Source organism: Sus scrofa, chromosome 13 (genome assembly GCF_000003025.6).
Source record: "Sus scrofa isolate TJ Tabasco breed Duroc chromosome 13, Sscrofa11.1, whole genome shotgun sequence".
NCBI classification, from domain to species: Eukaryota; Metazoa; Chordata; class Mammalia; order Artiodactyla; family Suidae; genus Sus; species Sus scrofa.
The window spans coordinates 26,564,866-26,636,954 of NC_010455.5; the positions used below are offsets into that span (position 1 = coordinate 26,564,866).

At 46.2% G+C, this 72,089-nt stretch overlaps 1 long non-coding RNA gene across 5 annotated transcripts; it reads left to right on the forward strand.

Moving 5' to 3' along the window:
- On the forward strand, positions 942-42,621 carry LOC110256581. 5 transcript variants are annotated; one of them, XR_002338250.1, is made up of 7 exons: positions 10,567-11,656; positions 19,314-19,530; positions 25,830-26,914; positions 27,603-27,766; positions 28,253-28,345; positions 39,150-39,195; positions 39,367-42,621. It is a non-coding gene; the product is annotated as an uncharacterized LOC110256581 (long non-coding RNA). The 5 variants fall into 5 exon arrangements; XR_002338248.1 differs by having other exon boundaries at positions 25,830-26,016; positions 26,419-26,914; positions 39,150-42,621; XR_002338247.1 differs by lacking the exon at positions 10,567-11,656 and adding an exon at positions 942-1,456 and having other exon boundaries at positions 39,150-42,621.

Genomic DNA, 72,089 nt, shown 5'->3' on the forward strand with positions numbered 1-72,089 from the left:
AGAAGCCAGGGCAGTGAAACAGGGGTTGTTACATTAATGTGAACTCATGGAACTCACTAAGTGGTGGAGTCTGGTTTTATTTTTTAAAAGGTGGTTGCAGGTCTTTCTAGGGCTCTTCTGCCCAGCACGGTCACCACTAGCCGCATATGGTACTGAGCACATGAAAAGTGGTTTGTCTGAATTGATATGTGCTGTCAGTGCCAAAGACGTATTTAAAATATCTCGTTATTTGCCAGAATTAAAACATCTCATTAATAATTTTATATCGAGTCATGTTGAACTGATCATATTTTGGATGTATGGGGTGAAATGGAGCATCCTAAAATTAATGTCACTTGTTTCTTTTAATTTTCCTTAAATGTAGCTACTGGGAAATTTAACGTTTTATGTAGGGTGCATTTTCTATTTGTATTGGATACACTGATCCAGTGGGAATCAGCTGGAGAGAAAACAGCCCTTGGGTTTGAGAGAACAAGTAATTGGACTCAGGCTTGGGGGAGACGTGGAGGCAAATGGAGCCCAGCTGCTCCATGTGAGAAAGGAGAAGGGAAAATGACAGACTAGGATGTGAACAGGCAAGGGCGGCCTGGGGCTTGTCTCAGGGGAGAGAGGAAATGAAGAGGGGTGGGAGGCAGGCTCAGGAACTCGGCAGTAGCAGGAGGCCAGGGAGACAGATGGCCAAGGAAAGACTCCCTGAGCCCCTGGGGCAGGGCCGGCAGTGAGTTCTGCCAGCACTGAGGTCTGGTGATACATTTTATTTTATTTTAATTTTTGTCTTTTGTCCTTGTAGGGCCGCACCCGCGGCATATGGAGGTTCCCAGGCTAGGGTTGAATGGGAGCTCTAGCCGCCAGCCTAACCACAGCCACAGCAATGCCAGATCCAAGCTGTGTCTGCGACCTATACCACAGGTCATGGCAACGCCGCATCCTTAACCCACTGATCAAGGCCAGGGATCGAACTGGCAACCTCATGGTTCCTAGTTGAATTAGTTTCTGCTGTGCCACAATGGGAACTCCTGGTGATACATTTTAAATGGGTTCCTGATCTGTGCCCTTATACCCCTCTGCTGTCCCCATGCCCCAAGGACAGACTGTGTGGGGCCAGGGAAGCTGTGTCCCTGCTTGGACAGCAGGGCTGGATGGGGACAGTCAGGGGCCAACAATGGCCTGGGGAGCCAGAGGCGAGGAAGGAAGGTGAGGAGCCAGGGGGGCAGGGTGAGGGGTCAGGCACCCAGACCTCCTTGGCAGGGTCCCCAAGAGCACTGGGCTGCTGGTGGGGAGGTGTATGCTGGTTGAAGATTTTTGTTTGGTTTTGAAGGGAAGCATCACTGCAGCAGGCTGGCTGGTGCCTGGACCCTAGGCTGCATTACATGGTGTTACACTGGGTGTCGTGATTCCTTCTGGACAGCGGAGCAGCAGGCGGCTAAGAAGTTTGGTGGCAGTGCTGGCAGGGAAGGTGAGGAAGTGCATCCAAGCAATGCTAGAAGCCACATCAGCGAATAAAACGGAACCAGTGCCAGGATTGGCTGTCAGGTGATGTAGGGAGCAAGGTCCTGGGCAGGTGACCTGCGTGCTCTCCAGGTGTGCACGTGCCACCCCTCCCACCCCAGACACTCACACCCTTCTCAGCCTGATCTTTGTCTTCGGAGGCTGGCTTCTAGAGTCTACACCCACAGACCTTCTAGTCCCAGACTTCTGGCCGGGATGGGCCAGTGGGGGCCCCACAAAAGATCCAGAGAGCAGGGGGCAGTGAGGGCGGTTTTTGAGTCTCTGGCTTCTTCCCTGCACTGCAGTGCCTTGTCCCTCTTCCTTGAGGCCTCTCTGTAAAGTGTCCTCTCTCTCCCTCTCTCCCTCCCCCTCCCCATCTCTGGCTCCTAGCATCTCCTGTCCCTGATCTCTGCAGGCTTGGGGCTCCCCATGGTCCTCAGCCCTGGCGAAGTGCACATTCCCATTGCTTTCCCTGCAGCCGGACCACACCTCTGTCCACAGTCTTTCATGAACCCTTCCTCAGTTATCCAGCTGCCAATTACTTCCCACGGAGACCCTGACCAATGCCAGGACACAACCATGCGCTAACTTTTGTGTACTTGAGGGAGAAGGCAGAGTGAAAACACACATTTGAATTTACAGAAAGAAATACTAGAAGGATATATAAGAAACCAGTAAGAGTAGCAGGCATCATGGGCAGAATCAGTAAACCAGGGCAGAGGTGGAGCTCCATTTCCCATTGTATCTAATTTATATTGATTTTGAACCATGTGAATTATTATCTATCAGACCAAAGTTAAACTGGGAAGAATCTTCTCTCTCCCAAGATGGATTCTTTGGAGGATTGTTGACTGAAGTAAAAGCACAGGTGGAGTTCCCTGGTGGCCTAGCAGTTAAGGACTCAGTGTTGTCACTGCTTTGGCTCAGGTTTGATCCCTGGCCCGGGAACTTCCACGTGCCATAGGCACGGCCAAAAAAGAAAAGAAGACACTTGTGAGTGTCGTGAGTTTCAGTTTTATTTGGGGACTTAGCGAGGAATGTAGCACAGAAGACAGTCTCTCACAGGCTCTGAGAAACTGTCCCAAAGGGGGAAAGGGGGAAGGTCAGCATATCTATGAATTTAGAAAAGGGTACATGCAACCAAGCACACATCTCGGTAGAAGGTTACTACTTGTCATGAGGAACAGTCATCTTGGTTAATGATTTCAGTGCTTTTCCAAGTGTAGGAAGATGTGAGAACTTGGATTCATAAAATTTTCTCCCGCAAATGTCTAATGAAAGGCCTGTTCTGCTAGTTTTCCCAGAGCCTGGAGTGCTGTGCCGTGTTCCTGATCTCTGCCCTGAACTCTTTCAGTGTGTGTTAAAGGTCAGTGATAGCAAAGGCAAATGACTCAATCCTTGTAGAGCTGGATGGCAAGCCGCATTCCTTAGTTGGCAGAGTTGGTTTAGTCCCGTCTTGACCTTTCCCCGAGAAAGCTCCAAATCTTGCGCGGAAAGAGCCACAGCCCTGTGGGAAGTGGCCTCTCCTAGCTGTCTCCATCAAGCAGGGCCACAGCCAGGCATCCCATCGGCCTCTCTCCCTCCCCCTGACCTTCTAGGCCTCTGACCTCAGCCACCAGTGTCTTAGAGGTTGTCCACCAGGAAAGATCACAGAATCAAATTATATAGGTAGAGAGCAAGGGGACCAGCCCTGAAAGCCAGCATCCTGGAGAGGCAGCTTCCATCCTGCTCACTCCAGCCTTGACAGGTGCTGTCCCGTCTGTGGGTTTTGCCACTGGAAGTTTCCAAAAGGCCCAGTAAGATCCATTCCTTTGGCTGACTTGCCATATGAAATGCCCCAGGCTTGTGGCCAGAGCTTGGAGGATATTCCCCCTCCCATCCCACCCCTTTCTAAGTCTGACCCCAGGGCCTCACCCAGGTGAGGGTGACACAGACGCAGAGCTCAGAACCACACTGGGAGAGGACCTCAACCTCATCTAAAGCGAACTTTGACCTTTGCTATTTCCCATCAGCTTTGTGGGGTAATCAGAGGGACCAGTGGGGGAATAAAGCTGCATTTACCAAGCTTAGCACTCATTCCCTCATTAATCCTCCGAGTCACCGATATGAAGCAGGGAGAGGCCAAGTGCTATTATAGCCTTTTAGCCACAACAGTGGGTAATGACCTGCCTGTGTTGTGCATGAGTCATGAGCAGAGTGATGTCCAAGCCCTGATCTCTGGACCCTGGCGCAGCGTCTCTCCTCGCCTGGCAGTGAGGGAGTGGGGGGAGGGCATGTGGGCATCCTTCTTTCACTTTCCATGGCCCTCTGCTTGCTGTGGAAAGGCAGGCATCATGGACAGAGATTGGCCTAGCAGCTGCCTAAGCAGTGTGATCTCAAGTTCAAAGACGGACATCTTCCTTCTGCCATAGGTCTGCAACCTGCCCAAATGGTTACCATTCATAGTTCTTAGTGGCATTGGCAAGAGTGAGCTCCTGGCCCAGATATTTGGGAAATATGGGTGACTGGCAGCCTCTGCTTCCCTGATGCCTTGTCTCTGGGTCTTGGTCAAACATCGCCTCTCTCCGTTGAAGTGTCAGCCAAGGTTGGTTCATCAGCCCAGCTGAACGCTGGGCAGAGAGTGGCACAGATCCATTTTGCTTGGGATGGAGGGAGTCACAGAAGCAGCCATGGACATGTGGAGCAGGTCATCTCAGAGGCAGACTTGAAGGCAGGAGGCATCTGCGGTTGAGGCCAAGGCTATGGAGAGAGACAAAGGGGAAGCAGGTCCTTCGAAAGTGCTAAGGACACATGTGCCCCAGACTCACACTTGGCTTTGGTTGAAAGGGTTTTTTTGGTTTTTTTTTTTAGGGCCCCACCCACAGCTTATGGAGGTTCCCAGGCTAGGGGTCAAATCAGAGCTACAGCTATTGGCCTACACCACAGCTCACAGCAATGCCAGATCCTTAACCCACTGGGCAAGGCCAGGGATCAAACCTGCCTCTTCATGGATTCTAGTCGGGTTCATTACCACCAAGCCACTATGGGAACTCCTGGTCAAAAGGCATATTGCCTGATTCCATTTATTACCCCTTTACCTTGTGCCAGGCTCCGGGCAAATCCACCTTCATGTGATCTCAGTTTCCAGGTGAACATCTGACACTCAGAGAGGTGAACTGGCCGTGTGTGTGCATAGCCCAGAAATGGTTGAGCTGGACTTTGAACCCCTGCCTGTCTGGAGCCTAAATGATCCCACTTTCCAGAACATTCCTGAACATTTACTCACAGATCTGAGTAAGTTGTGGGGAGGGAGGGAGAGAGGAAAGGAGGAGAGCAGCTCAGACGCAGAGAGGAAATGGCAGGGTGGAGGCACGGGAAATCCTGGCTGTGTCCACATACGCTGTCAGCACAGAAACGGAACTGTTTTAATGTCAAGGCTGGATGCAGCCCCAACAGAACGGCAAAGGCAAAGTGTGTTTGCCTCTGCAGCTGGCCTTTAAAATACACTTTCCTCAGCAGTTGGAGCCTTGATGAACATCTAGATCTTCCTAAATTAAAGCCTTTGAAACAAAAATAATAATTTCAGGTTACAAAGCAAATATGCTCGGGCTTTGTGGCTAGATGTCTGTTGATCTCTGACATCCAGGCTATTCCTGCTCACCTGGTCCCTGCTTTTATTGGATTTGCTGGAAGGCGTTCTGGAGAAAAGGGGACATCCTGGATAAAAGATGGCCCAGGAAATGGAGGAGGAAGGCAGGCCCAGCAGGGGCTGATGACCACAAATCCGGCAGCACCTGCCAAGTCCCTGAATTGTTGGCCTCATTTGACCCCTGCGTTCCTTGCGGGTTCGTTTTGCAAGAGAGCCACGGAAGGTTCTGGAGCCCTGTCTACTTTGGGGTGTAGGACTCCCACCCCCCTCAAAGTTCCCTGGGAAAACTTCCCATGCAAATAAAGCTGCAAAGGCCCTCCCACCGCAGTGACAGTCACTCCCTGCTGGGTCACTGTGAGCAGGTGACTTTACTTCTCTTTTCTTATCTGGAAGAGGAGAAAGGCTGTAACACTTCAAAAGTGCAACCTCTTAGGGTCATGATGGGAACACAAAGTGAGAAGGGATGCCAGGCACTAGGAAGACCCTGGGGCACAGAGCACAGGGAGCTGTGCTATGAAGGGTGCTGGTGAGGCTGTGGAGATCACATGGGCCGAGGGAAGCCTTATTGCACACGTGCTATAGGTCAGAAGAGGTGACCTCCTTCAGGACTTTCAACAATCCCTTAAGGAAGAGGTTATCACCAGCAATTATAGATAAGGACTGCAGGAGATAAAGAACTGCCTACGGTCATGGAGTTTAGGGGCCACACGTCAGCCTGGCTCCAGGCACTATTGTCTGATTCAGCGCCCCCTCTGCCCAGAAGCCCCACGACCGGGCCTGAATTTATATTCCCGATACCTGCTTAGGTTGTCGGGGAATGAAACCACTGCCCTCAAGGTAAGAGCTGGAACAGGGGCACAGGTACTCCCCATTCTCCGACCCCCTGTGGGTGGCCTTGTCTGTCATTTACAGACAGTTAGTGGGGCCAGAGGGGAAGACACACCAAGGAAACTGAAAAGCGAGAACAAAACTAGAAGAGGAGTTGGCAATGACGTCCTGCCGCACAGCACATGGAACCATATCCACTCTCTTGGGAGAGACCTTGATGGAAGATAATAGAAGAAAAAGAGAATATGTATATTACATAATACATATGACTGGGTTACTGCTATACAGCAGAAATTGGCACAACACTGTAAACCAACTATACTTTAATTCAAAAATAAAAAATAACATAAAAGAGGAGTTTGGGATCCTCAGGGGTGGGGGTGGGGGGGCAGCAGGAAGGGCTGCCTTCCAGCAGAAACACTTTTCTATTTTCTGCCTGGCCTTTGAATGGCCTCCTGGAAGAACAGACTCCAGGCACAGGGACAGGAGAGGCAGGCACTCGGGGACAGCATGTGGATGACTGAGCACCTACCCCGGCTGGCCCTTGGGCTAGGATCTCCTTTAATTTCCACAGCAACCCCAGGAGACGATGATTAGCATGCACTTTACAGACCAGGCAACTGGAGCCCATTAAAAGAAAACAAGGAGCTCAAAGTCGAACAGCTGAGAAAGTTTAACCCGGGTCTGCCTGGCCCAGGGTCTCTGGGTTCCCTGTGACAGCCGCCCTCAGGCTCACCCTTGTGACAGGTAACCTGCCAAGGCTGGGCTCCTCCCCTCGGGGAGAGTCTACTAACACTTTGCCCCACAGGCATAAGGAAACTGAGGCAGGACTGGGATTCCAGGAGGAAAGTGATTAGAGAGGAAGGGAAGAGGGAGACAGAAAAGTTAAGGAAGAGGAGAAAGAGCTGAAAGAAATGGTGAAAACAGGGAATTCAAAGCCCTCTTTCTGGAGCCAACTGTGGCAGTGAGTGAGAAGCAGCTTGAAGTTACAGCAAATTAGGTCTCAAGTCTCTGGCTGCCTGCAAATCACAACAGATCTATTTACCAGTTGCAGGAACGGCTTGCTTTATCCTTCCGCCAGGGGCTCAGAGACGGGAAAGCTCAGGAGAAAAACCCAAGCTGTGGAAAAGTGTCCTGGATGATGAGGAGACTTGGGCCGGAGGAGACAGCCCGGTACAGTGGGCGATCAGATTTGGTCAGACCCAGGCGGAACCTATGAATATTGATTGGCTGATTGATGGGGTCAGGACAGGGATTGGGGGTCATCCTCCCCGAGGGCTCTACCCAGGCCCTTCTCTCTGTGACCCAAAGCTGGGCCCCATCACACCCCTGCCCCCTTCAGGGCACCTGTACGTCCCTCTGGCTCATGTTCTAGCTTTGACCTTGATTAGAACAATGAAAGGCTCTGGGATTGGCTTGTCCAGCTCCTGCATTGCTTTCAGAGAAAGAGGGTAGGTAGGATCCTTTTCTTGGTGCTTAGCAAGTTTACTTTTGCTTCTATGTGACCTTTTCTCCCTAAGGGGCTTAAAAGCCTGGCGGGAGGATGGGCCAGGCCCTGGCGGGACCTCACTGCCACCTCTTTGTCCCAGATGGAGACCAGGAAGGGTTCCTACAGTGGCCCAGCCTGAAAACAAGGAGGGGGGGAGGGGGCAGCGTGTGGGTGGTGGGGTTGCTGGTCCGACCACAGGCTGAACTTTGGGCTGATCTGCCTTTTGCTGGGTCTGAGTCAGGCCTTCTCAAGATGTTCTGTGGCTGGGAGCACTTAGGTCAGATCCAGGGGGAGCCTCTGCGTAGGGTGGGCCAGAGTCAGGCCAAGGCCGAAGGGCAAAAACAAGCCCCATATCCAAGGAATTTCTCCTGACTCTGCCCAGAGCAGAAGGAGAAACAACCCCAGCAATCAGCAGAGTAAAGGAAGGCAAGAGTGAACAGTACAAAGGCAGGGGAAGGAAGTTCTGATTCTGTTGTCCCGGGGGAAACCAGGAGGGGGATGGTTTAAGGAAGCTGCTAATAAGTCCCTCTCTCCTACTGCCCCTTCATCTGGGCCAGTAGCTGCACATCAGAATCGGGTGGTAGAGCTTTTTAAAAATACAGATTCCCAGGCGCCACCCTCCACCACCTGAGACTGGCAGCGGTATGCTATGACAGCTCCCTGGGTGATCCTAACAGGCAGGTGTAGGCCAAGGCTTCTGAAACTTTCCACTGCATGCTGACCAACCAAGATCCTATTAAAGGGCAGATTCTGACCTAGCAGATCTGGGACAAGACCTGGGAATCTGCATTTCCTACAAGCTCCAAGGTGCTGGTTTTGGAGACAAAACCAGAGCCCCAACCCCAGAGCTGAGCACTGAGGCTGGGAGAGGCCATGGCACTCGGGCAAGGGCTGGCCACCGCTCTGTAACCATCCCCATGGGCTTATTGGCAGGTCAAGGGCAGCACAGGCAAACCTTGTACGCATTAGTTTATCTTTCGCTGCTGAAAGACTCTAGGTGCTCCAGGTTTCTGAGTAGACTCTTGAAGGAAGAACTGTTTTCTGAATGATGAGCCACAAGTGGTCCCTTTATGGCCCAGAAAGTTTCTTTGGACACTGACGCAGAGCACACTGCCCACTTGTGGACCCCTCCCACCTGCTCCAGAGGGGACCAGGGATGGAACAGGGGAGGGAAGGAAGTGGGGTATTCAGCCCAGATGTTCTGGGAAGTGACACTGAGGGGCCTGAGTGTGGCACGTCCTCGCTGTGAACTAGGGAAGCTTGAAGACTCAGATGCAAGGTTGATCACTGTCAAAGGCCATGATTCCAGAATAGGCCCATTCTCTAGGGAGCCTCAACCCCTGGCAGCTTTGGGGCCCTGCAGGTCCTGCTGCTCCCAGTGGGCCAGTCTCTCTCTTCTGAATCACATCCTAGGTGGGGGGGTCCATGTGATTGGCTCAGCTCTAGTGACCTCCCCAGTTCATGGGTCAGCCACCCATGATGGGCGAGGCTCCCTTGGGTTGCTCTTCACCCGGCCTTCCCTCAGGATGGTTGGGACACACTAGCTGACATCCTGGCTGACAAGTCTGGCTGCAGCCTAGGAGCTGGCCAAGGCTTGGCTGGGCCCTCACAGCCGTAGTCCAAGCAAATTATGGAGCAAATGGCTTTCCTCCCTCAAAATGGGGCCCATTGATCCTACCAGGCCCCCTTGATGGTTCCCCATTAAGCACCTTTGGCTGTGTTGGGAGGATTTGTTGGTCCTGATGTTTTTCCTGTTTGTCCTCAAGTAGAGGTGATAGAAACGCCCCTAAGAAACTTCACATGAACAAAGTTGTACTCTAAGGCTTTGGGGAGAAAGACAAGTGTAAAGAGGAAAGAAAAAAAGGTACAGGAAAAAGAAAAAGGGCTGGAGATTGTAATAGTCGTGCCATTTGTCTGCAATAGGAACATCAGTAGAGGAGTTCAAGCTGCATGTTGTTAATTTGAGCTCAAACGGATCACCTGGATGACAAAGATCACGCAAACCGACTGCAGTTCTGCTGAGCAAACCTGAGCGCAGTCCATCTGGCGGGGCGGATCGAGAGAGTTAATATGTATGAAGACCTGAGAACAGGCCCAGGGCGCCCCGAGCAAAGGTGTCCTCCTATCTTACAGCTCAGAGATGAAACAGCTTCCTCCCATTTTTGTTTTTTCTCTATTCTGCCACTGTCTCTATGGTCACAGTCCATTCTGCCCTTCCTGGGTGGGCAGGTGCCATCACTCTGAACCGTGGTCCTCCTTGCCTTCCACGTGAGCTGAGTTCACTCTCCTTGCCCAGCCTGGAGGGTCCCCAGCCCGAAGGGTCCCCAGCCCCAGGATCTAGACGTGGATGCTGCTCCACCCTCTTTAACTGCCCAACATGAGACAAGTTATGTGGCTTCTGGGACTCAGTTTCCTCTCCTGGAAATGGAGGTGAAGCACCACCTCAGAAGGGTGATGTGAGATTTAGAGTCAGGCATCTAAGTGTTGTATAATCACCTGCTACTTTTATGAAGAGTATTCTTGTCTCCTTAACTTCTTCAGGGACCAGTTCCTCACTGCTGTTGCTACCTCCATGGGTGGCGTGGCCTAGCACATATTCATTCATCGAGTTCATCAAATATTTACTGAGTGCTCACTAGGTGCCCTGCCCTGGGGCCATAATGATGTGAGAGATGTCCAATGGCCTTTTTTTTTCAACTAAGGTATAGTTGATTTACAGTATGGGTTTCAGATTACAGCAGAGTGACTCAGTATTTTTACAGATTATACACTGTTAAAAGTCATTACAAGATAATGGTTATAATTCCCTCTGCTTTGCAATATATCCTTGATGCTTATCTGTTTTATACACAGGAGCGTGGATCTCTTAATCCCATATTTGAACTTTCCTCTGCCCCTCTTCTCTTCCTTGTCCAGTGATCTTTTATCCATTTTTTGGGGATTCTAGTCTGGCTGCTGCTGCTGCGTTTTTTCTTTTTAGGGTGGTACACACAGCATATGGGGTTCCCAGGCTAGGGGTCGAATTGGAGCTATAGCTGCCGGCCTACGCCAGAGCAACAGCAATGCCACATCTGAGCCGCGTCTGCAACCTACACCACAGCTCACGGCAACACCAGAGCCTTAACCCACTGAGCGAGTCCAGGGATCGAACCTGCAACCTCATGGTTCCTAGTTGGATTTGTTTCTGCCGCGGCGACACAACGGGAACTCCTAGTCTGGCTTCTTTTCTGTATGCACTTGGTGGTATTGATGCTAGAGTAACATCTACCACTTTGGGGGCACTTACCATGTAATTTATATGCACGTTGTTACACAGTTAGATCCTCACACAACCCTGGGTGCAAAGTTTTGCTCCTGTTATTTCCAGCTAAGGAAACTGAGGCCCAGGGAGGGCAGGTCACTTGCCCATATTCCTATTCTGAGGGTGTGCAGCACTGGGCTTTGAACAGAGACCTGTTCGACTCCTAAGCCCTCCACTATGCTTTGGGAGGTCTGGGAAAGGTCAAAGCTCCTTCCTTCATGGAGCCCACCTCCCTGCTCCAGGTGGCCACCTTCCTGGGCACAGAGAGACCCTCCCTCAGTTCTGTCTCCAGAAAACTGAAACTCTTTCAGCAGCTTCTAGTCTCAGCCACCAGCACAGCTTTCCTGCACCCAGGAGCACCAGCAATCAGCTCTTTTTGTGCAACTGTGTGTGTTCAAGTTTTCTTTGGAGGCGCTTCACGGAAAATATTAGCCCATGAATGAAACAACTGTTCAGAGATGCCATCCAAAGAGGCCCAAGCATCTCAGGAATCGTCGAGGGTGAAAACGGCACATGAGGGTCAAGGTTCCAGGCATAGACCTGGGACAAAGCAAACACCATGTCCGTCCTTGAGCCCACAAGTAGCTGTTTGGGGACCAGGTCATCTGGGAGAATCTCATGACAAATGAAGCCAGAGGACATTGCTTTTCTGATTTGAGGTCAGCTCGGGCACAGAGGAAGAGTATGGGCGGCTGGCCTGGGAACCATCATGTCACCTTTAGCAACCAGGAGTGCCCTTGCTCACCCTTGAAAATGCACTTGCCTTTGCTGTGGACGGAAGGCCCAGACCTACCACCTCCTCCATGGGTTCTCTTCAGCCTGTGGGCCTGCGCACAATGAGCTGAAGTTCTGGGGTACCCACCATGGGGCAGGGGCCCGTGGGGGACCCAGGAAGTCCAGTGTGGGAGCCGAAGCTTGCAAGGTAAAAGGACTCTTCTGCCTTTTTTTTTTTTTCCTTTGCATATTAATGTCAGTGGCATGTAGCACAGAATTTTGCAAAATGTAACCACAGTGTTAAAAACATGCCTGCCCTTTAACCCAGCAAGTTCAATTTCAAGAATTTAGCTTTAGGAAATAATCAAGCATGTGAAGCAATTTAGCTACAAGATGGTTCAGATGATTTAAAAAAATTTTTTTAATTTATTTTCCATAGCAGCAAAGGATTGGAAACAAGCGAGATGACCAACAATAGGGGCCTAGTTTTCAAAAGATGGGTATGCCACACGATAGAGTAATATTTGGCCATTAAAATGATTTTATAAGAGTTACCAGGTGGCCTAGTGGGTTAAGGACCTGGCATTGTCACTGCTGTGGCTCACGTGGCTGCTGTGGCACGGGTTTGATCCGTGGCCTGGAAACTTCTACATGCTGGAGGTATGGCCAAAAAATTTTTTGGTAAATGTGTATTTACTGAAAGTGGAGCCCTGGGATATTATTATTATTTATGAAAAGAGAATTTTATTTGCTTTGAATTATAATATCCAAAAATAATGAGTTCCCCAAAAGGCAGTGAAATGTAAAATGTAAAAATTTTCCAAAACTGGCTAAGATTTTATGGGTTTATTCATAAGATTTTTTTATTATTATTTTTTAATAGTTATTTCCCCAATATAATTTTTTCCTACTGTACAGCATGGTGACCCAGTTAAGCATACATGTACACATTCTATTTTCTCACATTATCAGGCTCCATCATAAGTGACTAGACATAGTTCCCAGCAGGATCTCATTGCTAATCCATTCCAAAGACAATAGTTTGTACCTGTCAACCCCAAGCTCCCCAACCACCCCACTCCCTCCCCCTCCCCTTGGCAACCGCAAGTCTATTCTGCAAGTCCATGATTTTTTTTTTTCCCCCGCTGTACAGCATGGGGACCAAGTTACACTTCCATGTACACACTTTTTTTCCACGCTTCGTTCTGTTGAAAGTATCTAGATGTAGTTCTCAATGCTACTCAGCAGGATCTCATTGTAAATCCATTCCAAGTTGCATCGGATAGCCCCAAGCTCCCGATCCCTCCCACTCCCTCCCTCTCCCCCTGGGAGGACAAGTCTCTTCTCCAAGTCCATGATTTTCTTTGTGCTGTATATTAGATTCCAGTTATAAGTAACATCATATGGTATTTGTCTTTCTGACTTATTTCACTCAGCATAGAGTCTCTAGTTCCATCCATGTTCTTGCAAATGGTATTATTTTGTTCTTTTTTATGGCCGAGCAGTATTCCATTGTGTATATAGACCACATCTTCCTAATCCAATCATCTGTCGATGGACATTTGGGTTGTTTCCATGTCTCGGCTATTGTGAATAGAGCTGCAATGAACATGCGGGTGCATGTGTCTTTTTCAAGGAAACTTTTGTCCAGATATATGCCCAAGAGCAGGATAGCTGGGTCATATGGTATTTCTATGTATAATTTTCTAAGGTACCTACATACTGATCTCCACAGTGGTTGTACCAGCTTACATTCCCACCAACAGTGCAGGAGGGTTCCATTTTCTCCACACCCCCTCCAGCATTTTTTTTTTTTTTTTTTTTTTTTGTCTTTTTGCTATTTCTTGGGCCGCTCCCGAGGCATATGGAGGTTCCCAGGCTAGGGGTCCAATCGGAGCTGTAGCCACCGGCCTACGCCAGAGCCACAGCAACGCGGGATCCGAGCCGCGTCTGCAACCTACACCACAGCTCACGGCAACGCCGGATCGTTAACCCACTGAGCAAAGGCAGGGACCGAACCCGCAACCTCATGGTTCCTAGTCGGATTCGTTAACCACTGCGCCACGACGGGAACTCCCCCTCTAGATTTTATTTGTAAGCCCTGGGATATTATTAAGTGAAAGGAGCAGTTGTAAAATAAGCTATGATCATATGGTATGATCCTGTGTGTGTGCACACAGGCACACACCTCTCTCTGCATAGCAGTGTCTACACGTGACGTGGGGTTTGGTGTCAAGAACTGTGCAGAGCCCCTTGTTCACCATTGGAGGAGTGAATCACCTCCTCCAAGGGCTCTACAGGGGCCTTTTGTCTGTCAAAAGGTGTGTGTGTTGATGGGACTGGGGGTGGGGATAGCTTATTTCCCCAAAATGCTTCCAGCTAAGTGGAGGCAGTGCCCCTGGTGCGACACCCCTGAACTTTCCTCATCCCTCCAGCCCCCCATCCTTGTCACCCTCCCTGAGTGGAGGGTTCGACTTAATCTGATGGTGAGTTTGGAAGGGGAAGCCGGGCAGTAATAGCCCAAATCCTCTCGGGTCTATTCTCCCATGTTGTATCTCGAAGGCCAGGCCTCTTGGTCCAGCTCTGCCATAATGGGGTGAGTGAGATGGTTTATTTCTGGGATTCAGTGTTTGATCCAAACCTCTGTCTCCAGTATGAGCTTTCTCTGTGTAAGTGACCTTCTGGTCTCCATCTGATTTACTCTTCCTGTTTGTTTCTCAGTTCAGCACTCAAGTGAGCAGGTGACAAAGCGAGTGCTACTCGCCAGCCCTCCTCAAACACCTCAACATTCTGGGCCCTCTTTTTGTTTTGTTTGTTTATTTAATTTTTTAATTTATAGTTGATTTACACTGTTCTGTCAATTTCTGCTATACAGCAAAGTGACCCAGTCATACATCTATACACATTTTCTTTTTTGTGTTATCTTTTACCATGTTCCATCACAAGTGATAGGATATAGTTCCCTGTGCTATACAGCAGGCCTCATTGCTTATCCATTCCAAATGCAATAGTTTGCATCTATTAAGCCCGACCTCCCAGTCCATCCCACTCCCTCCCCCTCCACATTGGCAACCACAAGTCTGCTGTCCATGTCTGTGAATCATGGCTCTCATTATGGGTCATGGCTTTCCCTGCTTTAGACTGGAAATGGGACCATTTTGGTATAAACTCAGAGTCTATTCTTGGACTATCCAGGGATCTGGGGGAGCCCCAGGAGGGAGATGAGGTTCTTGCTAATCTAAGGCCTCTTCCTGGATACTTTCTGTTGTCTACAGATACTTCCTTCCATACTACCTTATGGCTTTAAGCAGTAACATTTTGCTTTTGGAACTCAAATTTATACCTCTAGTTCCAGGTTCTCCCCAAACTGCAGACCATCCTTCTGGATATCCCATTTGGCGTTTATCATCTCAAAGTTAACACGTTAAAAACCAACGTCTGAGCCACCTTCCACCCGGTATTCCCACAGTCTCCCCCCCATCCCCCTGCTCTCCATTCTTGAGATGCCTCAGGGCAAATCTTGGCGTTATCTTTGACCTTTCTCCCCCGTCTTACATTTCAGTTCCGTCTTCAAATACATCAAGACACCATCTCACCTCACTACCTCTGATGACCCTCCTGCTCCAGATAACCATCGTCTCTTTCTTGGATTATTGCAGTAGCCTCTTAACAGGTTCCCTGTGCCTAGCTTGACCCCTGAGTAGCTCATTCGTAATGTTAAATCAGACTGTGGAGCTACGATCCTGGAAACACCAGCAGTGTCCCATCACTAAACAGGGAATGGCCTGATCCTTTCACTGGCCCTCAAGGCCCTACAGTAAGGCTTTGTGCCTCCCTGTCTCATCTCCTATACCCTGTCTACATGACCCACTCTTCCAACCACGCTGACCCCCCTGCTGTTCCCATGACATGCCAAGCACACTTCTACCCCAGGGCTTTTGCACATGCAGTTCCCTCTGCCGGAATGCGTTCCCTTTGGTCTCCAGATGGCTCAGTTCTTTGCCTTCTTCAGGTTGTTTCTTTCAGTATTTCCCTGATCACTCCATTTAAAACTTCAGCCTGCCTAATCCTCCAAAAGCCCTTACCCTGTTGTGATATTTTCATGGCGTTTATGCCCAGCTGTTGTACTATTTTTCTTTGTTTATTGTCTCTCTCCCTCAATTAGAATGTCACTTGGACAATGACAGAGATTTTTGTTCTCACTGCTATTTCCCCCGCACCTGGAAGTGTGCCTGGTGCATGATAAGCATTCAGTAAATACCTGTTGAAAGAGTGAATGGATCTAAAAGCTGGGCAACTGAGATAGTTTTAATTTATTGTAAAAATAAGGCATATGACCTACCATGTGCCCAAATATCATGGAGAAGTTCACACCGAGTACATGCAGGCTGCAAAAACATGAAAATGTTGTAGTGGTTTTCTCTAGGCAGGAGGCCACAGATGAATTAATCTCCATCTTTTTCTCTCTTCAACCATTGTTTCTAATAATCTACAATAAATATATTGTTTGTGGAATGAAGTGAAAGAGGAATAGATTTTTTAAGTGATGTTTGCTCTAAATTATAAGGTGCTCAGGGGCAAGGATTGTGTGTAGGCATGCAGGCATTTCTTTGTCCCTCAAATAGAGACTTTCTGTATCCTAAGATGCTCCACCTCTGGTAGGACAGATTGTTCTATACTCATTAGTGCTCTTTATACACATCAAGTAAATGGCCTCTTATTGTACATGAGAAAATAGCCCCAGGGTGTTTGGACTAGTGCATCAGTCAAGCTGCTGTCACTGAGAAAGAAAGATACACAGAGACTCAGACAACCAGTGACTGCCTTGCTTGGTATCCTGGCTAGCATGGTCCCATATGTAAACAGTCATAAGTCTTACTGGGTTCCGTGGCTGACAAAGCATTTTCACATGCATCCCTTGATCTTTTCAATAGCTTTGTATGTTACCTGTCATTTCCTTCCCCAAGGAGGCTTATTAGAGGGTTTATTTACTTTGTCCAAGATCCCATAGCCAGCTTCTCTCACAAACAGCTAGGAAGTAACAAACAGGAGTTTGGTCTGCAGACTTTCCTAAAAGGAAATGGGATGAGCTGATCATAGCTAAACCCTTGGAGTGCTTAAAGGAAACTGAGATGGAGAAGTTAAGTAGGATTTGTCTAGGAAAGGAGATGCGATGCTGTTAGTTTAATGGTATGGGAGTGCCTCTTAGGCACTTTGTTTGGAAAAAAGACCTTAATAAATGCTTAAAGTAGAATGTGAGGTCTTGAAGTTGAAGCCACTCTGCCATATATAAAACAGGAGGAATTTTTTAGCCACTAGGAGAGTTGGGGAGAGAATGAAAGAAAAAAAGAAGAAGGAGCAAGGGAAAGGACAAGATGAAGAGAGGCAGGAGAGAGTGGGAGAATGTCAGTGTGGGGTGGCCAGAGGCTGCCTGAGCATCAGAGGTGCTCTTCTATTGGATTTTGTAGTTGTGTCCTTATGATAGAAATTTGCCCTTGTTTTTTCTTCTAGCCCTTTCACTCCTGAAATAGTTGGAGGATTCTGCTCAGCTCATAGATGCCTGGTGTGAGAGGGAATCTTGATACACTTGACAAGCATTGTGGCTTGTAGCAGTATAGAAAAAGGACCACATACAGGCAAGCAGAAGTCAGGGCAGGGCATGGAAAGACAGAGGGAGCCATGAGCACACAGGCCCCCAAGGATGTGCAGAAATCTTGGGGAAATCTCTAGGTTTCTAAAGGTCACAGATCTGATGGCTCAAGCCAACCTTACTTGGATCTCTACCAGGTTGGGGAGGTAGCTAATATCTGGGTTACATTCAAAAGAAAAGTGTTAGGGTTGACATTTAGTGGAAATTTATCTTTCCCTCTAATGCAGTTCCTTTGCTTGAGTCCAAAAAGAAAGATTAATAAATGCAAAGAGCAACAAACTTGTTCCTTGCCCCATTTCCTGCCTTTCTTGGGAATAAGACTTAATGGACCCTTCTTCTTTTCTTTTATAGACAATGTCAGGTGCTTAGTCACACAGAAGCTTTAAAAAAAAAAACAGGGCAGATTTTCAGATATCAAAGAACTTGAAGAATGCCTCACAAATAAGTAGCATTTGGGTTTATGCATCAGTCCCCTGTGAGTTTGGTCAGTATGTGTCAGCCTCCCTGTTTGCCCTGCTTTTTCCCATAGTTTGGAAACTGCTATCAGTAGACATAAGCTGGGGTTTTCCACTATAAACCTTTCTCTCTTCCTAGATCTGGTCTTGGGCATGAGGCCACACATAGTTCTGACCATATTAGAAAGGTCCAGCCTTTTGTATGGAGCATCCCCAAGAGGCAAACGCAGAGGCACCTTCCTCTCTCCTTTCTCATTGTATCAGCACTCCCCTCCAAGTATCCCGCAAGAAGGGCCTGTGCCCACAACAGTCAGGATCTTACTCCAAAAGGTGCCCTGGGACCATAATGGGGACAAGGCTTTATACCCTTCCAAACATGGTCACAGCCATTATCTGATGCCACCCTACAATAACTGTGATAAGAAGCCACGTTCTCCAAGTCTCTCTCCCCGTCCTGAGGGCAGGGGCCTGAAGCATCTCAGGGTGGGGGTGCTTGGAGCTGAAGACATCAGCCAATGACACCTGCTTTTCTTCTGCCACAAACAGTGATTCAAAATAGCCCCAGGCAGGTGCTCAGAATAGGGGGAATTTTCCTCAGAGAAAAGTGCCCTCTTTCTAGCCAATATAATATCTATCGCCAGTCTTCTTTGAAGCTGCATTTCTCAGAATAAACCCACAAACTGGCAGGTGAGTTTGACCATCTGTCTCTAAGGATTTTGATTCCCATCCTTCAGTCCGCTTTCAAAGCCTTATTCAGTGTTTTCCATCTGAAAAAGCATTAGAATGTCCATCCATGAATTTATTCATTTGGCATTGAATTGCCTGATATTTTGAGGCACACGGTGGGGGCTGTGGGGTGGGGGCTGCGGAGAAAGTTGTGCTGCCTCCCAGAGGCTTGCGGGCTGGTAACAGGCAGAGGACACTGAACAAGCCCAGGCAGGCAGACAGGAGGGGAGCTGACAGTGGTCACAGATCTGCATGTCTGCAAGGGACTTCTGAGGGCAGAGTGTCCTCCCCTGCACGGGTCCCTCTTCCTTTGTCCCCCTCTGCTTCTGTGACCGAGTAACCCATAGTGAGTGACCTTTAGTGGTCCTGCTCAGCCATGGGTCGGCATTGCAGTGGGCCCTCCCCCGCTGCTAGCAACCGTGAGTGAGTGACCATTGGCTCCTCCCCCTCCCTTTCCTCTGTATAAAAGGATCCTGAATTTGGACTGAGGGAAGATGGATTTTTTGAGACACCATTCTGCCATCTTCTCGGTTGGCTAGCTTTCTGATCAAAGTTGTTATTCCTTTTGTCCCAACAACTTGTCTCCTGATTTGTTGGCCTGTGGTGCAGCAAGCAGAGTGAACTTGGGTTCGGCATCACTTCTCTCCCCGTGTCCCTTCTTGTTCCCATCTCCCTCCCTCTTCTGTTGCCCAGTGACAACCTGTCCCCTTGCTCTGGTCTCCCCCTATTCATACACATAATTTTGCCCCTCCGATTCCCTCTCTCACCCCGCCCCCATCTTTCCTACACATCAGCCTGTCCCTCCAAACCAACAGAAATTCTCCCCAATCTGAGATGAGAAAGAATCTGTCCCCAAAAGACAAGGAACAGAACCAGCATGGAGAACCAGAATCATGTCAAACATTTCCCAGGAGAGGGGAAAAGGCCACAGATGATAATGAAAATGTTACTTGCTGCCATGACAACCACAGCCACTCAACCACAATACCAGGGGTTTGGAGACAACAAAATCAATTGTGTGTTTATTTCCCCAGCATGACCAGTATCCCTAAGGAGGAGGAAGCCAAGAAGGAGATGCCTTCAGTCCTCTGCTTGTCACCTGCTAGAGAACTAGAATGCTTGGTGGGGGTTGGCCTTCCTGTCTCCAAACTGCCATCCATTTTGACATCACTGTCACCTGCACTCAGTGTCTGACTCTTCATCTCTATCGACCAGCTTGCCATGGCCATTGGGAGTCCGCTGCGTGGCCAGGTAAGGAGGCTCAGCCCTGGTCTGGCATGACTGGTCTCTGTCTCTAGGCATAGGCAGGGCCACGGCCAGCATTGGTTGGGTGGTGCAGGGTCCGGAAGGCTCAGGGCAAACAAGTTACCGAGATGATGTTTGTGGACAGGAAGGTGGAGGTGGGTCCCCACATAACAACGCAGGAAGCAGCATCTTTTTTTTTTTTTTTTTGTCTTTTGTCTTTTTTGTTGTTGTTGTTGTTGTTGTTGCTATTTCTTGGGCCGCTCCCGCGGCATATGGAGGTTCCCAGGCTAGGGGTCGAATCGCAGCTGTAGCCACCGGCCTACGCCAGAGCCACAGCAACGCGGGATCCGAGCCGCATCTGCAACCTACACCACAGCTCACGGCAACGCCGGATCGTTAACCCACTGAGCAAGTGCAGGGACCGAACCGCAACCTCATGGTTCCTAGTCGGATTCGTTAACCACTGCGCCACGACGGGAACTCCAGGAAGCAGCATCTTTATTAAGCATAAAGCCTAAAACCAACAATGGGAAACAGAATAATCAGTAGGGTCCCTGTTCTTGGCTAAAGCCCAAATCACACAGCTAAAGATTTACCAGAGCCGGTTAAGAAAAGGCCAGAAGGGGAACATTTAGCATTTCTGTCCTACGTTTCGGAATATGGACATGAATGTTCTATAACAGATTTCCTCAAGCTGCACGGTGAGCCGAGCTGGCTGCAGAGTCAGAGGAAGTCACCTGCTGCCACCTGCTTTGAGGTCCTTGGCAGCACACGAGGACTCTTGATCTGCAGTTGATTCTGCATTGTTAGGATGGCCGAGGAGGCTGGACACCCAATCCACACTGAGTTCCTTCCCCACCCCTGGGGAACTATGAAATTCCCAGGGTCTCTGCACTGAAATAGTGTTGCCAGATGTCTTACATGGCATGGGCTACTAATGGAAGTAGAACAGCATTGCCCGCCACCAGGAAACTCCTTTAAGAGGATCCATCTGTGCTGGGCATTTGGGAAAGAGGGAGGGAGCAGAGATAGACAGTGCTGCCGCTGCCCCTTCTATTAAACATGGTGTGTGGTTCAGAGCCAGACAGGCGTTTGTGAATCCCATTCGTCTGCTGGCTAAATGGAGTTCCATTTGTGTATGGATCAAAGAAAGGTGACTTATCCCTACTGGATGTCTCCTAACTCAGTGGCATTGTGCAGCAGGGGAAGGAGAAACAAAGGCTGAATTTATTCACAGACAGGAGCTTCAAAGTCCAAACATCAAGGAAAGAGCCCCAAACTTCAAAAAACAGCTCTGACCTCAGTTCTCCAACATTTTATATTTTCAAAATTCACAAGAAAAGGATGAATTGTCCAAAAAGAGCAAATTCACTTCAATTTCCATTGAGATACCTCAAAGCAAAAAAAAAAAAAAAAAATCCAGGAGTTCTATTTCTTTTCCCACTGCTGTCAGCTAGGCTGGGAGCCCCTCATATTCTCTCCTCTTATTTTTCCATCTTGTGGTGAAAGTCTGCTTTCCAAACTGTTGGTGCTGAGACTAATCAATATGACAGTTGCTCATTGCTTCAGCATAAGAGAAGTCAAACATTTATAACCAAACATCTCAGATTTACCATACCACCACATGGATCCCTAACCAAACCAAACAAAAACTGGCTTTAAAACAAATGCCATTAGAAAACAATTTCTTTAAAAGTTACACATGCACCCACCATATGTGCAATTCCTTAGGTATTTATCCAAGAAAAAAAGAAAGCACATGTCCATACAAAGACTTTTACATAAATGTTCATAACAGCTTTATATGTACTAGCTAAAATTGAAGCAATCCAAATGTCCATCAATAATGAATAAATATGGCACAAACAAAATAACCACACAGATTGTGGTATATCCACTCAATGGAATACTACTCAGCCACGAAAAAGGAGAAACTAGTGAAACAAAATAATTATGCTGAGTGAAAGAAGCCAGACAAAAAGGAATATATAAAAAACTTGAGAACATGCAAACTAATCCGTTGTGATTAAAAGCACATCTGTGGTTGGAGTTCCTGTTGTGGCTCAGCAGTAATGAACCAACTAGTGTCCATGAGGATGTGGGTTCAATACCTGGCCTCGCTCGGTGGGTGAGCTGTGGTGTAAGTTGCAGATGTGGCTTGGATCCTGTATTGCTGTGATGGTGGTGGTGTAGGCTGGCAGCTGCATCTCCAATTTGACCCCTCACATGAGGCCCTAAAAAAAGGAATAAAAAGCAGGTCAGTGGTTGCTTTGGAGGAAGGGTCCAGGGAGCCAAAAGGATGGATTGCAGAAGTACCATGAAGAAAGTTTGGGGCTGTTGGATATGTTTGTTGTCTTGATGGTGGTGATAGTTTCATACATCAAGACGTTTATTTTATACTTTGAATGTATGCAGTTTATTATATCAGTTATGCTTCATTAAAGCTTTTTGAAAAGTTAAAGAAAACATATGCCATGATGCAGCAACAGGGACTAGATATATATCCCTGCCTTAAACAACTATAAAATCAGAAGAAAAAAAAATGAAACAGCAACTTTCAACATTGTTCAACAACTTTCAACATTCGTAAGGCAGGATTGTGAAGGAAACAAGCAAAGTGGGTCTTGCCTTGGCACCAGCTCACCATTGAGAGAGAACCCAGATGAACCTGGTAGTCTTGTGGACTTGAGACAAAGTTCAGAGTTGTGGGAGACCAAGGAAGTTCCCACTTTCAGGGAAGAGTACCAGAGAGAAGGGAGTTCTACACATGGAGAAAAACGCCAGAGATTTTCAGGATAGAAACCTTGTCTTTGATCTCTGACCATCACCTGGGATTGAAAAGATTCCTCGAGTCAGGAAAAAGAACCACCTACAAGGAGCAGATGGAACAATTCCTGGAGTTCTTACAGGGCTGGAAATCGCTGGCATTCTCGCCAGTTGAAGTGCAGACCTGGTAAGACATGGGTAGGGGTCCTCAGAAGGGTATTGCCTAAATCACAGAGCTAAATTGATCCTAGACTAAAGGCTATTCTGGATGCAGCATAACAAAGTTGAAATGCAACAGCCCTGAAAAGATGAAACTGTTTCCAAGGAACTTTGTGTGCCTGAGCAAAGTCTAACACTCTTTCAAGGAGTCAAACAAAATCTGAGACCTAATACTGTAAAGTGCTCCTTACCTAGCATTCAACAGAAAATTACGAGACGTGCAAAACAGCAGGAAATATGACTTGCAACTGGGAGAAAAAAAATGTAGCTATGCCCAGAAATGGCAGAGACGATGGAACTAGCAGGCAAGGCTATTAAGATCATTATTATAAATCTTATATATTCAAGGATGTTAAAGGAAAACATGAACTCAATTGCGAGAGAAATCAAAAATATAAACAAAACCCCAAATGGAACATCTGGAGGTGGAAAATACAATAGGTGGAGAAAAAAAAAACAACAAATACATTGTGAACCAAAATCATCATCTCATTGATGGTGAAACTCAGTTTTCAGGCTGTCAAATGATAATTGAATCATCACTTCTTTGGAGATGCCTCCCTGGCTGGAACAAACTCAGTGTTCTGTGTTTGCACAGTGCTTCAGCCTCCTCTTCAAAGCACTTGCCATGGTTGTCATATTTCCATTATCTCTGGGGCTACACAATGCTTGTCTGTCTTCCCTACACTCTAAGGTCCGTAAGAGCAGGAACATGTTTTTGCTTACCTTGCTGATGTCCGGAACAGTGCCAGGCATCAAAAAGGCACTCAATAAATATTTTTTTGAATGAATGAACTGCTGTAATCAGCTTTGCACTGGATTCATTCAGCAGCTCTCCCTTAAAGTACCACCTCTGACTGCCTTCATTCTCATAGTGACCCTGGTTGACCACGGGCTGCGGTTTTTTGTGTTTTTTTTTTTTTTTTTTTTTTTTTTTGTCTTTTTAGGGCCACACCTGTGGCATATGGAGGTTCCCAGGCTAGGGATCGAATAGGAGCTAAAGCTGCCAGCCTAGGCCACAGCCACAGGAATGCAGGATCTGAGCTGCATCTGCAACCTACACCACAGCTCATGGCAATGCCAGATCATTAAGCCACTGAGCAAGGCCAGGGATCGAACCCACAACCTCATGGTTCCTAGTCAGATTCATTTTTGATGCACCACAGTGGGAACTCCTGGGCTGTGATTCTTACATGGCCTTGCAGTGTGTGCTGCCTGCAGGCACTATTTAGTGTGAACAGGTAATGCTCTATGTGACCCGGAGTGCATCGCTCCACGTCCCTGACCTTTGCCTTCCTCGGCTGTTGAACGTTGTTGAAACAGAAGATCTCTAAGAACTCTCCCAGCTTTGAGGTTGCAGCCTTCTGTGATGGTCTGGCCTCCAAAATGCTCCTCTTCCCCACAGAGTCTTCGCCTCCTAGGATCTATGCCCTTGAACATGCTCTGCCTGCTTGCAATCCGGCTTTCTGTGTGACCAGTAGAGCAGGAGGCAGGGAACAGTGTATGACTTCTGAAGCTAAGTCATGAAGGGCAGTGTGGCTTCTGCTTTGGTCTCTCAGATTGCTAGCCACCATGTCATAAGAAGCTCAAGTGGCCCTGGGGAGAGGTGCTCATGGAGAGGAGCTAAGGCCTCCTGCCAACAGCCATGTGAGTAACCACCTTGGAACCAGATCCTCCAGCTTGAGTCAGACCTTCACTTGACTGCAGCCCAGCCACAATCTGACTTAACTTCGCAACAGATTTTTTTTTTTTTTTTTTTAGGGCCACACCCACGGCATATGGAGGTTCCCAGGCTAGGGTTCTGATTGGAGCTACAGCTGCGGGCCTACACCACAGCCACAGCAACACCAGAACCTTAGCCCACCAGGGATGAACCTGCAACCTCATGGTTCCTCGTCAGATTCATTTCCGCTGCGCCCCACGATGGGAACTCCCTTTTTTTGTGTGTTTTTTGTTTGTTTTTAGAACTTCACAACAGATTGTAGCCTGATCCATCCAGCCAGGCTGCTCCTGAATTCCTGACCCACAGAAATTATGAGAGATAATAATTTTATACTGTTGGGTTTTTTTTTTTTTTTTGAGGGCGTACATATTTGCCATTGATTTATCTGACAAAAGACTCTTGTCTAGGATGTGTAACTTATGGCCGTACATTGATAAAAAATATAATCCACCAGGAAAAAATGGACAAAAGATTTGACCAGGCACTTCACAAAAAGGATAAACAAATGGGCATATGTATATGAAAAGGTGCTGCATATCAGCACCCATGAGGAAAAGGCAAGGCCAAGAAGCACAGTGAGTTTCCACCACACATCCATCACAGTGGCTACCATCAAACCCCTGACAATGTGTACTGTCATTTTAAATCACTAGGTTTTGCAGTGATGTGTTACACAGAGATGGAAAACTAGTGTGATGGTACTGAAAGCTGTCCCTCTTCCACTCTTTTAATTACTTCTGCTGTGAAGAAAGCCCTAATGTACTGCCTAAGCTACATCTTCTACAGACATTTGGGGACCAAGTTGGGGGCCTGGAATTTTGATCAGAAATCTCCAGGAATACAGAAGCCCCTCTGTTCTTCATTTGGCCTCAGCAGATCGGATGTCACCTCATCCCGCTAAGCTCCCCAACTCTTTTCCTTGTTTTCCTCATCAGCTATTTTTTACTCACTTCCAACAATTTCACTCACAATCTGCTTCTGATTTTCTAGGTGACCTTGGGATATATGTCCTCCTCTCTGAATGAATTTTCCAAGTTCCATAATCATTTGTTTGTGTTTTCTTTTTTGGCCACCCCGCAGCATACGAAGTTCCCAGGCCAGCAATCAGATCCAAACCTCTGTTGTGACCCATGCCGGATCCTTGAACCCACTGTGCTGGGCCAGGATCGAGCTTCTGCCCTGGAGCTCCAGAGATGCTGCTGATCCTGTTGTGCCACAGCAGGAACTCCCATAATCGGTTTTGAATGTATTCAAGGCACCTGTGGGCACACAGCGGGTGTTGAACACATATTATGTATTGCCTTAGTCCAGGTCCTCCAGAGAGCTGGCCTTAAGCAAGGGTAAGGTTCTGATGATTTGGTTAGAAGGTTCAGGTCCAGGGCCAGGGAGGTAAGGGAAACAAGTCACGGGATACCATGTCATATGGTACCTTGTTTTGCTGTGGTGAGCTCCCCCTCAGCAGTGAAGGGGCACCAGATTCACTTAGCACAGAGCTTCTCTAGAAAGGCTGCAAGAAGGAATCAGCCATCCAGTGTCACTCATGGGAGAATGGATGGTGGAGGAATTTATCAGCTGCCCTCCACTTTCTTCCTCCCAGGTTAACATTCACCTCCCGGGGAGTTAGATCCCTTGCATTATCCAGCCGTGACGACCTGTCCAGGAAGCCAGATTCCATGCCCCCCATGAGGAATTTCATCCACATTCAAAAGTGGATGCCATCCAGGGACAGGTGGGACACTAGCTGAGAGAGAACAGCCACCGAGGAGCCTAAGAAGGTATACTAGGTGTGTGTCTCACATGGCTACCTTCTTGGCCCCTTTCGAATTCCTTAGATACAAGCCTGCCAGCACTGCTGTAGGAAGGCTTGGCTTCTTGTTTTGGCTGCATCGCTTCCTCAAATGTGTGATGTGGGCAGAGATACAGTGAGGCTGCATGTTAATAGGAAATGACCCTTTCAGGCTTCAAGACAGATGGACACATTTGAATTCTGGCACTTGAAAATGTGAGGCTTCTTCCTTCAGCCGGCTGGAAGGGAGAGCTCATCTATCAGCCGAGGAGGTCTCTGAAACAGCGACACTCATCCACTAGCTTGGAAAATGCTATTTAATTGAGTAGAATGGGAGTTTTGAGCTGGGCTGTTCCAGCTTAAAAGGCCCTAAATTCACCCCTCCTCTTTTTTTTTCTAGGAAGGGGGGTGTTTCCTCCCAAGATCTCTCCAAAATTCTTCTTATAAACAACCCCAGGAAACTGGCTGCAAGCAGTCGATGGAGTCCCACTAGTCCTTCATAATCCCAGTGTGCCAAGAGCCCCGTCCAGCTGTTATTAATGGAGGAGATGGATGGATGGATTGGTGGGTGAATGTATGGGTGAGAGAGCTGTTCAGTTTTGTAAATACCTGAGAGACATTGTCCAGTCATCTAACATCCTTAAATACCCCCTTTCCAACAGGTAATCAAGGAAATCATTGCTGTGGGGTTTTACTGTCTTGAATAAGTTTCTCCAACATGCATTTTTCCTGTCCCTGACAGAGCCACCCTCTCCGATTCCCCCACCCTTCTGGCTTATTATCAGCTCCAGGCTGTCTCTTTGCGTTAAAGCGACAAGAAGCAGCACAAAGCTGACGACAGGAGTCTGGAGCTGTAATTTGCACTGACATTCATCGGCGTTACCCACTTATTGCTGGTAAGCCACAGAGGAGATTTGTCTGATTCTGATCCCAGGAAGAGAAATGACAGCCCTGCTCTGCTCCTGCCATTCAAAACCAAGAACCAGGCTGGCCCTCAGGCCTGAGGCCTGGCTGGCAGCACCCCCGTTCATGGTGTGGAATATCCTTCCCTTTCCTCTGGCTGAAGGTGCCTTTAGACCTGACATCTGGCAAACACAGAAGTGGGGGGGGGGGAGGCTGTGGTTGGGGAGTGGGAGGTGCCATGCCATCCTCTCAATTGCTGACAGCTCTGACCGCAGGTTGCCAAGGGACCTCAAAGGACCCTCTGGGGGCATTAGGTGCCTCTGGGAAGTCAGGCCCCAGCAGTGTGCCACCCCCACCCTCCATCTCCCTTCAGCTCTCCCAGCTGTAAGAGAAACCAGGCTGGGGAGGGGCTTATCAGAAGCAGCACATAGGAGTTGGCCTGTGGGCACAGCCCATCCCATAATTTACAGGGCCCCGTACAAAACGAAAATGTGGGGCCCCTTGTTCAAAAGAGCAGGAAAAGCATCATCAAAGGTACCAAAATATAAGTAAGGACTTTTACCTTTTTTGGTTTCTCTCTAACTTGCCATGGTGTTTTTTATTTGCTATGTAATGCTGTTGCAAGTATAAATGAAGGAATGAAAATTCTTTATTAGCAAGATTTTTAACCTTTGTCTTTAGATTATACAAGGACAGTTTTACATGCACACAGAACAGCTTTTAACTCCGATGTGGAATCCCCAAAGTGACACAATTCTTATTTCCCAACTTATCCATGGATTTCTAGTTCATCGCTACCAGAACAATGGGGATATGGCATCAGACTGTTCTTATTTCACTTCTTGGTAAGCATACATTTTACCAGTACTCTCTGCCCTCATCTTACTGATGAGTAGGGGAGGACTGAAAAGAAAAGAAACTATGGTTGCTCTTTCTTGCTCTTTCTTTCTATTCAGGTTAAAGGGTCAATACAGGGAGGTAGGAGTTCCCGTCATGGCTCAGTGGTTAACGAATCTGACTAGGACCCATGAGGTTGAGGGTTCGATCCCTGCCCTTGCTCAGTAGGTTGAGGATCCGGCATTGCGGTGAGCTGTGGTGTAGGTTGCAGATGTGGCTTGGATCCTGCATTGCTGTGGCTCTGGTGTAGGCCGGTGGCTACAGCTCCGATTCGACCCCTAGCCTGGGAACCTCCATATGCCGTGGGTGCGGCCCTACAAAAGACAGAAAGGCAAAAATAAATAAATAAATAAATACAGGGAGGAAAATGGAGGAACATGGTAGGTGTTCCTTGGTCTTTCTTATAACACCATGCTCTTCCTTCTGCATTTAAGGCAAGGTGTGGTGTGCCTGCAACGGCCAGGCGTGGTCTGGATGCTTTGTATGCTTGAATCCATTGAATCCCTCTTGACAATCCCACACAGCAGGTAAGTTATTTATACTTTTCAGAAAATAATTTGAGGCTCTGGGAGACTAAATGACTTGCCCAAGGTCACAGAACATGCCACTGGCAGAGCCGAGATGCAGGCGCAGTCTGGCCCTGGAGTCCAAGGCCTGCCTATGCTCAACAGCTGCTCAGGATAAATCAAGGGGAGACCTGGAGGGAGTCACACCTTTCTCTTTGGAGTCTGTATTCAGGTCTCCGTATCAGGGCTGGGGGCAGGAGGGCATCTTTCTATTCAAGTGGCAATCCACAACTTTACTTTTATAAAATGTTACCTTTGTGCAAGTCCTGATCAAGGGGCTTAGTGATGTTTAAAGATGATGGAGGATGCAGTTCACAGTGGGACGGCTTGGCATCTGCTGGGTCCTGATAAGTTGGAGAGGGCAGCAGGGGGATTGGAGGAAGCCTCTTTCTCCCAGCAGTTGTTGGACTTGGGAGTAGGGGAGTTTGCGTGGGAACCAGCCAGGAAATCCTTGGCTTGCTTTTCCTTGTCCTTTAGAAAATGGTGCATGCAAGCGTGCATACACACACACACACACACACACACACACACACACACACGCACACACGTGACTTCCAGGCCACATTCTTAGAAACCATGCCCCTTCACCACCTCCTCTTTCTCAGTGTGACTCAAAGTGTTCCTCACCCGCCGCCTGGAAAGGCGTCGCCCAGCAGGTTCACTGGGTCAAAGGAAAAGCCCTTGGCATTCGGAACACCGGCCTACAGACGTCAGCAGGAAGGAAGGACAGATGGGAGGAGGGAAGTGACAACTCCCTGTGGCGCTTGTGTCGTTAGGAGAAGGCAGGGGCAGGGGGTCCTGGAGCAGAATGGAGGGCTGGGGGTAGGGCGCACAGAGGAGGGAAGTGCAGGATCAGATAGCGCTTCGCCCAAGGTCCCCAAAACATGGAGGGAGCCATGTGATGTCCAGTGATTTTACATTGATTGGCCTGAAATGGTTTATCATCACCCAACCATCTAGTCCTGTTCAGTCATCTTTATAACAAAGTCTGTTATCTTTGCTTCCAAGTAGCATTTACTCTCTGGTTAGTCATGCAAACAGGGTTATGTCAGATGGGAGCCATGCCTCTGCTCTCTCAGCATGCAGGTTATGGGGCAGAAACCCCCAGTCCCACACACCATAAAGACTTCTGAGAGTTCCTGTCGTGGCACAGCGGAAACGAATCCAACAAGGAACCATGAGGTTGCTGGTTCGATCCCTGGCCTCGCTCAGTGGGTTAAAGATCTGGAGTTGCCATGAGCTGTGGTGTAGGTTGAAGACATGGCTTGGATCCTGTGTTGCTGTGGCTGTGGCCGGCAGCTGTAGCTCCAATTTGACCCCTAGCCTGGGAACTTCCATTTGCCGTGGGTGCAGCCCTAAAAAGACAAAAAAAAAAAAAAAAAAAAAAAAAAAAGCCTTCTGTATCCGGTGCATTGATACACAGTTTGCAGTCTTTCCCATAAACATTCCCACAGACACAAACTTGAATGTCCCATTGTTTAGGAATTAAAACCAAAAAGTGCAATCCACCCTCAGTATCCACGAGGATTGGTTCCAGGACCCCCGAGGACATCAAACTCTAAGGATGCTCAAGTCCCTTCTATAAAATGGTGTAAGACTGGGGTCCTCCGTATCCATGGGTTCTCCTTCCCTTGAATCTGGGGATGGGGAACCCGCCACACGGGGGACTGAGTGTACAACATAACTGGATGGCGACTCCTGCAGATGATGCCTGGACTTGGAGGAGGGACATCGGTGAAGGGAAGCTATGACTTAAAGCGCTGTTTCCAGCCTTCTCATAGCAGCCATTGCAGTTTCTTTCCACTGTTGGTTTTTTACTTCCCCAGAATGCGGAAGCCTTTCTCTGCTTTTTCCCATCTTTGCTGATGCCCAGTGCCTTTAGGGGAATTTTACTGACCTGCAGCAGCATGAAGCAGAGCCCGCTTTCATTTCCTGGGTCCTTTTTTTAGGTCGCAGTGCTTTATTTCTCTCTGGACGTATTGTTTGGAGATCATCAGGCGTGTATTTGATTCATGACACAAATGTCATACAGTGTTGTGAATGTCACACAGTTGACAAGAGAAGGATCCCGGCAGATGGATCAGTGTTACAATTCATGCTCCATGCAGGCCATTCCTGATGCCCAGAGCAAATAGCACCCACTGTGTCCGTGGAAAAGAGGCAAGGTCCTCTGTTGTGTCAGGCGAGCATTCCGTAAATGGCTATTTTAGGGTTCTTACTCACTTCTCAGGGGATTTACTTTCCTTGGTTCTCTTTTTTTTTCCTCCTCACAAATGCTGCTGGTTCCAGGGCTTAGGGACAATAGTTGTTGCTCCCTTTTAGCATAAAGGTCAGGATCCTTTGTTACAAAGTAGGTTTTGTGGCCCAGATAAAGTTGGACAGATCTCATCTCTCCTAAAGAGCAGTGAAAATAATTCCCTCCTGGGTTGCCACATCTGGCCAGTTTGAGAGAGACAAGGGGGCTCGTGGGTGTAAGTGCATATGAAACCATACAGTGATGATCTCTTGCTCATCTTCTTACAAAAAGGCAAAAGAGACCCCAAAAGGTCAGACAGGGCTGGACCTTAAAAGGAAGTTCAATAATAATTTTTTAAAAATCTAATTTCCTCTTTTGTTCATGGTTGTCTGTTAATATCATTTAAAGTCTCCAGCAAAGATTCTGACATTATCATGATACAGTTATGTTTCTAAAAGATAGGGGGCTGGCTCTCATCCTGGCTTGCTGATTGCCAGATATTTTCTGGCTTTCACACAGGAGAGCTGGGGTGTTGAATGCCCAGCACTTGGAGGATGGCCCCTGGATGGCTGACCTCTATCCCTGAGCTAATCTCCATCAGCCACCAGTCAGGTCAGAAGCATCACTTGCAGTATGGCCACAGAGGACCATTTCTTTCAAGTTGTTTTGGGTTTCCATGGAAACAAGGATGTTTTAATGTTAAGAGTAATTTGCTCCTTAATGGAAATGGTCCCTCTCGAAAGGAAAGTTAACTCGGGAACCATTAGCGTCTTCCCCAGTTGCTGTCCCCACCCCCACCCACGTCCTACTTTCTTCTGCTTGCCTGGAGGTCTTAATTTTGGTGATGTATGAGGTGTCAGCCAGAAGGTCTTGTGCTCTGCTGTGAAGCACTATAAAAAGGCAGATGTATGACTATGTCATCTGCAAATACCCTAGAAAGTTAAGTGTTAAACCAATGTTAATAATAAATGTTTTCCTCCGAAATAGGTTATGGCAGTATCACCAGAGCCCTTTAATATATAACAAACCAAAAAAAAAAAAAATCTCAGGGAGCTCAGGGACCCCTAACCTGCCATTGTCCCTATATACAGTAAGAAAGTTATTAAATGCTATCCCATCCTGTCTGCCTGAAACACTTGGATAGAAAGAGAAATAACCTCTCCAAATATCTGAACTTGATTTCTAGAGATGACAAGGCTTAGGACCAGAAAGACCCAGGGGATGCAGAAATGATTCTTTGTCTTCTTTTAAAGTTTTATTGACATATAGTTGATTTACAAGGTTGTGATAGTTTCTGCTGTACAACAAAGTGATTCAGTTATACATGTACACGCATCCATTCTTTTTTAGAATCTTTTCCCATATAGGTTATCACAGAATATGGGGGAGAGTTCCCTGTGCTATGCAGCAGGTCCTTGTTGACCATCCACTTCATATACTATAGTGTGCATATGCCAATCCCAAACCCCCAACCTACCCCTCCCTTTCCCCACCTGTCCGCTTTGGTAACCATGAGTTTGTTTCTAAGCCTGTGAGACTTTTTTTGTTTTGTAGATGAGTTCATTTGTATCAATTTTTTTGATGCCCCATATAATTGATCTTATATGATGTTTATCTTTCGGTCTGACTTCACCTAGTATGAGAGTCTCTAGTTGCATCCATGTTGCTGCAAATGGTGTCATTTCATTCTTTTTATGGCAGAGTAATATTCCATTGTATGTAGGTACCATGTCTTCTTTATCCATTCCTCTGTTGATAGATACTTAGTTTGCTTCTGGGTCTTAGCTATGGTAAATGGTGCTGCCATGAATATTGGAGTGCAGGTATCTTTTTGAATTATTGTTTTCTCTGGATAGATGCCCAGGAGTAGAATTGCTGGATCATATGGTCGTTCTATATTTAGTCTTTTGAGGAACCTCTATTGTTCTCTATAGTGGTTGTACCAACTTACATTTTCACCAACATTGTAGGAGGGTTCCCTTTTCTCCACACCCTCTCTAGCATTTACTGTTGGTAGACTTTTTTGATGGTGGCCATTATGACTGGTGTGAGGTGATACCTCATTGTAGTTTTTATTTGCATTTCTCTAATATTTAGTGATGTTGAGCATCTTTTCATGTGTATTTTGGCCATCTGTGTTTGTGGAGAAATGTCTATTTAGATCTTCTGCAGAAATTACTCTTAAAAATGTCTTTTTGAGGACACAGGTCCACTGACTAATCACATTTACTCAGTCTCCTCACCCCTACCATTTTGCTACCGTTCTCTTTTGATTTAAATGGAAAGAGGCAAAGAAACATTCTGATCCAGGCCTGCCGGACTTCCCATCACAGGCAGCTGCCTTGATAATTTAGTAAGCACTGGTCTTGACTTCTGGCTCCTGCAAGGCTTTATCTGAAGGTAGCCCCCAGGTGGGAGGCCTGTAGGGAGGGCTGCATGCCTGTGTACATAAGAATTTAAAGCTTGCTCAGAGTTCCCATTGTGGTGCAGAGGGTTAAGAATCTGACTGTAGTAGCTTGGGTTGATGTGGAGGTGCAGGTTCGATCCCTGGCCTGGTGCAGTGGGTTAAAGGGTCTGGTTAACGGATCTGGCATTTCCATGCAGGATAGGTCACAGCTGCAGCTCTGATTCAATTCCTGACCTGGAACTTCATATGGTGCTGGTGTGGCCATTAAAAAAATTTTTTTTCGAAGCCTACTTTGCAGTGACCCATAGTTTTATTGTCTTTGCTCAAGAAAATTCCAAGCTGAAATTCTATATTCCAGCCCTCGAGGATGTCAAGTCCTTACTGTTCTTCATCTTCTCTTGCTCCTCATCCAGTAGTAAGATTGGTTGCTATTGTTGCTATCATTGTTTTTGCCTTCCTCATTCAAGAAAAAGAGTGAGCATCATGGCGAAGATGAGCCAAAATGCTCCAGGATCAAGCTGGGCTCCCAGAAGCAGGCCCTGAGAGAAGAATCTAGAGAAGGTGACTCATTAGGAAGTGTTCCGGGTGTTCTAAATGCTCCGTGGGGTGGGAAAGCAGAACTGGGAAGGGAAGGAGGACAAACAAGGATATGATGTCAGGCTACATCCTGAGAGGGTACTGTCAGCACAGTCCCTCAGGGGCACAGTGAGGGAGACACCTAAGTCGATGAGGGAGTTGGAGAGTTTATAGCCCTTCACCCCTCCGTGATTGACTAAGGGTTGCAGGGGCAGGACATATGATGAACACAGTCAAAGCTGTCCCAGTGGCCTGTGGGCCATCCTCTGACATGGATGCGGGTGCTACAGGAAAGACCTCCCGCTCAGAAATGCTACACAATATGAGGGATATCAACACAGGATGGACGGCCACTGCACACACCCCACACACAGGAAAAGAAAGCAATGGAAGGAACCCGAGGTTTACTTCCAGGTTCATTTCCTTGTTCATCACTCGTTTGGTCATTCAGCAAACATTTATTGAGTACTTGCCATGCCTGTCATTGTGTTAAATGCAGGGGATTAAAAAAAAGGAGGAGGAGGTAGCACTGATTCATACTTGAGAGGCTAACAGTGTAATAGGGTTGGGTGGGGAATATATACCTCATGTCCATCACCCAGCTCAGGTTTGGACCCAGCTCTTCTGAACGTCTGTCCAAGTCTGTTCCATGAAGGTTCAATGTTTCCACCACAGGGACGTTCTCTGTAAAATGACATCAGCCAGGGGCTACAAGGCTGTGCTACTTAATGTCAGCATAGTACCTAGTGATCCCTGGATGAAAAGCACAACATGAGTGCGAGGTATAATTAGTAATAAAAGTGGCATTTAACAATACCAAAATAAATAAGCTGACACAGGAATTTTGCTCTGCATTTAGGGAAGTGTTCCCTGTCTTCAAGGCCCTTTATCTAAGAATCAAACAGCTATAAAACATTCCTGCCCTGGTTTGTTTTAGGACTTGAGCATTTTTCTGGCATCCATGCTTTGGTAAGTGCCCTGCTGATGCCAAGGGAAGTGGCTGCGTGGGCGGCATTTCAGCTGCAGCTCAGGCAGGGTTACTCAAGGTCATGTCCATCTGTTGCCCATGACCCACTGGCTGGGAAGGAGGGAAAAGGGATTGGAGTGAGTGGAGACTAATAGCAGAATTTTTTCACTTGTAGGGAAAAACAGGAAAAATGCAAGCCTTCTTGTCCTTCCATTCCTAAGACTTGACAATGAAAACAGGCCTTGCCAGATAAAATACAGGGCACAGAGATAAATGATAATTTTTTTTTTGGTATAAGTATGTCCCAAATATCTAGTGGGATACACTTATATTAAAACATTGTTTGCCACTGATCTGAAATTCAAGTGGAACTAGTCATCCTGCATTTTTCTTCTCCAGTGTTATCTGGCAAGGGCTTCACCAGAAGGACTTTACTCCTTTAATTCCCTACCCAGGTGAGAAATGGAAGGCCAGATAACCATGGAGGACTCCATGCAGGCCACATGAGAGGTTCAGATCTCTCCAGTGGAGCCACTTATCTGAAGTCAACTGAAATCGCTTTTTAAGATCTTCCCTCAACTGTTCCTATGGCTGGAAAGTGGACCCCAAACTTTTCTTTTGGCTGCATCTGTGGCATATGGAAGTTCCCAGGCTAGGGGTCAAATTGGAGCTGCAGCTACTGGCCTACACCACAGCCACAGCCACGCCAGATCCAAGCCACATCTGTGACCTATGCTGTAGCTTGTGGCAGTGCGGGATCCTTAACCCACCGAGTGAAGCCAGGGATCGAACCTGCATCCTCATGGATACTACTTGGGTTCTTAACCCACTGAGCCACAGTGGGAACTCCCAGATTCTGGATTTTAGAGCCCAGGTCTGGGCTCTGCTATTGGAGACCCCAGTTCTGCCTTCCATGGTGTACCTACCTGGTGGAAACCACATATTCATTCCTGAAATCCTTATTGAACAAGCACAATGTGCCAGGCATGTTTCAGGTACGGGGGACATAGCTGGAAAAGGCAGACAAGTTTCCAGCCTTCATGGGGATTCCATTCTGGGCATGATGACAGATGGCAACAAGTACTCTGAAGACAGGGACCAAAGGACCAGGTGGGAGGTGGGGCTGCTTTATGGAGGGTGAACAGGAAGCTCTTTGTGGAGAAGGGATGCCTGAACAGCCAGTCTCCTGGCCCACGTGCGGCCGTAGCTTCACAAGCAGGGCAGCAGCTGAACCTCAAGGTAGGAACAAGGTTGATGTCTGGGGGCAGGTGGGGAGGCCAACAGGTCAGAGTGGACCCAACACATTATAGAGAAGGGAGATGCGGTTGGAGTACCAGGCGGGCTGAGCCCGTGGTCAGGAGCTTGGCTTTTGAGTGGTGATGGGAAAGCTGCTAGAAAGCAGATCTCAGCCCAGGTTCCCACCTTTGCCTGTCAGGATCAGCAAAGAAGTAGGATGTGGGCACAGACACAGACTGGGTAGGGTAGAGAGGGCACAGAGACCCTCACAGGTGGCATCAGGTGTCTCCTCTTGAAGAGCTTTGCCTCTGAACAGGGACAGGTGAGGCACCTGGCTGCTGCCTGCTCTGCAAAGGTTGGTTCCTTTTCCCAGAGCTTCTGGTTTTCCCAGGATGTGAAATGTCATTTCCTGAAGCTTCATGTGCTTCTCTGGAACTGATGAGGTTAGTCATTTTTAGGCCCTGGTGGCCTTTGAACACCACCTGGGATGGTCCCATCTGCCTATGCCAAGAAAAGACAGCTTAAACTATCACAAGGATGGACAGAGCTGAGCCCTGGCTCAGGGACCAAACATTTTATACACCCAGTTCCTTAGACTTGGGATAATGCAGTCGCACATCTTGTCCAGGACCCAGATGAAAACATTTCGACTGGTGGTTCTCCAAGTGTGGCCCCTGTAGCAGCCTCAAGTGGGAACCTGTTAGAAATGCCAAACCAGAAACTCAGCTTTGTGTAGTTTAACAAGCACTCCGGATGTTTCTACTACCCAGTAAGGTTTGAGAACCACTGCTTTGGAAGAAAGCTGTGTAGATGGTTTAAAAAAAAAAAAAAGAAAATCCTGCTTTTGCTGAGACGTGGCTGTCAGTATGAAGTCAAATCAGAGCAAAACCAGAAAACTTCAGGGCCCAGGCATGTGGGATGTAGACTCTGTTCAAAACTCAGTCAACTGGAGTTTGCATCGTGGCACAGTGGTTAACGAATCCAACTAGGAACCATGAGGTTGCGGGTTCGATCCCTGGCCTCGCTCAGTGGGACAAGGAGCCGGCGTTGCCATGAGCTGTGGTGTAGGTTGCAGACGTGGCTCGGATCCCACATTGCTGTGGCTCTGGCGTAGGCCGGAGTCTATAGCTCCGATTAGACCCCTGGCCTGGGAACCTCCGCATGCTGCAGGAGCAGCCCTAGAAAAGGCAAAAAGACAAAAACAAACAAACAAACAAAAAACTCAACCAACCACAGAGCCTAAGAGCCAAGTGATAGGTTCTCCATCCAACAACCTTCCATCATGGAACTTATTAATACACTGATCTCTGGCTATTTCTCCCAACTAGTTTCTGAGGCCCTAGTTTATTTTTTTGGTGTTCTCTGGGTACTCCTGGAGCATTCATTGATTCATTCATTCATTCCCACACTCTTAGCTGCTGAAGATACAAAGGTAATAAAATCTGGTCTCCACCCTCAGGTAGTTTGTTTCGTTTGTTTCGTGGAGAGGCATATGGTTTGTGAATGAAGAATTACAGTGCAGGGTAATAGGTACGACATGAGTGCTCTGGGCTGGGGTGGGGCTCCCGCCTCAGGCAGGAAGGAGGATGTCTCAGTCAGGCCTGGAGGGACAGAAACACTGCAGTGGGGCAAGGGGTTAATCCGGCTCAGCCCGTCTAGTGGCTGAGTCATATCATGACACAGTCAGATGGAAAAGCTGGAGCTCACAGCTCTCGTGTCCCCCTGAAAATGGAATTGCCTTCGGAGTCCAAAAGCACAGGTGTGTGTTTGGGGTGCAGAGGAGAGACTGGAGATGTGAAACCACCATTGGCAGCTCCAGACCCCGACTTCCTGACCAGGAGCTGCCTTCCCGGCTCCTTTTCCTGATGAGCATTCTTGCTGGATGATGGGGCAGTTTGAAAGCCTGGCAATCAGTACCATCCCCCAAAAGACACTTGCAAACCTCATTTCTATCCCACAACTTTGTCTGTTTGAAAGTACTTTCAATTGATCAAGGAAGGACCAGGAGTAAATCCCTGTCCACATGGTCAATGCCTCCACAATTCCAGTCCTTAGCAATTCTACTTGTGCAGAGTGCCCCCTGCCCCGATCATTCATTCAAAACTGCTGGCAAAACTATTAGGCCAGGCCCAACCCAAATGCTGCCTTCTCCTAGTCATCCTGTTTCTGATGAGTAATAATGTATATTTTGCTTTTTGCTTTTTACGGCCACACCTGTGGCAAATGGAGGTTCCCAGGCCAGGGGTCTAATCGGAGCTGTAGCTGCTGGCCTACTCCACAAGCCACAGCAACATCAGATCCGAGCCGCATCTGCGACCTACACCACAGCTCACGGCAATGCTGCATCCTTGACCCATTGAGCAAGGCCAGGGATCGAACAGCCAACCCGATGAGTAATAATTATGCGGGAATTTTGAGACTCACTACAAATTAAAAATGTGACAGTGAACTATTATTTTTCATCTGTCAAATTAGCAATGCTTTATCTTAAAGAAAATACTTCCTGTTAGTGAGGAGGCTGTGAGATGGGCACTAACAACACTATCATTGGCAGTAGCAGTAGGACAGCCTTTCTGGGAAGCAGTTTGACAATATGTATCAAAAACTATTCAAATGTTAAAATTTGGAGTTCCCTTTGGGGCTCAGTGGCTTAAGGACCAGATGTTGTCTCTGAGGATATGGGTTCCATCCCTGGCCTCACTCAGTGGGTTAAGGATCTGGCGTTGCCGTGAGCTGTGGTGTAGGTTGCAGACGTGGCTCAGATCTGGTGTTGCTGTGGCTGTGCTGTAGGGCAGCAGCTATAGCTCTGATTCAACTCCTGGCCTGGAAACTTCCATATGCTGCAGGTGCAGCTGTAAAAAAATAAAAATAAAAAACCAAACAACCCCTCCCCCCAAAAAAACTGTCATTAACCCAGAAGTTCATCTGGAAGTTGATTCTCAGAAATTATTAGGGATTTAGACAAAGATTTATACTAGCTACCATTCATTAAGTGCATACCATGTGCCACGCACTAAACACATAAATTATCTCCTGTACCCACAAAGAGTTCACCAAGATATTGCTTTGAATGGCAAAAAAATTAGAAATATGCTACTCTTAGAATAAGAGAATGTTTCAAAAAATTAGAATAAGTCATAGAACTAACACTATGCATTAAAAACTACTCTGTTAAAGAATTTTCAATGCCATGGGAAATGTTCTTATTTATACAGTATACTTGTAACCTAAAAATACGTCATAAGTATACATGCATTTAAAATAATAGTGAGATAAGTCAAAATATCACTAGGTAGAATGGATTTTTTTTTAATGCTTTCTGCATTTTCCTGTTTCTCTACAGTTGGCGTGTATCCCCTTAATGGTGAAAAGGTTACAAAAAGGTGCAGGTGTGTGCATGCCCGTGCCTTCCCCCTGGGTGGGAGGGGCTCCTTATGTCACTCTTCCTTCAGACAGCCTGCCTTCTGGTCCAGTTCCGGTGAGTCACCCAACGCGTCTTGTGTTCTTAATTTTCTCTTTGCAAAATGAATGTGATCATCCGGGCCTCTCCACCTCATAAGATGGTTGTATGCTGCAGCTAACTCCTGCCTGTAAAACCCCAGGTGAATGCTAATTACTGTCATTGCGAGCACACCAGGGCTTTCTGGTAGAGGTGAGTCACCGTGGCTGTGACATCACTAGCAAGACTCATGTAAGAAAGGAATGGCCTCCTGGGACAAGATTTCATATGAAGGCTTCTCTTCCCAAGAACCTTCCTCCTGCACAGTTTCCAGGAGTGTCGGAGGGTGGAATCGTGTATCCTTCTGCTGTTGTTGGTAGCCAGTGACTTGGTAACGTACCATAGGGGCATTTGTTTCTCACGCATACATTTCAGCTGGGGTTTGGCTGATCTTGGCTGGGATCAGCTGGGTTGGGTTCCAGGCCTCAGTCTGGGGCCGGGTCTCTTTCACGTGCCTCTCATCCTTCCGGGACTGGCAAGCTCGCTGGGGCATGTTCTCCGGGTGCTGGGAGAGGCCTTAAGGGGACACACCCAGTCGCACACGCACATTTTAAACCACTGTCTGCGTCACATCTGCTCATATCCTCCAGCTGAGCCCCAAATCATGGGGCAGGGGAGTGTTTCCCTCCCCAGATTGTGGGAGGATCTGCAAAGGTACCAGCAAAAGGTGTGGATGCCACAGAAGGTGAGCAGGATCGAGGCTAATAATTCAGCCTGGCATGAGGAGGGTGGGGAAGCTGTTAGCTCTCTGACTGTCCAGACTAAAGGTGGGGAGGGAAGAGGTTGGAAGCCCGGGCTGTGACCTTTTGGAGGCCGCTGGGAAACGCCTACCCTGGATCCCTTCATTCACACAACCAGCATTTATTGGGGGTTGGCTTTGGAACTTGGTGAGGCTCTGAGCTGGGACACAGTGAGAATGAAGGCAGGACTCTATTCCCTCTGGTTGTTTTCCTAATACATTTTCTTTCCAAACCTGCAGCCTGTTGCCACATTTTAAATGCACTCTCACTTGCTGTGTTGCTGCCTCTTGTGTTGCCATGGTTTTAAAAGGTTGCGTGTATTTTTATCATCTCATGACCATATCTCAAGCACATCCCTCGTGTAAATATCTCTATGATCAGAGTTCTCCCTGGGAGGATCAAGTGGATGTGTCCCCAGCCTGGACTGTCAGGGCCTGTCTGATGGTGTGGTCTGTTGCCTAGGAAGGAGGGGCCATCTGCCAGGACAGCACCTGAGGGGCGTGGGGAGTGGGGGGGCTCTTTCAGCTGTGCAGGGCTCGATGAGGAGATGCCTCCCAGAGATGGCGGGTTTGGAGAGCTGCAGAGACCGAGCCAAGACTTGGCAGCTGGGAGGCAGCTGGCCATGCATGGGGCATGAGCTGTGGCTCTGGAGTGAGCGAGGAGTGACAAGGCATGAGGAAGTGCTGGCTGACAGGAAGCAAGTGGAACAGGAAGCGATCCCCCCAGGACCAAGCCCCTGACTGACCAACTGTCCCTTGACATTCTCTATGCCACAGTCTAAGTCTTAACAGGGATGGACAGGCCCTGGCTGGAGGGCTGAAGAGACTGAGCGCGCCCTGCAACCCTGGATGATGGGAACTAGTGTAGACCGAAAGCTTTACCCCAGCAAGAGAGTCTGGGGTGTGAAGACTCTTCTTACTTGGAATCAGATGATGTGGCACAGCTACAAAACAGGAGTCTCCTTTTCCTTCTGAAGAGAAACAAATATGTACGAAAAAAACAAGGAAAGAGAAAACCTGGTGGGGCATTCTGCCAAATCATGGCAGATGTCCCTGTCAGGTTGGCATCTGCCTTGCAAGAGCTTACTATAACCATCAAAAGTCAAGGCTAATTATTCAAAAATCATCAGACACTTCCCCAAACACCTGACCAGCACTGCTCCAAACCATCAAGGTCATCAAACACCAAGTCAGAGAAACTGACTGCCACCGCCAAGAGGAGCCTGGGGAGACAAAAGGATGGGATCCTGGAACAGAAGAAGACATTGAGTATAAGTGAAGGAAATCCACATAAACTGAGGGACTTAGGTTCATAATCGTGATCGATCCTAGTTCATTAATTGGAACAAATATCCCATCTTAATGGAAGATGTTTATTACAGGGGAAATGGGTTGTGGGATGCATTGGAACCCTCTGTGCTATCTTTTAAATTTTTCTGTAAACCTGAAACTGTTCTAAAAAAATAAAGGCTATTAAAAAAATCAATTCAAGGGTTGAAAGCACGGACTTGGAAGCCGGGCCACCTGGAGTCCAGTCCCAGGTGCCTCTTCGCCTGGGAAGGATCACTCACCCCTTTCTGTCGTGCCTCAGTTTCCTTGCTCTGGAAAATGGGAATAATTATACTACCTCTGATTGTCCTGGGGACTAAATGAGTTAAAATTTGTCATACTCTGGAAGAGTGCCTGGCCCTGGACAAGGGCTCCAAGTGCTTATTTAGCCCAAAAATAAAAGTAAAGATGAGGGTTCACTCACACGTTCTTTACAACATGAGGATACATACATTAGCTGAGTTTTAATTTGTCTAAAAAAAAAAAGAGAGCATGTTCAGGGCTTAGTTACTGTCCCAGAAATCCCGAGATACTGCCCACTCCTGCCAGCTTGGCCTGAATGTGGTTCTTCTTTCTCCCAATGGTTTCCCATTCTTTGCCAGGTTCTGGAGGGATGACTCAGCCTGGAAAGCTCCCGTCAGAAGTCACATCAGCACAGGCAGATACACCATCCCCTTGCCTGCCCTACCTTCCCTTCCTCCCCAGGGTAGGTTCCAGCAATACTCTGAGACACCTGCAACCCCGCCTCCCTCACCCAGACATGTGGCCCCGACACCTCCAGCTGTCTCTCCTGCCTGCACTGATGCGTGTCCAGCTCAGAGAGCCTTGATGAAGAGGGGACAGCACCGCCCAACAGGAAGCTTGGGAAATGCGTGTGTTCCTCATCGCTCAGGAAGAACAATCCTGAACTTTGTCCAAACGGTTGAAAGCTTGATGCGAGTCATCTTCCTGTGAGCATCTGGAAAAAAGCCTGTGTCCAAGCAGACCTGGAAGCACACATCTGCTGTTTCCTTCAGTCAAGACCTTGAATTCCTGGAGCTGTTTCCTGCTCCTGCCCCCGACGGCCCCGACTCATGGCCATGCTCCCTTGCTGGGGCTGCCAGGTAAAACAGAAGCCAAGCACTGCAGTGTGGCAGTGATGGAAGATCTAAAGCTACAGGATGAAGCCGAATCTCCCCAAGCTCTTCCTCAGTGGGTTCCTTCACTTTTTTCTTTTTCTTTTCTTTTCTTTTTTTTTTTTTTTTTTGTCTTTTTGCCTTTTCTAGGGCCACACCCATGGCATATGGAGGTTCCCAGACTAGGGGTCTAATTGGAGCTGTAGCCATTGGCCTACGCCAGAGACACAGCAACGGGGGATCCAAGCCACGTCTGCGACCTACACCACAGCTCACGGCAACGCCGGATCCTTAACCCACTGAGCAAGGCCAGGGATCGAACCTGCAACCTCATGGTTCCTAGTTGGATTCATTAACCACTGAGCTATGACGGGAACTCCTCCACTTTTTTCTAAAGAGACCTATTTCTTGTCCAAAATCCTGAGACATTGGTAAAGGGGGTCCTTAATACGACCCTCGTTTTACAGGTGAGGAAACCAAGTCCTTCTGGAGACAAAGAAGATTGTAGGCATGTTTCCTATTTGGAAAAGGGTTGCAATTTTTCTTCCATGTTCTAGCTGGGGTTAGCTCATTTTCTTTGCTTTTCTTTGCCAGCGCTTGGCAATGACCTACATAGACCACATGCCTAATAATAACTTAAGCTTTATTTTCACCCAACATTCAAGGGCCTCAGGGGATTTGGCAAAAAGCAGTATTTACTAAATCATCTGCTTGTTGCAAACAAGCCTTACACCTCTGGGCCAGCCTTTGAAGAGATGAGGCTGACGGCTGGGAGTATCTGGCACAGCTGCGCTTGTCTGACTTTTTTCTTCTTCATTTTTTAAATCTCTTAAGACCGTGGCTCACTTGCAAAGGGTTGATGTTTGAGGTATGTAACAACTAATGTGGCTCAGGTATTGACCAGTCATAATAGATGTTGATCAGGGAACCCAACCATCCCTGGTTGGCCAGGCATTGCCCTGAAGCTGCAGGTTTAGGGGAAGATCCAGGGAGATCCAGAGAAAAGGCCTAGATGGTCAGGGTAGTGGGACAATGGCAGTACCAAGTGATAGGGAAATACTTTAATATTTAACCAGCTGACAATGAGGTCCCACTGTATAGCATAGGGAACATGTCTTGGGATGGACCATGATGGAAGATAATACAAGAAAAAGAATGTGTGTATATATATGTATGATTGGGTCACTTTGCTGTATACCTAAAATTGACAGAACATTGTAAATCAACTATACTTTAAAAAATAAATTTAACCAGCTATCAACCATAAATGCGTATACATTTCAATTCCTGAGAAGTTCATATCCCTACATTTGCCTTAACATAGACTTGTATACATGATGGTTAACCATGGTGGGCCAAGGATCGGTGATGTTTGGATTCAAGACCGTCAAGGATTTCTTTTTACTGCATCCTACATCCCCTTTGGTCCGCTGGAGCTGGAAGATGAGCCAGGCGCATGGTTACCTGAAATCAGGTGTAAGAAGAAGAAGACAGTGGGTGCAAGTCATAAATGATAGTATGAGATGATCACAGCTAGGAAAGCCCAAAAGGGCCGTAAGTCCAAACGACTGTGCAGAGATGGAACAAAACAGGGCGAATGTTGGAAAGATCCTAGGACAAGGGGGTCTAAAACCACTGCCTTGAAAGCTCCATCACTCGTTGCCAGGGGAAGCTTAGCTGTGGTTAAACAGGTGGGGAAGGGTGGGGCTACTCAATACTCAACAGCTCTTAGAAACTGACTTGTGAAAAGATTTCCCCAAGTGTTTGCAACTCACCCAGAAAAGTTGTCCCAGGTACCAAAGCTGATAAGAAAGACCTGATATTTAAAACAAATTGTAATTGTAGTATAGTTGATTTACAATGTTGTGTTAATTTCTGCTATATAGCAACATGACTCATTATATACATATATACATGATTTTTTATATTTTATTCCATTATACTTTATTCCAAGATAGTCAGTATAGTTCCCCGTGCTAAGCAGTAGGACCCTGTTGTTCATCCATTGTAAATATAATAGCTTACATCTACAAATCCCAAACTTCCCCAACCTCTCCTCCCCTCTGGCAACTGTTCTCTATGTCTGTAAGTCTGTTTCTCTTTCAGAGATAGGTTCATTTGTGCCATATTTTAGATTTCACATATAACTGATATCATATGATTTTTGTCTTTCTCTTTCTGGCTTATTTCACTTAGTGTGAGAAGCTCTAGTTCCATCCATGTTGCTGTCAATGGCATTGTTTCATTCTTTTGGGGGGCTGAGTGGTATTCCATTGTGTGTATGTATCACATCTTCTTTATCCATTCATCTGTCACTGGATATTTCAGTTGTTTCCATGTCTTGGCTATTGTCAATAGCGTTACAGTAAACATAGGAATGCGTGTATCTTTTTGAATTGTAGTTTTGTCTAGATATATGCCCAGGAGTGGGACTGCTAGATCATATGGCAATTCTATTTTTAGTTTTCTGAGGTACCTCCATACTGTTTTCCATAGTGGCTGTACCAATGTATATTCCCACTAACAGTGTAGGAGGGTTCCCTTTTCTCCACACTCTCTCCAGCATTGGCTATTTGCATTTTTTTGTTTTGTTTTGTTTGTTTGTTTGTTTTTACTTTTTAGGGCCGCACCTGCAGCATATGGAAGTTAGGTTAGGGATGAATCGGAGCTACAGCCGCTGGCCTGTACCACAGCCATAGCAACGTAGGATCCAAGACGTGTCTGAGACCTACAACAAAGATCATGGCAACGCTGGATCCTTAGCACACTGAGCAAGGCCAGGGACCAGACTTGAATCCTCATGGATCTTTGTTAACTACTGAGTTGTGAAGGGAACACCTATTTGTGGATTTTTAAATGATGGTTGTTCTAACTGTCTGAGGTGGTGCCTTGCCATAGTTTCAATTTGCCTCCTGGCCATCTGAATGTCTTCTTTGGAGAAATGTCTATTTATGCCTTCTGCCCATTTTTTGATTGGGTTGTGGTTTTTTTTTTTTGTTGTTGTTGTTGTTGAAATGCACGAGTTGTTTGTATATTTTGGAAATTAAGCCCTGTCGGTCACATCACTTGCAAATGTTTTCTCCCATTCTGTTGGTTGTCTTTTTGTTTATTTACTTTTTAATGGCTTCCTTTGCTGTGCAAAAGCTTGGAAGTTTAATTAGGTCCCATTTGTTTATTCTTGTTTTTATTTCTATTACCTTAGGAGACTGACTTAAGAAGATAGTGGTACAATTTATGTCAGAGAATGTTTTGACTACACATCTCTTCTAGGAGTTTTATGGAGTCTTATTTTTAAGAAGAAAGACCTTATCTTCTAAAGGGCTGCTTCCCCTTGGAAGAAGCATGATTTGCATGGGAGGTCTTTTCTTTGGGGGTGGGGGGGTGCCCCATGGCTGCCATATGGCGTTCCTGGGCCAGGGATGGGATCTGAGGCATAACCACAGACTAAGCAACAGCTGTGGCAATGCCAGATCCTTAACCCACTGTGCCCAGCTGGGGCTCAAACCCTAGTCCCAGTGCTCTCAAGACTCTGCCAATCCTGTTGCACCACAGTGGGAACTCCTGGGTGGGATGTCTTGCCCATCACAGCCAAATTCTCTAGGACTTTGGCCATCTCAGAGCGGGGGAGCTTATAAATTTTTACCGATGTAGTAATTCTAACACAGCCATTTTCAAAGTGGGCTTGAAAGGCACAGGAGATACAAGAATTCTCCTGATGGCTTTCCAAACAGGAGTCCTTTCTTCTCTTCTGAGTGAAAGCCACATGCTCCTCCAGCTGTCATTTAAGGTGAACGAATCACTTTTTACTAGTAACTTATTAAGTGAATCATTAAGGATGACTGAATTTCGAACTTGTGAACCAAAATTAGCATGTGGCCAGAATATTTTTATTCAGTGTTTTACCCCAAATTTTGTCATCCATGCAACATGTGGCAAATTGCAAAGCTCCCGCTGTGCATACAAAACTTTTGGTTGTGGATAACCAAATGCGCACACTTAGGAGGAAGCGAGCTTTGTTACCTCTTTTGTCAGTTGCTGTTACTGTGATATCCGTGTGGTTGGTTTTAGATTATCTGATCTTCTCTGTGATGGTTAGGGTTCTATATTTACCACATCATTATTTGGATCCTGTAATTTTCTAGTAGCTAGATTGGAAGATTCATTGTGGTTCAAATGGGAAGTATTGATACCCCAGCTGTAAAAGCAAATGTTTCCTTAATGCTACCCCGCCCCACCCCTGAAAAGCAAGCTGCTTGTACACTGACACTATGTTATTAGAAACAATTTACAAATCATATTTTCCATCAGAAACTGTAAAAGGATAGACGAGGTGGCCAGTGAGGACTTTTGCCCCATCTAAGTGAGTTGAAGTTAAAAAAAAAAGGGGGTTATTGCTCTTCACAGGGAAGGTTTTTCAAATGTAATTTTATTTTTTAAGTGTATTATAAAATTCCTATGATTCAGAAGTCAAAATAATATCATAAAGTATAATTGAGACGTTTCACTCTCTCTGCTACCCAGACTATTTGTATCCTACATCACTAATGCACAAATCTCCCCTTGCCCCACATTAGGAGGTAATGTTAAATATAGCAGATAAATTCAGAGGTGAACCCAGAGGACTGAAATTGCATCTGAAGTCTATCTTCGTAGGACTGTCAGCAGCACTGGCTGTATGTATATATACATAATATATACATATACCTGGCTCTTGGGAAAATGATAGAGTTTCCTCCTTACTCCGTGGCTCTGCTTTCATGCTCTGCCACCCCCATGTCAACAACCCCACAAAAGTCTCTGGCAGAGGACCACTTTTTGTTCTATTCCCCACCCCCACCTCCCCATAAACATACCCGTTGAGGGTCCCATCACCTCAGTGCCTATGAGGATGGCTTCTAAGCTATACAGTACATAAGGAAGAAATGGCTGGTTCCTTCAGGGCAAGGTTTCTTCCAACTGGATACAGTCCTTCAAAATGAGTCTAATGGGAAAACTTGATACTGAGGAACATCTCAGATATGCAACATTCAACTCATTTATGGAGTGTCTACTATGTGGCAGGTGTTAAGGCAGGTGCCAGGTAGAAGCGTGAGCAGGACACTGCCCTCATGGGCCTCGTGAGGAGAGTTACAAGAGCTTGTGGTAGGAGCCCTGCAGGTGGAGAGCTCAGGGAAGTCTCTGTGGGGGAGGCCCCATAAAAGCTGAGATAAGAGGGACCGGTAGACTCAGCCAGGCAGGGAGTGGGGGTCTGAGGTAGTGTTACCAGCGAAGGCCTTGGGGCAAACAAACCACACTCATTCCTCTTCTCCTACAACTTCCTTTCCAAGTGGGACCTTGTGGAGATAATTCTAGTGATGAAAGGAGTGGCTTTAACAGAGGGGGAGGGGCCGTAGCCATTGCAGGTGCTTAGGAGTGGGTGGTGATATGGAATCATGCATATCATGACCCACTATCGTGGGCCTGGTGGGGCTCTGTGCAGGGTCAGGTGGGGGTGGTACCAGGAAAGAGTCAGGAAATTAAAAGCCTTCTTTCCCCACGTCTCCCAGGCTTATTCCAAGCTCTATTTTGTATATTGCTTGGGAAACCTCAGAAAATATATGGCCATGGGACTTCAAGGGAAAGGTCTTGAAATACCAATGAGTCAGAAGGTACATCATTCCGGTTCCCAACAGAAAATAAATGGCACATGCAAAACAGGATAACCTGGGGAGGGATTATTTACAAAGGTGTGGGCAGGAGTTCCCGTTGTGGCACATCGGAAATGAATCCAACTAGGAACCATGAGGTTGCGAGTTCGATCCCTGGCCTTGCTCAGTGGGCTAAGGATCCGGCATTGCGGTGAGCTGTGGTGTAGGTCACAGACATGGCTCGGATCTGGTGTTGCTGTGGCTCTGGCGTAGGCTGGTGGCTACAGCTCCGATTAGACCCCTAGCCTGGGAACCTCCATATGCCTCGGGTGCGGCCCTGAAAAGGACAAAAAAGACAAAACAAAACAAAACAAAAAACAAAGGTGTGGGCAGATGAGGACACAACCAGCAGTGCGGTAGCTGGGGCCTTGCTACCCTGGGCCCAAAGGAAGGAGATTAGAGATAGTTATCAGAGCCTGGAGGGAGAGAGTGTCTTCTTAGGTTCCGGGTCTTGAAAGAGGCTGGGACCTTCAGCAGAGGTGATCTTGCAGGGAGGGAACTAGGGGAATAAGTTCCCCAAACACACTGTCTTTCCTTCTGCCAGGCCTCCCACATAGCTGAACGCTGCCCTATGACAGGTCTCGGGGCTTGTTGATGAAGCTCCAGGGACAGAGGTGTGGGGAGGACGCCCTGAGGGGGGCACACAGGAGGCACAAAGGAACCCCACCAAGCCCTCACTTTGGTTTGAGGTGGCAGGAGACCGGACGAGATTTCTTTTCTTTATGCTTTTTTCCATTTCACTAATAGTCTCAAAAGGCACACATATGACTCCTGATTGGAGAAAATATGCTCTTTAATTTAAAAAGGCAAAAACCACAAACCACATCAACAGCAATAACAACAAGGAATGTGTATCCAGGAGACCCCGCCGGGCAGTACCAGTGCTTTCATAAGAACAGGAAAAGGGGGTCTCCCCTCAAATTCTGTCTCACCCTGAACAGCCCACTGACCCTTTCCTACAGGAGGCTGACCACAAGCAGAGCAACAGGGACTGGCTGGCACTCTCAGCCCAGTTCTTGGAAAGATGAGTCACTGGATTGTGAAGAAAGTGACACCCAAGCCCTTGTTGTTTGTCTGAAGCAAAGCTTGTGTGTTGTGTGTGTGTGTGTGGTTGGGGGTGGAGGGAGAGTCATGGGGAAGATGCTCAGCTTTCCAGGGACATGGGTTCAAGTCCTGGCCCAGCCACTGGGTCATGGGGATCCTCGAGTCATTTACAGGCTCTGAGTCTTCTATCCAAGGGACCGTGAATGTGATGATGTTCCTTTCCCCTTAGACTCATGGTGAGGGGTCATGGTCTTTTAAACTCTTAGACTCCCTACAAATATTCCTTGTAAGTAAAGGAGAGAAGAGAGTTCCATTGTGGCTCAGCAGTAATGAACCCAGCTAGTATCCAGGAAGATGTGTGTTTGATCCCTGGCCTCACTCAGTGGGTTAAGGATCCTGCATTGCCTTGAGCTGTAGTGTAAGTCACAGACATGGCTCGGATTCCTTGTGGCTGTGGTGTCAGCCAGCAGCTGCAGCTCCACTTGGACCCCTAGCCTGGGGACTTCATATGCCATGAGTGTGGCCCTAAAAAGCAAAAAAAAAAAAAAAAAAAAAAAAAAAAAAAAGGAGGAGTCTGCCAAGGGTAATGACACCCACAAAAGATGAGACTACATCCACAGCCTCTAAGAGGTCTACAGCATGGCTTGTGTTTGGACAGAAAGGACACGACCTCAGCGAATTGAGAAGCACACACAGCGCTAAAGCCAGCTGGGAGGATTTCTCTATGTCCCATCAGATGGCCTCTCTCTCCCTCTAGTCTTCTCCTGTTTCTCTGCCCCCTCCACCCCTCCCTCCCTGGGGTCTCTGTGCCCAGCACCTGGCTGAGAGACTCTGGTGGGGATCTCTCCCAGCTTACAAGGGGGAGGTAGACCAGCTAGCTGACCCTTTCCAGTGACCCTTTCAGGCCACTCCCACCCACCATGAGAAGCCCAGGTTTGGGACTTTCAGGGACTTCAGAGGACAGCACCCAGGATGCCCTCTCTCTCTTGCCCCTTGACTGCCTTCAGGGGTGTAATTTCAGTGTGTGATTGTTCTAAAAGGCCCCTGGCCCTGTGAGGGAGGTACAAGGTCCATGAAGCCTGTGGAAATCCCATCTCACCATGGGAGAAAAATGATGGCAGAAGGGAGCATGAAAAGAAGGCAAAATAAGGAAGTGAGAAATTCGTGATCGGGATCATACTCTTTCATTGTCATTTTCAATCCTTTTAACATTTGGTACCATGGAATTTACAATGGCACTAGAAGCCAGAGCTTGAAGGTTTTAGGGCTGGAGAGCAATGCAGTGGCCAAGCAAAACTCTTGTCAGATGCCATCCTCTCTCCATCCCCTCCCCACCACTTATACCTCTGACCAAGACCCAGAGGACAGAAGAAGCAAGTGAGTCATGCTTGGACCTCCTGGTGCCCGAAAGCACTGAGCTGATCTTACTCCCCATTTTTTTTTTTTTTTTTTTTTTTTTTTTTTTTGCTTCTTAGGACCGCACTCCCATGGTATATGGAGGTTCCCAGACTAGGGGTCGAAAAGGGGCTGTAGCCACTGGCCTACGCCAGAGCCACAGCAACACAGGATCCGAGCTGCATCTGTGACCTACACCACAGCTCATGGTAACGCCAGATCCTTAACCCACTGAGTGAGGCCAGGGATTGAACCCGCAACCTCATGATTCTTAGATTCGTTTCCGCTGCACCACAATGGGAACTCCTCTTCCTCCCCAATTTTAACTACAGGATCTGACCTACCACTAGTGGTGCTTGTCCTCCGTGCTGGGGAAGGATGAATGGTGTGTAAGGGAGTCCAGAAACAGAGAAAAAGATATGAGCGTGGTGCACTTGTTTTTCCTGCAGGATTGGGGAATGGCTAAAAGTACAGATTCTGGAATAAGACAGAGAAGTTGCAAATCCCATCTCCTCTGCCTCTCGTCATGGTGACCCCCTCACTTAGCCATCTGAGCCCTCCGATCTATCAGTATAAGTAGGAGGACCAAACAGATGTGCCTCCTAGGGGGATGCAATGTAAAATACACAGCATCAGCTCAGACACATTCTTGCCTTTAAAAAATTTGATCCTGAAATTCGTCAAGGCCAGTTTACAGGGAATACAGGGGACAGAAGAACAAATTAAGCAGCAGCACAAAGATGCAAGCAGCGCCATCCAGAACGTGGGACCTTCTACAAGGTAAATAACCTGGTGTCGTCTCCAACAAACTAACAGCATGGAAATGAAAGTTTGAAAAATAATGGGGACTGTAACAGAAGGGACCATCAAAAGACAGAGGTGAGCCTTGTTTGGATCCTGATTTGGAAAAAAAAAAAAAAAAAAGCCCTAAAGAGACATCTTGCAGAGAACTAAGCTGATATTTAAAAAAATAACTGTTAATTTTGTTAGGGTGAATAATAGCATTGTGGTTATATTTCTAAAAATCCTCAGCAGGGCGTTCCCATCATGGCTCAGTAGTAACGAACCCAACTAGGATCAATGAGGACGAAGGTTTGACCCTAGGCCTCACTCAGTGGGTTAAGGATCTGGCAATGCTGTGAGCTGTGGTGTAGGTCAAAGACTTGGCTTGGATCCCACATTGCTGTGGCTGTGGCTTCGGCCAGCAGCTGCAGCTCCGATTTGACCCCTAGCCTGGGAACTTCCGTATGCCATGGGTGTGGCCCTAAAAAGCAAAGATAAATTAAATAAAAAAAATGAAAATAAAAATCCTCAGCAACTACAGATGCACCCTGAAGTATTTGTGGGTGAAATGACAGGACATCTGGGATTCACAGGGTTGGGGATAGTAGGGGTGGGGTTAAAATTGTTGGAGCTGAGTGATGAGTGCCTGGGTTTTCTTTTTACCCTCCTGTCTATATTGTGTATTTTTGAAAGTTTTCATAACAGGGTATTTTAATATAAGCACAGGTACATGACTACACAGGTGTCAGGTTGGACTGGATCTTTGGTGTGACCTCAGCATCCAGCAGGCTTACCCATGTTTGTATGCACGGCTGGGGTGAGGAGTTCTGTCCAGCTCTGACTTGCTTCACTTCTGAAGTGAGCCGTGTGTCTCTCTGACCCAGGGCAGGGGGTGCCAGCTAAAGCCTGCTCAGGCCACTTGCATCCACCATGAGAAGCCCACAAGCGCAGGGGAGTCAGTGCCCCTGTGGGCAGTAAGGCCAAGTGCCTTGTTTTAAAGGTGCATGACCTGTGAAAATTGAAGGGACCCCTTCACGACAGCCGGTCAGGGACAGAGCTAAAGGAGAGATTTTGTCTCAAGCTTTCCCAGCTCCCTGTGGAGGGCTCTGCCCACAGGAGGCTCTCCATAATGGTGGTTAAATAAATGCCTGTGTCAGAAGAATGGAGGCTGTAACAACGTGGCACGACAGACAATAGAAGTCCTGAAAATAGGTCTATTTTGCTTTGTATGATAAATTTTCATCTTTTTAAATTGAAGTATAATTGATTTGCAATAGTGTATTTGTTTCAAGGGTACAGCAAAGTGATTCAGTTTTATATAAATATTCAGATTCTTTTCCATTAAAGGTTATTACAAGTCAGTATAATTCCCTGGGCTATAGAGTAGGTCCTTGTTGTTTCTCTGTTTTATCTGTAGTAATTTCACCTCTTTATCTACAGTAGTGTTATAATTCCATACTCCAAATTTAACCCTCCCTTTCTTTCCCCTTTGGTAACCATAAGCTTGTTTTCTCTGTATGACTGATTTTATTTTATTTTATTTTTTGTCTTTTATCTTTTTAGGGCCGCACCTGCGGCATATGGAGATTCCCAGGCTAGGGGTCAAATCGGAGCTGTAGCCCCTGGCCTACACCACAGCCACAGCAACCTGGATCCGAGCCTCATCTGTGACTTACACCACAGCTCACGGCAACGCCAGATCCTTAACCCACTGAGCAAGGCCAAGGATTGAACCTGCGTCCTCTTGGTTGCTAGTCAGATTCATTTCCGCTGCACCATGACAGGAACTCCAGTATTGACTGATTTTAAAGTCCCAAAATATCATTTGAGAAAATGAGTAACTATAAAGGAAGACAGTCCGTCCCACAGCAATATACTTCCCCAGAGGTGGCAAAACATCCAGCTTACTATCCCTTAGTTCTGCCTTCAACACAACAAACCCAAGCGTCCACGCACATAGATGAACATGGGAACAGGTGTGTGTTCCTCATTGCAGATAAAAATAGTTCGTGAGCTTGGGAGAACAATCTGCTTCTTGGAATTTGAAAAAAACACTTGTAGCCAAGAATAGTTTTGAAGATAATTGGCATTTCCCCCCCAACTACAAATATTTTAGGTCTTAACATAAGTGAGATAACACTCAGAGACAACGCCTCAGGCCCCAGTCGTATGACCATGCGAATCCAGTCTTTCTCCCCTTCTCTGCCTTTTCACTGTCTCCTGGGACTTCCAGGGAGCTGATTGAATCTGTAGAGTTGCCAAGTTCTAAAAAATAAGCTACTTGGCCATTAGGTTAAATATGCAAAAGATACCCTTTATCATCTTCTGTGTGTGTGTGTGTGTGTGTGTGTGTGTGTGTGTGTGTGTGTAAAGAGCTAGGTAGGAAATGTGTGTGTTTAATATATATATTTATATATAGCTATATATATTAAAAAATCCTGGCAAGAAGAAAGCTAGTTGAGTGAGGAAGGTTCCAACTGCGTGGGTAACCTGTTTAGCCAGGACCAGATGGTCGGGAGGGCGGGTAATGAGATCCAGAGTCTTCTCTATCTAGGTCAGCACTGAATCCAGCCTAGGTCACAAATAACAGAGAGTTGTTTGGCCAGATGTGTGTTCAGAGGCTGATGGAGAGGAAAGGTTCTTCTGAGACACAGATATATCTGAGTTGGGCTTCTTTGGGGGCAGCCTTTAGTCCCTAGTTCTCAGATGGAGCTGTTGTGGAAGGAAAGCTTTTGAGTATTGGGTGGATCTGCAACTGTGTTTCTTTCCTAAAAGATTACCCAGTGTCATTGACTTTCCAGTACTTGAAAGAAAATCATAGTGTCTAGGATAAACCAGAGCATAAGGAACCCTCTCTTGCATAGGAGAGGAGTATAACATATTACAACTTTTCTACAGATAAATTTGACTATATATATCCAAACAAACCTAACCTAACAGTTTGCAAAGCATTTTCCCAGCATTTCACCTCTAGTTTTTAAAAAATTTTTATTGGGGTACAGTTGATTTCCAATGTTGTATTAGCTTCAGGTTTACAGCAAAGTGAATCAGTTATACATATACATATATCCATTCTTTTTTCCTATATAGGTTGAGTATACTTCCCTGTGCTACTCAGCAGGTCCTTGTTAGTTATCTATTTTGTATACAGTAGTACGTATGTGTTAATCCCTTCCTCCCAATTTATCCCTCCCCTGCCGTGGGTTCCCCTTTGGGTAACCCTAAGGATGATTTTGAAATCTGTGTTTGTTTCTGTTCTATGAAGAAATTCTTTTGTATCAATTTTATTAGATTCCATATATAAGTGATATCATATGATATTTGTCTTTCTTTGTGAAAAAAAAAAAAAAAGAGGTCTGCCAAGAAACAGGGTCTGTAGACTGTCCTCTTCACGGGAGACGTGCTAGGGAATTCAGCCCCAAACGCGTGGAATGACTGTGCACGGAGTTAAGAGAACTCTGTGGTCCTCCCACAGCAATACATGAACACCTGTGCTCTTTACACCTGTCAGGCTGTACACACCTGCCAGAGGATGGAGCAGGCATTTCCTCAGGAGGAACAAAACCCAGGCCACCGATTTCATGTCTTTTCTTTTCTTTTGGTCTTTTTAGGGCCCACTCATAGCATATGGAGGTTCCCAGGCTAGAGGTCAAATTGGAGCTACAGCCGGCAGCCTACACCACAGCCACAGCAACATGGGATCTGAGCCACATCTACGACCTACACCACAGCTCCAAGCAATGCCAGATCCCCGACCCACTGAGCCCGCATCCTCATGGATACTAGTTGGATTTGTTTCCTCTGAGCCACAGTGGGAATGCCCCGATCTCCTTCTTAAAAGCTACTCTTCTTGGCTTATTTCTCATCCTCAGTGATGTAACCATTAAATTTCCTAATCCTTTAAGAGAGTTCTTTGAAAATAGGAAAAGAACCCATATAACAAGAGGGCACAGAGCCAGCCAAAGGCAGTTTCTTTTTGTTTTCAGGTGTTCCTTCCTAACAACCGATGTCTCGGCGCTGGGGGGCCCAGCTCTGGGTTGATGCTCCTTTTCCTCTCTGGCCCTCTGAGGTCTGCAATAAGTGCCTTCCACCATTTTAGCAGCACATGCATGTCCTCAACAAAAGTGGGTACAGAGTGCAACCAGGGTTGAGTAAGTCTGCCCCCAATGCCAACATCAGCTCAGAAAAACAAGCAAGCCAGCAGCCATCCCGGGGTTAGGGCAGGGCTGGGGTAATGAGCACAGTTTGCCATGTGATGGGCTCCTGGAATCCTGCATGGCAGGGCTCAGAATTAGGAAGACATAGATGTTAAGAGGTGACCGTGCCTAGAGCTGAGAGACCCCAAGAGACCAAAAAAAGCCATCCCCAGGCCCATCCACCTCCTATTCTTGTTGCTGCAGACAAAGGGGCTTTGCAACCACACAGGGCTGATTCCAATGAATTTGGAAGCCAACAGCATAGTTTATGGAGCTGCTTTGTGTAAGTGACACAAACTGTTGGGATCCTTCTACTTTGGTTTATAAAGTAGAAATAACACAAAACCAGGGAAGTTGTATTGATTAAGAGAGATGATTGGATGGGGGCTGAAAAAAGTCTCATATAGAAGGATTTGTGGTACTTGTGCTAACAAAACAAAAACCAAAAACCTCCCCAAGTCCTACCTTCTGAGATAACTTCCCCATGGCAGTGATTGCTAATCATTGACCTGCATATCCGCCCTCCCTTTCCTCGCTGTGCAACAGCTTCGAGCAATAAGTATCCCATTTTCCAGCCTCTCTCGTAGCAAGGTGTGGTCACGAGAACGTGTTCTGACCGGTGCGACATGCACAGGAGGGTCACGAGCAACTTAGGTTTATTAGAAGGAAGGCTCTCTTCACCACTTCCTCCATCTCCTGGGCAAGAATCTAGACTTGATTAAGGCTGAAACTTACTCAAATAAGCACAATGGGCTGTGAGCTGAGGATGGCAGAGTGATAAGACAGAAGGTGCCTGGGTACCTGCCAACTGTGCCGAGCCATCATTCCTGGCCCCAGACTCCCTCCCTCTCGATGCTTTTAGGAGGGAAAGAAACTTCGCCACTATTTAAGCCACTATTGTTTTGGATTTTCACTCGTATGCAGACAGGTCGAATCCTAAACATCACTCATGCTTGCATTTGAAGTAGGTGTTTTTTTTTGTTTTTTGTTTTGTTTTGTTTTTTGGTCTCACTTGTGAAAACACTGATGAGCAGCTTCCCACCCAGATAGTAGAACTATTCACATTTGTGAGGTTTCCTAGTGGATGCTTCCTCCCACTCACCGCATCTTCTGTCCCATGGTCTCCCACCACCTGGCTCCTTTTGTCTATGGCAAGTCACCACCCACCCTGAAGGGTTTCCCAGCTTCTGTGAAGAACAGGGCTCTTCTGTGGGCACCCACCCCAAGGAGACCCCAGAGTCACTGAGTCTATTTGAACATCAAAGAAAGATTATGTTTATAAGAGAGGGAGGGGAATTCCCATCGTGGTGCAGCAGAAACAAATCTGACTAGGAACCATGAGGTTTCAGGTTTGATCCCTGGCCTTGCTCAGTGGGTTAAGGATCCCATGCTGCTGTGAGCTATGGTGTAGGTCACAGACGCGCCTCAGATCTGAATCTGGCATTGCTGTGGCTGTGGTGTAGGCCGACGGCTGTAACTCTGATTGGACCCCTAGCCTGGGAACCTCCACATGCTGCAGGTGCGGCCCTAGAAAGACAAAAGACAAAAAACAAAAACAAAAACAAAAAAACCCAAAAACCAAAAACCAAAAAACAGAGAGGAAGGAAATGCATATCCAGGGAGTGGGGGAGAAGGCTATCATATTCGAAGAGCTTTAACCAGCAATGTTTCAGAGACATTTGTAGAGATCCAAGAGAGACCTGCTTGTAAACTTTTAGAAATGATTTTTTTTTCTTGAAATGGAAGATTCATTTTAATCTCCCATTTCCTGTTTCTCCCTCTTTGTTTATTTTATTATAAAGGACACTGATATGATGAAAGAAGTTTGTTCTGAAATAATTTTCTAAGATTTTTGTTTCTGACAGTGTTGGGTACCAAAAAAAAAAAAAAGGTTTTTTGGCCATGACTTCTTCAAGGTGATGAGGTGGCTTATTTCCTTGTTAGAAAGAATTTCGGAGTTCCCGTCGTGGCGCAGTGGTTAACGAATCCAACTGGGAACCATGAGGTTGCGGGTTCGATCCCTGCCCTTGCTCAGTGGGTTAAGGATCCAGCGTTGCCATGAGCTGTGGTGTAGGTGCAGATGCGGCTCGGATCCCGAGTTACTGTGGCTCTGGCATGGGCTAGCAGCTACAGCTCCGATTAGACCCCTAGCCTGGAGCCTGGGAAACTCCATATGCCATGGGAGCGGCCCAAGAAATGGCAAAAAGACAAAAAAAGAAAAAAGAAAGAATTTCAGAGGTTTTTAAATTGTTTTTTTTTTTTTTTTTTTTTTTTTTTTGGTTATTGATAGTTCGTTGGGGTTTTGTGTGAGGTAAAATATACATAAGATTTACCATTTTAAGAATTCTCCTCTGACACAGTGGGTTAAGGATCTGGCGCTGTCACTGCAGTGGCCTGGATCCCTGCTGTGGCACAGGTTTGATCCCTGATCTGGAAACTTCCACATGCCTGGGTCAGGCCAAAAATTTTTTTACCATTGTAACCATTTTTTGGATAAGTTTATTTTATCTTTTTAGTTACTCAATGAATTTTATAACATTTATAGTTGTACAACGATCATCACAACCAAATTTTACAACATTTCCATCCCAACCCCAGCACATCCCCCCACCCCCAATCTGTCTCATTTGTAAACCATAAGTTTTTCAAAGTCTGTGAGTCAGTATCTGTTCCACAAAGGAGTTCATTGTATCCTTTTTTTTCAGATTCCACATGTAAGTGATAGCTTATGATGTTGGTGTCTTGCTGTCTGACTGACTTCACTTAGCATGATTATTTCTAGGTCCATCCATGTTGCTGCAAATGCCATTATTTCTTTCCTTTTAATGGCTGAGTAATATTCCATTGTGCATATGTACCACATCTTCTTTATCCACTCCTCTGTAGATGGACATTTAGGTTGTTTCCATGTCTTGGCTATTGTATATAGTGCTGCAGTGAACCTCGGAGTACATGTATCTTTTTGAGTCATGGTTTTCTGTGGATAGATGCCCAGGAGATTTTGTGTGTGTGTGTCTTTTTAGGAGGCATATGGAGGTTCCCAGGCCAGGGGTCTAATTGGAGCTGCAGTCGCCGCCACAGCAGTGTGGGATCTGAGCCGTGTCTGTGACCGACACCACAGCTCACCGCAACGCTGGATCCTTAACCCACAGAGTGAGGCCAGGATTGAACCTGCATCCTCACAGATCTTAGTCAGATTGGTTTCCGCTGAGCCACGACGAGAACTCCCCCATTTTAACCATTTTTAAGTGTATAGTTTACTGGCCTTAACTATATTCACAGTGTTGTGCAAAAATCCACACTATCCATCTTTAGAATTTTTTTTCCAAAACTGAAACTCTGTACCCATTAAATAACAGTTTCCCACTCCTCCTTCCCCTCAGCCTCTGGCAACTTCTGTTCGACTTTCTATCTCTGCAAATTTGACTATCTAGGAATCTCATATAAGTGGAATCATACACTATTTGTCCTTTTGTGTCTGGCTTATTTCACTTAGCATAATGTCTTCAAGATTTATCCATGATGCAGCAGGTGTCAGAATATCGTTCCTTTTTAAGGTTGAATACTACTTACTTGATGTGTACACCACTTACTGTTTATCCACTGGGGATGACCCCTTGGGTTGCTTCCACCTTTTGGCTGTTGTATATAGTACTACTATGAACATGAGTGTACAGCTATCTGGTTGAGACCATGTTTTCAGCTCTTTTGGTTCTATATCCAGGAGCAGAATTGCTGGATCTTATGGTAATTCTGTGTTTATGTTTTGAGGAACTATCCTTCCATTAGGTATTGCTTCAGAGTTGGAGCAGGATGGTGTAGGTTTTTTTCAGTAGTCAGTAAAGCAATGGTTCCAAAACTGGACTGTGCATGAGAATTACATGGGAACTCTTAAATACAAATTCCTGAGTGCCCTACTCTCCAAAACTCTGAAAGAGATTATCCAGGGGAGGAGGCTAGGCCTCCTGAGGAAAGGAACCAATATAATAGCTCTCATTGCTTAGGATACCTAGTTACTTAATGGCCTGGGTTGTCCTTGTTAATGTCTCAGGAGGTCAGAGGAGCTCCTTTGGAGAGTATTTTTCATGCACATTTCCTGAGATGGGATTTGACCAGCTCTATTTTTCACTATCCAGTGTCAAAGTGCACTATTTGACGGTGCCTGGAGTCAAGGCTCCTCATAGGTGGTTGGGCTTCCTTCCACCCAGCCTATCGGAGCCTTTAATAGGGATTCTGGTTCAATGAGTTGTCGTCAGAGTGGCAGGATCACTTGGCACAAAGCCTGGCAATTCTACCCGGGAAGGAACATCTGTTTGGCCTTTCTCCCAAGAGCGTGAGCTTATAGGAATGCTTGGAAAGATCTGTGGATCCTCTAGGACACACGTCAGATTTTTTTTTTTAATTAGGATATTTTAAAAAATTTTGTAGTTTGGTATAAAGTCATTCATATTGAGCTTAAAAAGTCTGGAAACTATAGGAGAATGGAAGGACCGAAGGGAAAAAAAAATCACTTCCCAGAGTACCATTTTTAGTGAATTTCCTTCTTATCTTTTTTTCTTTGGAGAGCTTATTTTTGCTCACTCATCATTATATCTTATATTTCCCCATGTTATTATAAATATTATAAACTCAAACATATTTTAGTGGATGCATGGATCTACCGTGGCTTACTTAATTTCTTCCTTTCTGTTTAATGTTTTCTGTTTGCTGTTTTTTTCTCTGTTGAAAGTAGTACTACCCCAAACATCTTTAGACAGAAAGCTTCTTGCATATTGTTTCCTTAGGGAGAGTCCAAGAAATGGGATTATTAAGTTAAAATCATGAATGTATTAAGGCCTTTGATATGTATCTGTGAAGATGTATTTGATATGTATTTATGAATGACTGATGCAAATTGCACAATCATTAGCAAAGTACAAAAATGGGCACCATTAGCTAGATTCTATCCCAGTGGCTCAGAGCTGTGGATAATTTGGAACCCAGGGGATATTGTCAATGTCTGGAGGTATTTTCAGTTTTCACAATGGGAGGATACCCCTGGCCTCTATTGAGTAGAGTCTAGGGGTGCTGCTAAGCATCCTGTGATGCATTACAACTGTGTACAATAAGAATCATCTCGCTCACAATGCCAAGGGAGCCAAGGTTGAGAAACTCTACTCTACTGTAACCATCACTTGGATCACAGCCCTCTTCTGAGAGGGAAAAAAAAAAAAAAAACATCTTATCAGTCCAATTTCAGAGCCTAGTTGCTTCTGTAAGTGCCATGTGATGTTGACCTTGAAAACTGGTCTAACACCAGCTCAACATGTCCTTGTTCAGGACTAGCAATGTGTTCTAGAATCAGATTTCCCCTTGACCAACCCAGGTACCATTCCAAGCATCCCTTCCCCTGGGGCCCTGAGAGTTCTTACCAGTCTCCTGCCAGTGGTTCAGACCAGACAACTGCCACCTATCAGAAGTGTTCTAATACAATTACACTTCTAAAGGGGGTCAATATATATTCCGATTTTGAGAAGAATTCTGGGATCCTATGCAAATTTACCCACATATCACCCCATTCCAAACCCACAATATCTGCTGTGCAACACACCAAAACCCTAGGACTTTGAGGACACAATTTCACCAGTCTACTCTGTGATAGAGACATCAAGCTCTTCTCAATATCTGTTCTTCCTTTCCTCCATTGGTAATAGAATCCCCAGCTTTTAGTTGGTCAATGGTTTCCCAGAATAAACACCTCATTTATTAGACTCTCTTGCAGCTCTCCAATGGCTTACAAGTAGAAATGCTGAGTGTGACTTCTGGTGATCCACCTTACAGAAGCAGTATGCTCTTTTTCACTGACAGCAGCAATGTGGATGTGTAGATTTGATATAAAGCAATCATCCTAGGCCAGGAGGTGAAAGTCAGCTTTGGAGGATGGCAGAGCAATGAGATAGAGGGAGGCTAGTCCTGGATGATCGTGGCATTCCTGTTCTAGCCCTGTACCCTTACCACACTAGGAGAGATTAGTCCCATGTTTAATTTAAGCCATCATTAGCATGGTCTCTGTTCAAGCTAAGCCCAACCCTAGTTGACGCATAATCTAACCTTCTCATTTGAAAGATACAAATGGAGGCCTGAATGGATTATATATATTAGGCTCAGTTCATGGTGCCTTTTCTGTCAGCTGTCTGAGAGTTCACTGAATATGATCTTTTAAATGTGTGAGTTGGAGTTCCCCAGTTGCCTAGTGGTTAAGGACTTGGCATTGTCACTGCTGTGGCTTGGGTTATTGCTGTGGTTCGGGTTCAGTCCCTGGTCCAGGAACCTCCGCAAGCTGTGGGGGCAGCCCAAAAAAGTGTGAATCATTTCAAGGAATTGGTATGTTTGGGGATACTTTATGAGGTTGATAACACAAAAGAGGACAAAAACCTTGAATTTGGAGGAAAGCAATATTTCAGAATATATGAGTTGAGAAGTCAGAGCACAGTCAGGAAAGGGAAACTAAAACATCAGCCCTTGTTTTTCAGGGTTAGATCTTCTGAATCGGGGAGTAGCTAAAACTCTAAACGACACCCTTGGTGATGTAATGGTCCAGTTTTAGCAATTGGCATGTATGAATGCAGAGACTGTTTATAGAGCAGTGTAATTAGTAGATACTTCATGGAAGTGATTGTGGCTGGTTCAATTATTCTTTAATAGATTGGATTGATCGAGGGACTGCTCTGGAAGGAGAATCAACCTCTCTTTTCACCCCGTCAGGGAAAACGAGCATGCATAATTTATTACCCTTCACCCCTTGGTTTCATTTCACTCACGAAAGGAAATATATGCCCCTTTTTAAAATACACAGATTTATTTCCCCTAGGGTCTAGCAGGTAGAGAAAAAAATAATCAGCATCCCATTGAGTTAGAAGAAAGCTGTGTCTGCACATTTCCTAAGCAACCAGTTATTCTGGACAAAACTCCTGTTGATTCTGTGAAAAATCCATCAGCCTGGATATGTGACATCCCACAGCCTTCTGTTTGCCCTTCTTGGGTTGAGTAACTGACTTTCTCATTTTCCACTGTCTGTATTGGCTTTGTAAAGACCCTGCTGCAGGTAGAGCTTTGATTGCATAGAGGAAGTCCTCTATCTTTAAACTCCTGTCTTTAAAAGTCACTGGGACTTTGCTCAGGATTATCGGAAAATACTCTGTAGAAGGGAAGTTCAACTGCCCAGTGGAGCTTGGAGGGTTAGATGACATCCAGTCTCTTGAACAAGCATAAACACTTTGAAAGATGATCATTAATGGGCATTGTCTATTTTCTTCTTCCCTGCACCCAGAAGATGTTTTTTCTTGGCTTTGGGACTAAATGGAATGAACACCTGGTCCAGATCTGCTTGGGTCTTTCTTCTCTAAGCAACTAATTCCTGATGGAAAATATGTTGGCACCCATGTAGGCTCATGCCAACGTGAAAGGAAAGCTTCCATTTATTCTGTCTCTTTGATTTTATTTCTGCCTCCTGAAGGTGAAGCCAGCCCAGGCAAGCCTCACCCAGGGCTTCACAGAAAACAGGTAGGCCTGGCAGACGGCATGATTATCAGAGTGCAACACAACCTTGGCAGCGGCCTTTACGCAGGCTGCTGTGTTTCTGAAGACTTTGCGTTGCCAAAGAGAACTCAGAGCTATGCCAAGATTCAACCTACAAATCATGTGGGTAACCAGCCCCGTGTACACCCACTTTTCTATGCCAAGGTACCGTACCCTTCTCATCGGCAACTGGCCTACTTTCATTTTGCCTCCTGTCTCATATCCCATAGTCTAGCCCCTTCCAACTTTGCATGAGCTACCACACCCTGATTCTACCTGTTTCCATCCCTTGCTTCAGCCAGTAGAGTGCTGGAGTCTTACTGGCTCAAGAAAGCGACTGTGCATAGCTCTTGCCAGTGTCATGTACAATAATGTGACACTGGTAGCTTGAAATCAGGCACAGAAAGGGTAATTAAATAACAGAAATCAGCAAATCCTTCAAACAGGGCTTCCCTCCACTCCCATAGACACAGGTGTTAAACATTTACTACCCTACAACTGCATTTACCCCTTTTCAAAAGTTAAACAAGGATCAATTTTATTTTGATAAATGTTTAGTTCTATCTTCAGCCCTAGAATAACAAAAAAAGAATATCCATCCTGGACAAAATGGTGATATGTCCCCTATGTACCCCTGCATGGTTCTCCTCAGAATAGCATCCTCCAAATTGGTCCCCCCGCCCTCCTTCATGACTCTGATCTAACTCCAAGCCAGCTCAGCAAGGTGACCACCTGGAAGTCCTGACCCTTCTCTGCTATCAAAACTTACCTGACCAATATTCCATTTACCTAGGCTAATTTATAAACACATTCTAACTGGGTATTGTTTCATATTTTATTTTCTAAGATGAATATATTTTAAACACGGGGATTCCAATGTTTTATCTCCAAGAATTTAGGGGATTTCCACCATGTGGGCAAGGCTAGCAAATATTAAGAGAGTGGTGAAACCAATCATGCTCCTAAATAGACCTCACACACATATGTCAATAAAGAATTACAAAATGATACGGTCAGTTTAGAAAATAATTTGGCATTTCAAATGTCAAACATAAGACCTATGACTGAGAAGGTATTCTACTCCCAGGTATATAGCTAAGAAAATTGAAAACATACGTCTCTTCCAAAATTTGCGTATGAATATTCAAAAATACTAAACAGTGGAAATAATCCAAATGTCCATCGTCTAATCCATGGATAGGAGTTCCCATCATGGCTCAGCAGTAATGAACCTGACTAGTATCTGTGAGGACTCAGGTTCGATCCCTGGCCTTGTTTAGTGGGTTAAAGGATCTGGTATTGCTGTGAGCTGTAGTGTAGGTCACAGACGTTGCTCGGATCCCATGTTGCTGTGGCTGTGGTGTAGGCCCCAGCTACAGCTTCAATTCAAGCCCTAGCCTGGGAACTTCCATATGCTATGGGTGCAGCCCTAAGGAAAAAAAAGTCAAAAGACCTAATCGATGGACAAACAAAATATGGTTTACCATACAATGGAATATCATTCAGTCATGGAAAGGAATGAAGTATTGATACAAGCTACCACATAGATGAACCTTGAAAACACGCAAAGTGAAAGAAACTAGGCACAAAATGCCACACAGTGTAAGATCTCACTTATATGAGATGTTTAGAGTAGGCAAATCTATAAAGACAGAAAGTAGGTTAGTGGTTGCCAGTGGCTAGGGTGGAGAGAAAAGGGGGTGTGACTGCTACTAAACCCTAGGTATAGGGTTTCTTTCTGGGGTGATGGAAATGTTCTTATATTAGCAGTATCGGTTGCACAATTCTGTGAATATAGTAAAAACAGCCCAGGGTGGTTAAGGTGGAGGAAGGAGCATTACAATGAGACATGGCCAGAGGCTTTTGGGTTTAATCTCCTTGAAGGGGACTTGAAGCCTATAACAGTCTTTTCAACAAGTGGTGCTGGAGCAACTAGACATCCACATGCGAAAAATAAATCTAGACATAGATCTTACATTCTTTACAAAAAATTAACTCAAAATGGCTCATGGCCCCAAATTTAAAAGGCAAAACTACAAAAATTCCTAGGAGATAATTTAGGAGAAAATCTAAATGACCATGGGTATGGCAATGACTTTTTAGATTCAACACTAAAGCTATGATCAATGAAATAAATAATTGATAAGTTAGATTTCATTAAACTCAAAAAATTCTGCTCTGCCAAAGATACTGCCAGGAGAATAAGAACAAATCACAGGCTGGGAGAAAATATTTGCAAGACATATCTGACTAAGAACTGCTATCCAAAATAAAGACTTCTGGGAGTTCCTGTTGTGGCTCAGTGGTTAATGAACCCAAGTAGTATCCATGAGGATGCGGGTTCCATCCCTGGCCTCGCTCAGTGGGTTAAAGATCCTGTGTGGCTGTGAGCTGTGGTGTAGGTTGCAGACATGGCTCAGATCCCATGTTGCTGTGGCTGTGCTGTAGGCGGGCAGCTGTAGCTCTAATTTGACCCCTAGCCAGGGAACCTCCATATGCTGTGGATGTGGCTATAAAAAGACAAAAAAAAAAAAAAAAGCGAAAGAAAGAATTCTGAAACAAGAAATTCTCAACAATAAGAAAATAAACATTTTATAAATGATTTTTAAAACGAGCAAATAACCTGAATGGACACGTCACCAAACAAAATTTACATATGGCAAACGAGCATATGAAAAGATGCTCAATAGCATTTTTCATTAGGTCATCATAAATTAAAACAAAAATGAGGTACCACTACACACTGTTAGAATGGCCAGAACCCAAAATGCTGACAATGCCAAAAGTTTATCAAGGATGTGGAGCAACAGAAACTCTCATTTATTGTTGGTGGGGATACAAAATGTTACAACCACCTTGGACAATAATTCAGCAATTTCTTCCAAAACTAAACGTATTCTTACCGTTACAACTAAACATATTCTTATCATACAATCCAACTGTCATGCTCAGCAGTCACTTACTCAAGTCAGATGAAAACTTATGTCCACACTGAAACCTGCACGTGGATGTTTATAGTAGCTCTATTCATAATTGCCTAGATTTGGAAGCAAGCAAGAGGTTTTTTTTTTTTGGTAGGTGATTGGATAAATAAACCTGTGGTACCTATAGACAATGGAATATTATGAACTATCAAGTCATGAAAAGACATGAAGGAAGCTTAAATGCGTATCACCAAGTGAAAGAAGTTCATCTAAAAAGTTGTGTACCATATGATTGCAACTATATGCCGTTCTAGAAAAGGCAAAACTATGGAGACAATAAAAAGATCCATGGGAGTTCCCTTCATGGCGCAGTGGTTAACGAATCCGACTAGGAACCATGAGGTTGCAGGTTCGATCCCTGGCCTTGCTCAGTGGGTTAAAGGATCCGGCGTTGCCCTGAGCTGTGGTGTAGGCTGCAGACGTGGCTTGGATCCCACAATGCTGTGGCTCTGGTGTAGGCCGGTGGCTACAGCTCCGATTCAACCTCTAGCCTGGGAACCTCCACATGCCGTGGGAACGGCCCTAGATAAAGCAAAACAAAACAAAACAAAAACGAAAAAACAAACAAACAAAAAATAAATTAAAAAAAAAAAAAAGATCCATGGTTGCCAAGAGTCAGAGGGTTAGATAAATAGGTGAAGAACAGAAGATTTTCAGGACAGTGAAACTATTCTGCATGATATTATGATGATGGTTATATGTTATAATGCATTTGTCAAGACGCATAGAATGTGTAACACCAAGAGGAAAGTCTAACAGGAACTATGGACTTTAGACATGTGTCAGTGTAGGTCCATCATCTGTAACAAGTGTACCATCCTCGTGCAGATGTTGATAATGGGATTACCCATGCGAGGGGGTAGGTGGTGGATGGGAAGTCTCCATATTTTCCACTCAATTTTGCTGTGCATCAAAAACTGCTCTACATCATAAAGCCTATTTTTTTAAAAATGGGGTTATGGTTACATAGGAAATTGTTTCTCCGCTTTGAAGACGTATGTAGGGATTAAATGCCATAATGTCTATAATTTCCTTTAAAAATACTTCTGAAGAAAAATGAAGGATGGATATGTGGACATTCATGTTATTATTCTCTCTGTTCCTCTCTATATATTTGAAATTTTTCATAATAATAATTTTAAAAGGACTTCCAGCCCTGGGAGCTATATTTTTGGTCAATCTCAAGTCCCCTAAAATTTGGGTCTGTATTATTTTAAAAGTTGTCCACCTCCTGGGTTGTTAGGACCACAGTAACAGCCTGAGATGGCACACAGTCCGTACGCCGGGCAGTTGGCCATGGGTTCTCACAGGGCTCAGCTAAGGCACTTGTGTCTGCATCAGGCAGGGCGAGCAAGTGACCGACCAGCCGGTGTTCGGGCCTTTCCCGCTTCAGCTGGAGGCAGCTGAGTGCAGCATACATTTCATTATCTTACTTTTGTGCTTTTTGTAAACATACAGATGGACTGAAAACTGTTTTTCACCAATCCTCATGAGAATGACCTCCTCATTCTGTTCAATTAAATGTTTTAGCTTAACAATAAGTCCTCTTGTACAGCAGAGGGAACTATATACAAATCTCCTGGGATAGACCATGATGGAAAATAATATTTTAAAAAGGATGTATGATGGAGTCACTTTGCTGTACAGCAGAAATTGGCATGACATTGTAAATCAACATTGTAAATAAAAGAATTATACAAAAATGTTTTAGGTTCCACTAACTGCATTGGGTGTGGTTTTACTATTCTCTGAGCAGCAAGTCCCATGTAATTGAAATAATATTTTAAAGTACACTAATATATATTTTCTTGAGGTGATGCCTCCCCCTTTTTCTTCAAGGGGAATCCTATTGCTTTGACAAGTTTGAGGGATCTTCTAAATGCGAAGAAAGGGAAAGAGGTAACATTGAGCATCTAGCATTCAAGCTTAGATTTTGAAGCAGTGGTCCTGGAATCCAAGCTCTGTCTTGAAGGAAAGGGTTGTGTAAGTCCCTCTGTCACCACCCTTCAGGAAGAAGGGCAGCCACGGGGGCACCTGAGGATGACACCAGCCTTTGAGGTCACAGAGTCCCATTCAGTCTGGATGGGGAAGGAGAAGCTGGCTGCTGGGCTTGTGTTTGACCTCTGGCTTGGGGCTAAGGTGGTTAGTCCGGTGAATGGAGAGGGACTCGCCACAGCAATTCTGCCCAAGTCTGTGGATCCTTGGAAAGAGGCTGCCCTGTAAGCTTCTCCTGCAGACTTCTGTATGCCACCACATCAGAGAAAATTCAGGTGCAAAGCATGCATGATCCAGCGGAGGGAGTTTGGTTTCCATGTGATGTGAAAGGCCCCCTCAGTCCCCATGTACCCTCTCAGGGGACAACCAAGCTGAATGGAGAGGCACCAGGTTTGTCAGGAGTCCCAGGAGAGATGAGGTGGCCCCTGAGCAGGGGAGAAGCGGGACAGAAACTCAGAAGGGTCTGCGGTGCCAGCAGAAGCAATGGTGGGCTGAGTCAGACCAGGCTGTAAGTTACAGCAGTGGCAGGGGACAGCAGACACCAGGAGGACACCCAACCCAAGGGTCGCCATCCATGCAGCAATCTCAGCTCAACCGCAGAGACTGTCAAGGAACCAATGAACCTCACCTCTATCCAGCGCCTCACTCTCCCTCTGATATCACAGGGTCATGAAATATGTAGCCCTCTCCCCTAGGCTTGGGTATCACCTTGGAGGAGCAGAAGTGGGAGTAGAGCACTTTCTCCAGAACACCTAGAAAACTGTTAAAATGACTGCATTTAACCAAGTGCATTAGACCCAAGTAAACACAGTTGCTCCTGCCCTTGACCCAACAGGGTAGGGTTCCCATGAGGAAGATCAGACCAGTTTCAGAAAAGTGAAAGAACTACATCTTCTTTGCTCATCCTGATACAATAGGAGAAGATCCTAATCATGCTACAGCCCATGTTTGTTCTATAGCACACCCTGCTCCCAAGAGTTCCATGGCCAGACCTGGGGGTCCCTGTTCCCTGAATGTCCCTTCTAGAACTGCACAGGGCATCCTGGCTGATTTAGGTTATGAATGGTCTGCAGTGAAAAACCTATTGAATCATTGTTATGTCTGGCCACCAAGCCTTTCTCTAGATGAATTACTGTCCCAAAGTGCTCGTGTTCTCATGAACTTCTTGGGCCTGGTTCAGCAGAAAAAAGGGATTGCTGGGCTCACCTATGGAAGCTGCATCTCGGCTCCAGTAGGTAAAGGAGGCTACTTCTGCTTACCTCCTTGCAAAAGAGGTGAAGCATCACCCAAGCAGATGTTCTCAGCTTCTAGGTGTCTCAGGCACACAATGCGACTCTTTCCATCAATTTTGGCCCCTTGTTCACAGGTACATTTGTGTGATTTGGATCAGGTACACCCTGCACACAGGACTTGACTCTAATTCATGGTTTTCATCTTGCTGCTAGAATAAGTGGTTAAAATGCACACAGAGTTCCTATTGTGGCTCAGTGGGTTAGGAACCTGACACAGTGTCCATGAGGATGTGGGTTAAATACCTGGCCTTGCTCAGTGAGTTAAGGATCTGGTTTTGCTGCAAGCTGTGGCATAGGTCACAGATGTGGCTCAGATCTGGCATGGGCATAGGCTGGCAGCTGCAGCTCCAAATCGACCCCTAGTCTGAGAACCTCCAAATGCTGTGGGTGTGGCTGTAAAAGGAAAGAAAAAAAAATGCACACACTGAATTGGAAAGATCACTGGATTAAGGAATCTAGAAACAGCTGGGTTAGAAGCTCTCCCCACCCACCAGTGGACTACCAGCCCCAGTTCAAGGGTCAACAACATCATCAAAGACAAATGGAATCAGAGCCTTGGTCCCTTCACCTCCAGCAACAGGATGTGGGCTTCTCACATTCCCCAGGAATCCTGGCAGTTCACACCCATGGCCTCCTTGCTGTCTCGGCCCTCCCTGCCCAACCTTGTCTTGTACTTGCCCTTCAGAACATAAGACCCCAACAGCCTTGAACTGCACTACAGCCCTTGGTGTGGGACCTCATAGGAGCCCAAGTTTCAGCCCCCATCCTCTTCCCCTTGGCCAGTATTGAGTCAGAACTTCTTCCTTCTCTCCTGCTATGCCCTGATGACTTGAGGAGAACCACGAAGCTGAGACAGGACAGTCTGTGGTCTTGAACACCCCTGGAACCTCGGTTTCATTTCATAAGGAGATTAATCAAAGCTACCTTTTATCTGCCTGGTAGGGCTGTCATGAGGATCAAAGGAAGGAAAATCTACCCAAGTCGGAGTTTTGCTATAAAGCCTAATACAAATGTTCCTTGTTATTATCTATTTTTATATAATTTAATTTTTAATGTAACAAAGTCTCTTTAGTGACTCTCCAAATAGCCAATGTTATTTGTTTTCTCATCTGGGAAAAAAACAGTTTAGTGCAATATTTCCTATCCAGAAATACTTTTAGTAAGAAAGGAGGGGGTGGGGGTCTGTATCCTCAGAGATGTCCATGGGATGCTCCTGTAAAAGGGATGCTCCTGTAAAAGGGATGCTCCTATAAAGAGGGTGCTTGGGCCTACCTGGGTATGTGCCTCCCAGAGCACGTTCCTGTTAGTTATGGATCCAGTTCCCGTTCATTTGGGAACTGCTGACATTGAACTTTCACTGGCTTCGATTTTCTTTTGCCCTTGATTTCTTCCTTCCTTCCTCCCTCCCTGGCTTCCCAAGCTTTTGTGATGTTCAAACCTTTGGCACAAAGGGCTGCTGACATACCTTTTGTACAGCAAGCTGTTGTGTTCTTTTAGAAGTAAACACATCCAGTGTTATTTTTAAAAGCTTCTAGAAACCTCTCGGGAACAGATTCTGTCCAGTTCTGTCCTGATTTTGAACAGAAATGCTCCAGCTCTTCCTACTTCTTCAACTATTAGTGGAATATCTGTTTTAGGTTTGAGTGTCCACTAAACTATCAAAGACAAATGGAAGGCAAGCCTTGGATCCTTCACCACTTTTTTTCACAATAGTATATGGGATGAGATATCCTGAACCCCTCACATTTCTGGCAACATCATCAAAACTCTTAACCTAAAATCATCTTGGGAGAGCTGAAATAAGGAAAAACCCTGGAGAACTACTATAAGCACAGAAGGTCAAGGGGATACATTTCAGTACCCCCAGCAAATCTCCCCTGAACCAGGTAACTCAGCTGTATTGAATTTCCAGCTGGATGGGTTTCCCCATGTGAGCATTGCTATCCTCTGAGATATCCACCAACAGGAACTACTTCAGGAACGAGAGCCAAGGTAGCTCTTGATCCTTTTGGCAAGTGAGGTAAGAGCAGAGCCTGAACTAGATCTGGAAAAATCTGTAGTCCCTAATATTTCATCATCTTCTTGTCCCTGACATAAGTTAGCTTCGATTTGGCAAAGCCTGTCATTCAGTCTACCTTGGGATTTCCATTTGTAAAACATTGGCCATTACCAAGCTTCGACTCCCTTCTGAATGGTGAGATTTTGAAATCTTTGTTAACTCTTATGTGCGGTAAGTGCTCAGGTATAACATTTTCTATGTTGACATCCATCCTCTCATAAAACCTCCTTCTACTCCCCGATGAGCCAAGTATTACCAGTCCCACTTCAGGGTTGAACAAACTGGTGTCTAGAGAGTTTGAAGAGGTTCACCCAAGGCCCTACAGTTGGTAAATGACCCAACTACATCTCAGCCCACATGTGTCTAAGTCTGATGTGCTTTATGTTCAGTCAGCAGCAGCTTTTATTTTATTTAAGGGCTGCACCCACGGCATATGGAGGTTCCCAGGCCAGGGGTGGAGTCAGAGCTGCAGCTGCCATCCTACGCCACAGCCACAGCAATGCCAGATCCGAGCCACATCTGCAACCTACACCCCAGCTCACAGCAGCACAGGATCCTTAACCTGCTAAGCAAGGCCAAGGATCGAAACCATGTCTTCATGAATACTAG